General features: G+C 47.9%; 1 protein-coding gene across 1 annotated transcript; it reads left to right on the top strand.

Moving 5' to 3' along the window:
- Window positions 1-42,702: 42,702 nt before the first annotated feature.
- LOC139234767 (stanniocalcin-1-like) lies at window positions 42,703-63,015 on the top strand. The gene is made up of 4 exons (XM_070865458.1): window positions 42,703-42,847; window positions 48,827-48,969; window positions 54,907-55,118; window positions 62,742-63,015. The coding sequence occupies exons 1-4, from the start codon at window positions 42,703-42,705 to the stop codon at window positions 63,013-63,015; spliced, it is 774 nt and encodes a 257-aa protein (XP_070721559.1).
- The last annotated feature ends 9,074 nt before the right edge of the window (window positions 63,016-72,089 follow it).

Raw genomic sequence — 72,089 nt, 5'->3', positions numbered from 1 at the left:
GCAGCAGCCAGTTTGCGCACAGCAAGCTCCCACAAACAGCAATGTGATAATGACCAGATAATCTGTTTTTTTTTGTTATGTTGATTGAGGTATAAATATTGGCCCCAGGACACCGGGGATAACTTACCTGCATTTCTTCTTTGAAATAGCGCCATAGGATCTTTTATGTCCACTTGACAGCAGACGGGGCCTCGGTTTAACGTCTCAACTGAAAGACGGCACCTCCGACAGTGAAGCGCTCTTTCAGCACTGCACTGGAGAGTCAGCCTAGAGTTTTTTGTGCTCAAGTCCCTGGAGTCGGACTTGAACCCACAACCTTCTGACTCAGGCGAGAGTGCTGCCCACTGAGCCACGGCTGACACAAAGTCGGATTAGCTGAGGTGCTCTTGCAGAGAGCTGGCACGGGCTCGACGGGCCGAATGGCCTCCTTCTGTGCTCTAACCTTTCTATGATTCTATCAGTGTTTCCATGTGAACGGGATCACTGCTTGCTGCTGAGCCAAGCGTGCAAGGGCCAGTTCTGTGCAACAAGGCGAGATGCCTCTGTGATCTCCGGCACGATTTCTGTCGAGGGCTATCATTTTTTTTTCCCTTTGGTTCCTGGAAGCCGTGTAATTAAAAAGTACGCAGCCACATTGTATAAAACTGATTATTGTCATTAGTCGGCCCAAAAAGCATCAGCCCAGGGAGAGTAAGCATTACAAGAGTTCTTTAATTGGAAGCGCATGTTGGCTGAAATGACCCAGGCTCCTTGCCAACAATTTCTCCAGCATTCCTGAATAATGCTGACTATATAAGGCTGGCATGAGATGGTTTGTGAAGGAACTGGGAAGGAAATGAGATATTTGGAAAACTATTTTTAGTTTGGGTTTGAAAAAAAAATCACGCTTGCTCTTAAACGTTACGTGTTCCCGTGTCAGTGATAATTCGTTCAAGCAAACTGTGCAAAGGGGGACAATACCAATCAACAGAGCTCTCACTCAGCTGTCTTCGTGAGTGTTTGGAGCCTTTGTTTCTTCAATTTGACCCAAGCAATGCTCCATGTCAATGGAAAATTCCACCAACGTTGGGATAGGTCCAGCCTTCCACTACAAATTAAAACAGTGCCCCTGGCCAATCAGACAAAGTTGCACAGGGTGGGTGAGGGGGCTGTTCGAAGACCAGGACCTCAAATTTGGCACAAAACTCATGGTCTACAGGGCTGTAGTGATACCTGCCCTCCTGTATGGCTCAGAGATGTGGACCCATGTACAGCAGACACCTCAAGTCGCTGGAGAAATACCACCAACGATGCTTCTGCAAGATTCTGCAAATCCCCTGGGAGGATAGGCACACCAACGTCAGTGTTCTCTATCGGGCCAACATCCCCAGCATCGAAGCACTGGCTACACTCGACCAGCTCCGCTGGGCGGACCACACTGTCTGCATGCCCGACACGAGACTGCCAAAGCAAGCACTCTACTCAAAGCTTCTACACGGCAAGTGAGCCCCAGGTGGGCAGAGGAAATGTTTCAAGGACACCTTCAATGCCTCCTTGATAAAGTGCAACATCCCCACCGACACCTGGGAGTCCCTGGACAAAGACCGCTCAAAGTGGAGGAATTTCATCCAGGAGGGCACTGAGCACCTCAAGTCTTGTCGCCGAGAGCATGCAGAAATCAAGCGCAGGCAGCGGAAGGAGCGTGCGGCAAACCAGACTCCCCACCCACCCTTTCCTTCAACCACTGTCTGTCCCATCTGTGACAGAGACTGTAATTCCCGTATTGGACTGTACAGTCACCTGAGAACTCACTTTTAGAAAGGAAGCAAGTCTTCCTCGATTTCGAGGGACTGCCTATGATGATGATGACAATCAGTAAGATTTCTGGAGCAGATACACTTCACCAGAGAGTCTTGTGTTTCCATGGTAACTCTGGGTTCCCAATGTCCAGCCTTAGACTGCAGAGGAGGCACTAATGTCGCACTGCAGTGTCACAGTTTCTAAACTATCACATTACGTCGGGGGCCAATTGCACCATATTTACTCACTACCACCTGTGACTGGCAGAGAATGTTGTCCATAGTACGCAGAGGTCCCTCATGTCTTATTGAAGGTACCATTGCATGATTTCCCCTCTGTCTGCTTGGAATGATCAGCTCCTGCCTCGCAGCGATTGGCCGACCGGTTCTCCACTCAACACGGGAGCAGTGCGGAAACGTTGCCTCAGAGTCGTAATTCCGTTACTTCTGCAGAGAAAAGAAAAACAAAAGGACTTGCATTTATATCGCGCTTTTCACGAGCACCGGACATCTCAAAGCGCTTTACAGCCAATGAAGTACTTTTTTTGAAGTGTAGTCATTGAGGGAAACGCCGCAGCCAATTTGCGCACAGCAAGTTCCCGCAAACAACAATGTGATAATGACCAAATAATCTGTTTTAGTGATGTTGCTCGAGGTATAAGAACATGTTTTAGTGATTTTGACTGCAGGATGAATATTGGCCCCAGGACACTGGGGATAACTCCCCTGCTCTTCTTCAAAATAGTGCCATGGGATCTTTTACATCCACCTCGGTTTGACGTCTCGTCCAAAAGACGGATAATCTGAAGGCAGATTATAGTCGGTGTGGTGATGGGAGGAATGATACTAAACGGGCTTGCCTGGCATGGCTTCGGAACAGGAGCAGCAGTGCCAACACATACCCATTGAGAGATGAGCCTCTTGCTCTTGGAGAAACTATCCTTCCAAACGCAGGAAACGTATAAGATTTTGAGGGGCCGCGACAGGGTAGATGCAGAGAGAATGTTTCCCCTGGTTGGGGAATGTAGAACTAGGGGTCATCATTTCAGAATAAGGGAGTCGCCCATTTAAGACAGAACTGAGAAGAAATGTCTTCTCTCAGAAGGTGATGAATCTTTGGAATTCTCTGACCCAGAGAGCTGTGGAGGCTGGGTCATTGAATATATTTAAAGTGGAGCTGGACAGATTTTTGAACCATAAGGGAGTCAATTGTTATGGGGAGCAGGCAGGGAAGTGGAGTTCAGGCCAAGATCAGATCAGCCACGATCTTATTGAAAGGCGGAGCAGGCTCGAGGGGCCGAATGGCTGGCTCCAGCTCCTATTTCTTATGTTCTTGTATTCTTATGATATTCCACCATTTTGATGCCCTCTATATAAAATATGCTAACCAAATTATTCCCTGGTGCCCAAGTGTCAATAGACAGGCACAACATGATCGGCCTTCGTTGCACATCAACATAACTGGAAAAAAACCCAAAGACTTGCATTTATATAGTGCCTTTCACGACCACCGGACATCCGAACAGCCAATGAAGTACTTGTTTTGAAGAGTACTCACTGTTGTAATGTCGGAAATGCACCAGCCAGTTTGCGCACAGCAAGCTCCCACAAACAGCAAAGTGATAATGACCCAGATCATCTGTTTTTAGTGATGTTAGTTCAGGAGTAAATATTGCCCCAGGACACCCGGGATAAACTCCCCCTGCTCTTCTTCGATGCGGAAGGCTTTTTCTGTAATTTCCTGTGTTTCCCAAAAAGATATAATCAGAGGGAAAAGAATGCTCAGTCAGAGAACTAGAGGCTTTAATTAGGATTGACAAGAAATTGGCTTCAGCCAGGGTGGGATTGGGAACTAAATACTAAAAGGTTCAGGTGAGATAGCGAAGGAAAAAAAGGCAAGTGGGTTGCATAGTTAGCTCAGGGCATGGTTATAGCCCACAGGAAGGCAGGTTATGTTGCTGGCATTCTGACAGAGCTTATCTAAGTTGAGTTACGAACAAGAAAGGACCTGTTATGCATTGCAAATACATTTTAAATCGCCGAATAGTGGAAAAGAAATCGAGAATGAGATCTGCAGATAAGTCAGGGAAATTGGAAGTAGCAACAGAGTTAGAAAAAGGTCGGCCACAAACTACCTACAGTGGCTCCCGGTTGAGCAATGCCTCGATTTTAAAATTCTCACCCTTGTTTTCAAATCCCTCCATGACCCTCACCCCCTCCCTATCTCTGTAATCTCCTCCAGCCCTACGACCTTCCGAGATCTCTGCGCTCCTCCAATTCTGGCCTTTTAATTTTAATCGCTCCACCATCAGTGGCCGTGCCTTCAATTGCCAAGGCCCCAAGCTCTGGAGTTCCCTCCCTAAACCTCTCTGCCTCTCTCTCTCTCCTTCTTTAAGATGCTCATTAAAACCGACCTCTTTGAACAAGCTTTTGGGTATCTGCCTAAGATCTCCTTATGTGGCTTGGTGTCAAAGTTTATTCGATAATCACTATTATGAAGCACCTTGAAACGTTTTACTACATTAAAAGTGTGATAGAAATACAAGTTGTTGTTGTTGTTGGCCTAAGATCGACTGAGCTAAGGCAAACGTTTGTGGTCCTAGCGGGAAGTGATTCTTAGAATTCTTCCCGGGGCATTTCCTCAATCACAGCATGCAGCAGTAAAGGATATAACAAGTGTTGGGTCTGAATGTGTGCAACAAAGCAAAATCAGTAAAAATTAGGTGAGAAATTGGGAAGATTGTGATCATAACTTAAATTGATTCATACTGAAACTAGACAAAGTTAAAGAGGATTTGCAGATAACGGTGTTGGATTAGAAATTAGATCGGATCAATTGGATTATAGGAGACTGAGCCCAAATTAATTGACTGGAAAATGGCAGATGAAGCGACCTGGGAGCTTTTTCAATGTAAGATGGTTAATGTACAAGTTAAGGGGTACGGTAGTGTAGTGGTTATATGACTAACCCAATTATCCGTAGAAAGACAGTTTGAGAATTTGAATTCAGTTTAAAATTCTGGAAATAAAAAGCTGGAGTCAGTAAAAGTGAAAGGAAGAAGGGAGAACTTGCATTTATATAGCGCCTTTCATGACCACCGGACGTCTCAAAGTGCTTTACAGCCACTGAAGTACTTTTGGAGTGTAGTCACTGTTGTAATGTGGGAAACGCAGCAGCCAATTTGCACACAGCAAGCTCCCACAAACAGCAATGTGATAATGACCAGATAATGTGTTTTTGTAATGTTGGTTGAGGGATAAATATTGTCCAGAACCAAAAAAGTGACCATGAAGCTGTCGGATTGTCATAAAAACCCATCTGCTTCAATATCCTTTAGGGAGGGAAATCTGCCGCCCTTACCCGGTCTGGGCTTCACGTGACTCCAGTCCCAAGACAACATGGTTGACTTTTAACTGCCCTCAGAAGTGGCCCAACAAGCCATTCAGTTGTAGCAAAGATTGGGAGACTGGGACAGTCAATAAATGCCGGCCTTGCCAGCGACGCCCATATCCCGAGAATGGATTTCAAAAAGGCTAAATACCTTCCGACTAGAAATAATGAGGTGGGGGGGCTGGATAAAGAGAGAGGTTAGAGCAAGCCTCAGGCTTAATACACAAGTGTACGATACATTTATGGAGGACATTACAGGAGAAAGCCGTGAGAAATGTAAAAAGCGTAAAGGGGAACAAATAGGGAAATTAGCAAGGGCAACAGACAGTTTGCAAAAAGACTGGGGCCCAAAATTCAGGGTCTTGGAAAGACCCGTTACCGCCCACTTGCGGCGGCCATGCCGGAATCCTGTGGCCGCCGCTTTGGGATCAACTGGCCGCCCCGACCCCAATTCAGGTCGGGGAGTTTTCGGCCTCTATCTAAATCCGCCCCGATTCTGGTGATCGCCGCAAGCGCGTCATCAAAACACGCAACCACGCTTTCCCTCTGTTAAGTCCTGACTCTAATGTACTGACTTACACGAGGCACATGCTGAAGTCAAGGTCACTCAGGACCTGCACCTTTAATTCCAGCTCTCCACACTTGCCTGAGACCTCCCTTTATATATCTCAGTGGGACAGGTATGGAGTGTCTCCTGCAAGTGCACCCCTGGTGGTAAGGTATGCTTATTGCTACAGGTCATATCCAGTTACAGTTATGTATAGCATGGTAAGATACAGTTATATACAGTAATGTGACACCCTCACTGCCGCTCTCCCTCACTTGAGAAATACATCGACCGAAGTTCAGGTAAAAAAGTTCTTGCCCTGCCGCGCGGTGCCCCCAACAGCTTTCTCTGTCAGTGCACTTTCTCCGGCGTGCGTGCGGCCTGGCAGCGCAGCGGCCCTTCAAGGGGAGGGCCCACTGCCGTGGCCGCCATGTCTTTATTTTTGCCGGCCGACTTCCCGATCGGCCGGCAAGACAGTGGTACGGCCGGGCCGCCAATGGGCGCCCGCTCTTGGGTGCCAGGCCGCTGGCCCGGCCGAAACCCTCCCTGGTGGCCCAGTGGCCGAAGATATAAAATGATGGATTCCCTCCCCTTTAACGGAAGGGAGGGAGCGCGGTGACACACACGCGCTGTGATCTCACCACCGCTGAGTGACAGCGGCGGAGTCCCGGTCCCGGAACAACTTCCGCCCCTCACCGCCGCACTCCTGCCCACAACACTATGACCAACTTCCGGTCCAACGTCAAAAATAAAAAGCGGCAAAAATCAACGGCCGCCTCAACGATCCTGGCGGAAATGTGTTTTTTTTTAAAGAAAGGTCGGTGTGCCGGCTTTGTGGCAGCCTTGAATTTCGGCCCCTGGGGCTCAACATAAATCTAAAAAGCAGGCCTCGAGAGCAGGCATCCCAGAATATTAAGGGAGGTTGGAGGAGATGAATGAGGTATATAAACCTTTTCCAGATAAACATTTTCCAACGCCTGCAACTCACTCCTGGGTATCCATTATTCTATATATAAACCCTCTGAACCCCTCGATTAGAATCCAGCCTGTAACTCACTCCCGGGTATCCATTATTCTATATATAAACCCTCTGAACCCCTCGATTAGATTCCAGCCTGTAACTCACTCCCGGGTATCCATTATTCTATTTTAAAACTCTCTGAACCCCTCGATTAGATTCCAGTCTGTAACTCACTCCCGGGTATCCATTATTCTATATATAAACCCTCTGAACCCCTCGATTAGATTCCAGCCTGTAACTCACTCCCAGGTATCCATTATTTTATATATAAACTCCCCGAAGCCATTGTTTGAAACAGTGCTTTATAGTCGCTCACAGGCATCTTACACTGGGTACATAATTTGCCTGGAATGTCTCGAGCTGAATTACAGATTGGCTTGTCGCTGTGATTAACTGAGCAGGATGCTCATAAAACTGTCAGTTTTCAACCAAGTGCAGCATGAGGCTATGGACGCTGTGGGCTGCACAGGGAAATAACCCAGACTGAGCAGCCTGGTTCCAGAAACGAGTGTCTGTGACCTCCTGCAAAAGGCATGACCTCACACCCCGACTCTGTGCTCGCTTCAGTTAGTGTTCGTTTGTAAAACTAATTTCATTCGCACAGTTGCCCTTGCCGGCTGGCGAGACACAAGTCCCAACTTGTACCGATCAGGCATGTCGGTGCGCTGTGCGAGCAGATGACATCCAGCCAGCTGGCTGGTGAATTCACAGATAGCCAGGTCCCGGAGACCGACCAGTTAGCTCCTTCCAGGTGCAACAGTGACTTACCTGTCCTCCTCGCAAGTTAGCACATTGTATTCGCTGCTCACTTGAGAACCGACATCTCGGCTGCCGCTCCAGTGCAGTGCTGAGGGGGCGCCGCACTGTCGGAGGGGCAGTACTGATCGAGAGCTGCACTGTCAGAGGGGCAGTACTGAGGGAGAGCTACACTGTCAGAAGGGCAGTCTGAGGGAGTGCCGCACTGTCGGAGGGGCAGTACTGAGGCAGCGCCGCACTGTCGGAGGGGCCGTCTTTCGGATGAGACGTTAAACGGAGGCCCTGTCTGCTCTCTCAGGTGGACGTAAAAGGTCCCATGGCTCTATTTTGAAAGAAGAGCAGGGGCGTGCTCCCTGGTGTCCTGGGCCAATATTTATCCCTCAATCAACATAACAAAAAACAGATTATCTGGTCATTACCACATTGCTGTTTGTGGGAGCTTGCTGTGCGCAATTTGGCTGCCGCGTTTCCTACATTACAACAGTGACTACACTTCAAAAGTACTTAATTGGCTGCAAAGCACTTTGAGAAATCCAGTGATCGTGAAAGGCACTATATAAATGCAAGTCTTTTCTTTTCTCACGATGCAATCTCTCTACAGACGGGAGAAGGGAATAGAAGGATATGTTGATGGGGTGAGATGAGGAAGGATGGGAGGTGCCTCGAGTGGAGCATAAACACCGGCATGGACTGTTTGGGTCGAATGGCCTGTTTCTGTGCCATATATCCAATGTGATTCTATGTAAAGCCCTGGAACTGGGTTCACTCATCGAGGAGGGATTACACAAACTTGGGTTGTACTCCCTAGAATTTAGAAAGTTAAAGGGTGATTTAGTTGAAGTTTTCTGGATATAAACGGGAACGGACAGGGTGGATAGAGAGACACTATTTCTGCTGGTTGGGGAGTCTAGGACTAGGGGCATCGTCAAAAAATTAGAGCCAGACCTTTCAGGAGTGAAACTAGGAAAAACTTCTACACAAAAAGGGTGGTTGAAGTTTGGAACTCTCTTCCGCAAATGGCAATTGATGCTAGGGGTCAATTGTAAATTTTAAATCTGAGATTGACAGCTCATTGTTAACCAAAGGTATTAAGGGATATGGGCCAAAAGCCGGGTATATGGAGTTAGGTCGCAGATCAACCATGATCTCATTGAATGTTGGAACAGGCTCGAGAGGCTAAATGTCCTACTCATGTTCCTACATCTAACTTAATAAGCTTGTGCCTGTATCCGCACAAAAATACACATCCATGTCATCCTCTCTTACTGCCCCCTGCAGCTTTCTGTAAAGGAAGCCTTTTGTAAAGTTTCTTAACTGCCTGCTGTACCTTCTGTACTATGTCTTGGTCAGACTTTAATAAACAGGAAGGCAGATTCATATCTGAATGGTGACAGATTAGTAAAAGGGGAGGTGCAACGAGACATGGGTGTCATGGTACATCAGTCATTAAAAGTAGGCATGCAGGTACAGCAGGCAGTCAAGAAAGCAAATGGCATGTTGGCCTTCATAGCGAGAGGATTTGAGTATAGGAGCAGGGAGGTCTTACTGCAGTTGTACTGGGCCTTGGTGAGACCACACCTTGAGTATTGTGTGCAGTTTTGGTCTCCTAATCTGAGGAAGGACATTCTTGCTATTGAGGGAGTGCAGCGAAGGTTCACCAGACTGATTCCCAGGATGGCAGGACTGACATATGAAGAAAGACTGGATCGGCTAGGCTTATATTCACTGGAATTTAGAAGAATGAGAGGTGATCTCATAGAAGCATATAAAATTCTGACGGGACTGGACAGGTTAGATGCAGGAAGAATGTTCCCGATGTTGGGGAAGTCCAGAACCAGGGGTCACAGTCAAGAATAAAAGGTAAGCCATTTAGGACCGAGATGAGGAGAAACTTTTTCACCCAGAGAATTGTGAACCTACCACAGAAAGTTGTTGAGTCCAGTTCATTGGATATATTCAAAAGAAAGTTAGATGTGCCCTTATGGCTAAAGGGATCAGGGGATATGGAGGGAAGGCAGGAATGGGGTACTGAAGTTGCATGATCAGCCATGATCATATTGAATGGTGGTGCAGGCTCGAAGGGCCGAATGGCCTACTCCTGCACCTATTTTCTATGTTTCTATGTTTCTAAACTGCACAGAGCTCCTTCACTCCATTTTTCTGCAACTCATGCAACTGTTTTCCTTTTATTCATTCACGGGATGTGGGCATCGCTGGCTAGGCCGGCATTTATTGCCCATCCCGAATTTCCCCTTGAGAAGGTGGTGGTGAGCCACCTTCTTGAACCGCTGCAGTCCATGTGGTGAAGGTGCTCCCACAGTGTTGTTAGGGAGGGAGTTTCAGTATTTTGACCCAGCGACTATGAAGGAACGACCGATATATTTCCAAGTCAGGATGGTATATGACTTGGAGGGAACGCTGGAGGTGATGGTGTTCCCATAAACCTGCTGCCCTTGTCCTTCTAGGTGGTGGAGGACACGAGTTTGGGAGGTGCTGCCGAAGAAGCCTTGGCGAGTTGCTGCAGTGCATCTTGTAGATGGTACACACTGCAGCCACGGTGCGCCGGTGGTGGAGGGAGTGAATGTTGAAGGTGGTGGATGGGGTGAATGAGTGAATGTTTAAGCTAAAGCCTGAAAAGTTGGATATGCACATGTACCAATGCTATTTACGCGATGAAGGGAGTGCTTAATTCTATTGCTAGATCAATTGACTGATGTCCATTACATGCCATACTGAAACTGTACAGTGCCCTGGACAGACAACACTTATGTTCAGTGCATTTTTAATGCAGCGAAGTGTGAAGTGATATAATTTTGGTTGGAAGAATGAGGAGAAGCAGTATAAACTAGATGATACAATTTTAGAGGGCGTACAGGAACAGAGAGACAGGGAGAGAGTTCCAGGATTTTGACCCAGCGACGATGAACATAAGAACATAAGAAATAGGAGCAGGAGTAGGCGATACGCCCCTCGAGCCTGCTCCACCATTTAATATGATCATGGCTGATCCGATTATGGACTCGGGTCCACTTCCCCGCCTGCTCCCCATAATTCCTTCTTCCCTTATCGTTTAAGAAACTGTCTATTTCTGTCTTAAATGTATTCAATGTCCCAGCTTCCACAGCTCTCTGACACAGCGAATTCCACAGATTTACAACCCTCAGAGAATAAATTTCTCCTCATCTCAGTTTTAAATGAGCAGCTCTTTATTCTAAAATTATGCCCCCTAGATCTAGTCTCCCCTATCAGGTCTGCATCCACCTTGTCAAGCCCCCTCATAATCTTATATGTTTCGATAAGATCACCTCTCATTCTTCTGAATTCCAATGAGTAGAAGCCCAACCTCTTCAACCTATAAGTCAACCCCCTCATCTCCAGAATCAACCTAGTGAACCTTCTCTGAACTGCCTCCAAAGCAAATATATCCTTTCGTAAATATGGAAACCTGTCATGTATCCTACTTGTCTACTGTTGGTACAATTACAAGGTGTGCCACCTGAGGGCACTGCAGTGGGAGACTTGTAGGTTACCTGTACAGATGTGCCAGTCCTCATATAAAAGGTAGGCCACCATATGTGATCCTCACTCTGGAGTTACATTAAATGGACTAAGGTCACTACAGTTCAAGCACAACACATTTTCTCGTGGAGTATGGAGAGAAAGCAGGAAAGGGGTATTGAGGTGAATGATCACCCATGATCTTATTGAATGCTGGTGCAGGTTCGAAGAGCCGAATGGTCTACTCCTGCACCTATTTTCTATGTCATTATTAGAAAATCTGTAGCCATAACAATTTGGCGACGAGATTACGGACCTTCACGTGAAAATGGCTAACCTTGATACGTTGCAGCAGTTCGCCGATGGTGATGATTGGGACACCTTTGTGGAGAGGCCCGACCATTTTTCACAGCAAACGACCTGGCAGGTGACAATCCGGCCACACTGGCTGATAAGCGCAGAGCTATCCTGCTAACCAGTTGTGGGCCCACCGTCTTTGGCCTCGTCAGGGACTTGCTGGCACCTGCGAAAACAACGACCAAGACGTACGAGGAGCTCGTAACACTGATCCAAGAACAACTCAAGCCCAAAGAGAACATCTTCACAGCCAGACACCGGTTTTATACACATCAACGGCCCGAAGGCCAGGAGATCGCGAAATATGCTGCAGACCTCAGGAGGCTGGCGGCACCATGTGATTTCGGCGATCACCTCACCGAAGCGCTGCAGGATATCTTTGTCATCGGAAGTCATGGGGGTCTTTTTCATAAGTTACTATCTGCGGATACCACAGTCACACTGCAGAAGGCCACCTCCGTGAGCCAAGCATTCATGACCTCGACCTGCGGCACTAGGCGGATGACTCACCCTCAGGACTCAAACCCGGCAGGTACTGTGCACAGAATGGTGCCTTTTAGAGGCTGGACTGTAGAACGTGAATCCTCTCAGGGGAGAGAGAACAGGTCCCGGAGTCCCTTAACTCAGAGTCCACCAAGGGGGGCTAATCGAGTAGCTCCATGCTGGTGTTGCGGAGGGAATCACAGGGCTCACCAGTGCCGTTTTGAAGACTGTGTGTGTAAAGGCTGCAGCACAAAGGGCCACCTCCAGCGAATGTGTAAAAGAAATATGACTCACTGCGTTGATGAAGAGTCTGCAGATGGCCATGAATCCAGTGCGAATTATGAAGCGATAATCAGAGAGGCAACTCAGCCCCATGATGAGGTATATAGAAACATAGAAACATAGAAAATAGGTGCAGGAGTAGGCCATTCGGCCCTTCGAGCCTGCACCACCATTCAATAAGATCATGGCTGATCATTCACCTCAGTACCCCTTTCCTGCTTTCTCTCCATACCCCTTGATCCCTTTAGCTGTAAGGGTCATATCTAACTCCCTCTTGAATATATCCAATGAACTGGCATCAACAACTCTCTGCGGTAGGGATTTCCACAGGTTAACAACTCTGAGTGAAGAAGTTTCTCCTCATCTCAGTCCTAAATGGCTTACCCCTTATCCTTAGATTGTGTCCCCCTGGTTTGGACTTTCCCAACATCGGGAACATTCTTCCAGCATCTAACCTGTCCAGTCCCATCAGAATTTTGTTTGTTTCTTTGAGATCCCCTCTCATCTTTCTAAACTCCAGTGAATACAGGCCCAGTCGATCCAGTCTCTCCTCATATGTCAGTCCTGCCATCCCGGGAATGAGTCTGGTGAACCTTCACTGCACTCCCTCAATAGCAAGAACGTCCTTACTCAGGTTAGGAGACCAAAACTGAACACAATATTCCAGGTGAGGCCTCACCAAGGCCCTGTACAACTGCAGTAAGACCTCCCTGCTCCTATACTCAAATCCCCTAGCTATGAAGGCCAACATACCATTTGCCTTCTTCGCCGCCTGCTGTACCTGCATGCCAACTTTCAATGACTGATGTACCATGACACCCAGGTCTCGCTGCACCTCCCCCTTTTCCTAATCTGCCGCCATTCAGATAATATTCTGCCTTCGTGTTTTTGCCACCAAAGTGGATAACCTCACATTTATCCACATTATACTGCATCTGCCATGCATTTGCCCACTTATCTAACCTGTCCAAGTCACCCTGCACCCATCATATAGCACGCTTACCTGCACCACCGAATGTTCTCCGTTGAGGATGGAAATTGAGATAAATGGCATTCCAGTCTTCATGGAAGTGGACACGGGTGCGAGCCAGTCAGTAATAAATCAAGAAGCCTTTGAGAGGCTTTGGGACAATCAGGCTGAACGACCCAAGTTGGTCCCGGTTCTGGCAAAGCTGCGCACTTACACCAATGAACTTATCCCAGTTGTTGGTAGTGCGGATGTAAAGGTACTCCATGACGGCACGGTGCACAAGTTACCCCTGTGGATTGTTGCAGGCAATGGACCAACGCTACTCGGAAGAAGGTGGATGGAGAGGATCCATTGGAGCTGGGAAGATTTCATTCCTCCAGCAATCGATGTCCCCCGCGCTCAGAGGCAAAGCAAACCCCCACCTGAGGTTGGATCCGGCACCAGAGAGCTGGCCAGCAAAGCACCTGAGGCACAGACTGCTCAGCACGACTGCATGGAGATGATCCAGCTAAGACGACCTGAACCTTCCAGGCTCCAGTGGCAGGACTTCGGAGGAAGAAAATCGGACCCAGAGGAGACTTCCCAGCTTCGGTGGCAGAACCCGGGGAGAAGAGGATCACAGCAGTCGACATCGTGGATGGAAGAAAGATGGCGCCCAAACCACGAGGTGAGGCGCTGAAGAAAAAGATGGCGGCAGACAGACCACGAGGTGCAGCGCTGATGGAGCAACACGTGGCACCAAGCGAAGAGGAGGATTGGGGTAAAGATAGCAAGGCTCTCTTAAAGGAGGCCTGCAACCCAACACACTTAAAGGGACAGTTCCACACTCTCAATCAATAAAATAGCAACTGTGAGTTGGATGTAAAATGTGTAATTGATGATCAGAGTTGTGTACATACAATAAGCAAGGAAAAGTCAGGTGATTGGAGTGACAGTAATGAAACGTTGTGCGATGTCGGATTTCAACTGCATACAGCCAATGCAGCGGGCAAACGGCGATCAGGAGCACACAGGTCCAGCGAGCTACCCAACGCTATAGCCTGTGCCCCTGGGACCAGAGTGATGCACCACGGAGTGTGGCCACAAGCAGCTAATATAGACAAGCTGCAGAGCAAGCGATCTAGGAGGCCAACGACAATGGTATCGATACCCTGCCCCCGATCGGCTCCACCTCCCAGGCACCCGATGGCACCAACTGCCACGAGCCCGAAAGAGCAAACTGCGCTAAGGCGCAGCCCCCAGACCCTATCGCCACCAAGGCTACACCCGGGAACGAAGGGTCACCCACAACGGTTCTCCCAAATGGGACTGGGACCAGCCAGGATCCCAAACCAAATAACGCCCAGGCAAGTGAGTCAGCAGTTCCCTGCGCACTGCTAGACGACTGCTCCTCAGGGAGTAGCAGCGACCTGGGGCACAAGGAGAGGACAGGGAGGTCACAGGCATCAGTGAACCTGCCCGACGCTAGGAGCAACGGCAAAGGCCCCGAGAGCAGGCAACTTGAGCCAACCGGGTTCCCACTGCCAGCACAGGGCACTGCGCCACCAGACTACCTGGGCACCATCCAGCAGTTCTGGCACTAGTTTGTCCTCACACACCGGTGCTGACCCCAGCACTGACTCCAAGTATATTCCAAGTATGGACCTCATCATTCAAATGTACTTACTTCACCTTGGTACCATGAATGCACAAATTTCTTTTTGGACTTGAATGTATATGAATGTAATGAGCCACTGGCATAATCTATATGTGGTGGGGGGAGAGAATGGAGTGGTCATGGACGCACAAACAGAAACCACCAGCAACTCTATTGCCAACGAAACACCACCTACTCACCCAAGATGGAAACGACCCTCCTAGGGTCAACCAGATAGAGCTAAGCCCAGAACACAGTCAATGCAAAGGCAATTTGCACTAAAGACTTGGGGGAGAGTGATGTTATGTATCCTACATGGTTACTGCTTGTACTATTACCTGAGGGCACTGCAGTGGGAGATTTGTGGGTTACCTGTACAGGTGCGCCAGGCCTAGTATAAAAGGCAGGCCGCCAAGTGTGATCCTCACTCTGGAGTTACATTAAATGGACTAAGGTCACCACAGTTCAAGCACAACACATTGTCTCGTGGAGTCATTATTAGAACATCTGAAGACATAACAAAACCAAAACTGCACGCAGTTCCAGGAAGGAACAGCCGATATATTTCAATGCCGGGCTAGTGTGCGAGGGGAACTCGCAGGCGGTGTTGCTACCATGGCCCCTGCTGGCTTAACTGGTGAGGTCAGGTTGCACGCACAAGTAACACCATGTAGGTCACCAACTCGATAGCTCGCCATAGCGCAATGGTTCCAGGACTTTCTTAAAGCAACATTACCGACACGGTGACTATCAGTTATATCAGTGGCAGTGACTCAGCCCAGTTGATGACAATGAAAAGCACTTCTCCTTTAAAAAAATACAACTTACATCAACAGCCAGTGCTGAGTATGATTCGTAGGAGTGTTGCTGTCATCTCATCTTTGCCCTTCAGCTCTGTTTGCCCTTGTGGGCTGGTGCTTTTCACTGCTGATAAATGAAACAAAAAAAAAACCCCACAAAGGCTGCCATAAGGGAGGAACGAACGAATCAGGTGGGATCTATACTTTTTTTTGCATCAGACACACGCTTATTAAGTTTGACATAGCTCTTAATACTCTGGTGCTTAAGGGTATGAGAGGATCTTCAGTCTGTGCGTGGGTGTTTAGAGGAACACAAAGGCAGTCACAGAGGGAGAATTGAATGTGCGTGGGCTCTGCAGCAATAACTAAACTTACAAAGATTGGAGAACAAGACCTGATGGGAGCTGGCAAACACATGGCTGCAATTTTAATCGGCAATGCGTCTCAAAGCACGCATCTATCTTGGTATAAAACTTTTGCGAGGGTCTGTTAATCCTTGTATGACACACCGATAGGGCGGGTGTGCAGGGCCGATCATCTTTTTTGGTCCATGGTACATCAATTAAAATCAATCGCAATTAAAATAATCTTTTAAAAACAGTGACTGAAATAAAAGACTTGCAATTATACAGCAACATTCACCACCTCAAGGATGTCCCAAAGCCCTTTCCCAAAACTTTCCAGCCAATGAAGTATTTTTTGGAGTGTAGTCACTATTGTAATGTGGGAAGCGCAGCAGCCAATTTGTGCACAGCAAGCTCCCACTCAGAGCAATATGATAATGACCAGATAATCTGTTTTAGTGATGTTGGTTGAGGGATAAATATTGGCCCAGGACACCGGGGATAACTCCCCCACTCCTCTTTCAAATATTGTCGTGGGATTTTTATGTCCACCTGAGAGAGCAGATGGGGCTTGGTTGAACGTCTCATTTGGAGATGGCACCTCCGACAGTGCAGCACTTCCTCAGTACTGCCCCTCCGACAGTGCAGCGCTCCCTCAGTACTGCTCCTCCGACAGTGCAGCGCTCCCCCCAGTACTGCCCCTCCGACAGTGCAGAGCTCCCTCAGCGCAGAGCTCCCTCAGCAGTGCCCTGATGCAAGGCCTAGATTTTTGTGCTCAAGTCCCTGGAGTGAGGCTTGAACCCACGAAGTTCTGAGTCAGAGGTGAGGGAGCGACCCACTGAGCCATGGATGACACCTATTGTTCAAAAAAAAGAAAGAAAATAATTTTTTTCCCCAATGTAAAGGAACCACCACCAACAGTTGGCTTCTAATTAACCTCGGGTTCGATTCAGACCGCTCCCCCACGAGAAATACCTGAGCAGTGGTCTTAAGTGAATGGGCCAGGTTAACAGCTAAACGCCTTACAACACTCCTGTGAAGCACCTTGAGATGTTATACTACGTTAAAGGCGCTATATAAATACAAGTTGTTGTTGTTAGATGGGTCAGGTGACAGGCCGCGAGCTCCGACCGCCGCAGCTCCTCCAGCTGCTTTCGCCTCCGCACATTGGGATGCCAGAACTCCGGAGTCGCTGCCGAGGCCGGGGCCGGCTTAGAATTGGCCAAAGGGACTCCGTGGCCGGCGTTTAACCGACCGAAGGGATTCTGTGGCCAGCATTTAACCGGCCGAAGGGACTCCGGGGCCGGCATTTAACCGGCCGAAGGGACTCTGTGGCCAGCATTTAACCGGCCGAAGGGACTCCGGGGCCGGCATTTGACCGGCCGAAGGGACTCTGTGGCCAGCATTTAACCGGCCGAAGGGACTCCGGGGCTGGCATTTGACCGGCCGAAGGGATTCTGTGGCCAGCATTTAACCGGCCGAAGGGACTCCGGGGCCGGCATTTAACCGGCCGAAGGGACTCTGTGGCCAGCATTTAACCGGCCGAAGGGACTCCGGGGCCGGCATTTGACCGGCCGAAGGGACTCTGTGGCCAGCATTTAACCGGCCGAAGGGACTCCGGGGCTGGCATTTAACCGGCCGAAGGGACTCTGTGGCCAGTATTTAACCGGCCGAAGGGACTCCGGGGCTGGAACTACCTGAAACTACTGCTCAACACACCCAGCTTGCTCTTGGGCCCCTGGCGGCGTCTGGGCGTTCGGGTCCCCTTCGAGGGCGACTGGGCCTCTACTTCCCCGCGGTGCTCCGGGTGTGATCTGACCAGGGCTTTGTGCAGCTGCAGAGGGCAGGCAGTGTCAAGGGAGTAACCTACTACTGACTTACATTTTAAACTTTTAATCAACTTGAGAAACTTTTTAAACAATTTAGGAAAACTTTTAAACAATTTGGAGACATTTTTTTTTAAACCTCTGGAAAAACTTTTAAATCATTTTAGAAAAACTTTTTTTTATTAAAACTTTGGAAGAAACTTTTAAAACATCCCCAGGAACTCCAGCAGACAATTGACCTTCCTAATGCCTGCCCCCAACCAAGCCTTGGGCCACCTCGCATCAAGGGCGCTACTCGGTGCTGAGTTTGCACCCAACATCTCGCCATAGGCAATTAGGCTCATACAGCAGTGCCTGATCTCCAGTCATCTTGAACCCCCTTGCCACTGGACCAAGACCTTGCTCAGCTAAGCCAAAGGCTGCACTGGCGAACTGGAGGCGGTGTTGAATCTCCGCATCAATGTCTGCTTTTGTTGATTAGAGGCTCCCGAGATATGGGAAATGGTCCACATTGTCTGTTATGTATTTAACCCCTTGTAACCTGTATTACACTACCACCAGAGGGCCTATCTGTTGGGAGTCCCAAGGGATCCCAGCATCCCTTGGGAGCACGGTATATATGCAGGCCACCCACGAGGTACCTGCACTCTGGAGTCTTATTAAAGGAGCTAAGGTCATTAAAGGATCATCGGCCCCATCAGTGCCGCTTCAAGCACTATCCGTGCAACGGTTGCAGAACAATGGGACACCTCCAGCAAATGTGCAGGCGAGTTGCAAACCCTGCAAACCACCATGTTGTAGAGGAAGATCGATCCACTGTGGATCAGGCTGAATTGGAGACTCGTACTGAGGAGGCAGAAGTGCACGGGGTACAAACATTCACTACGAAATGTCCACCAATAATGTTGAAAGTTAAACTGAACGGTATTCCAGTATCTGTGGAACTCGACACGGGTGCAAGTCAGTCCATAATGAGTAAAAAGGTCTTCGACAGGCTGTGGGGCAAAAAGGCACACAGGCCCAAGCTCAGCCCCATTCACACCAAACTAAGGACTTGCACCAAGGAACTAATCCCTGTAATTGGCAGTGCAGAAGTCAAAGTTTCCTATGACGGATCAGTACACGAACTCCCGCTGTGGATTGTGCCGGGGATAGCCCCACGTTGTTTGGCAGAAGCTGGCTGGGAAAGATCCGCTGGAACTGGGACGACATCTGAGCGCTTTCGTCCGTCGACGACGCCTCACGTGCCCAGGTTCTGAGCAAATTCCCATCGTTGTTCGAGCCAGGCATTGGCAGCCTCTCGGAGGCGAAAGTGCAGATCCATTTGGTTCCCAGTACGCGACCCATCCACCACAAGGCACGGGCGGTACTGTACATGATGCGTGAGAAAGTGGAAATCGAGCTGGACAGGCTGCAGCGAGGAGGCATCATTGCACCGGTGGAATTCAACAAGTGGGCTAGTCCGATTCTCCCAGTACTTAGAGGATGGCACGGTTAGAATTTGTGGGGACTATAAAGAAATGATTAACCGTTTTTCGCTACAGGACCAGTACCCGCTACCCAAGGCAGACGACCTATTTGCGGCCCTGGCTGGAGGGAAGACATTCACCAAGCTGGACCTGACCTTGGCCTACATGATGCAGGAGGTGGAGGAGTCTTTGAAAGGCTTCACCTGTATCAACACACACAAAGGTCTGTTCATCTATAACCGGTGCCCATTCGGGATTCGGTCGGCCGTGATAATCTTCCAACGGAACATGGAGAGCCTGCTAAAATCGGTTCCTCGCACTATGGTTACAGGTCGGGACACCATTGAGCACTTGAATAATCTGGAAGAGGTTCTTAGTCAGTTGGATCGCATGGGGCTCAGGTTGAAACACTCGAAGTGTGTTTTCCTGGCGCAGGTCGTCGAGTTCTTGGGAAGAAGAATCATGGCAGACGGAATCAGACCCACCGACGCCAAGGCGGAGGCCACCAAGAACGCGCCGAGACCACAGAACATGATGGAGCTTCGATCGTTCCTGGGACTCCTTAACTATTTTGGTAATTTCCTACCTGGGTTAAGCACCCTGCTAGAACCCCTACATGCGCTACTGCACATGGGAGATGACTGGGTATGGGGGACTTCACATGAGGCTGCCTTTAAGAAAGCCAGAAATCTGTTGTGTTCAAACAAACTACTTGTCCTGTATAACCCTTGTAAAAGATTCATGCTAGCTTGCGATGTGTTGTCATACAGGGTCGGGTGTGTGTTACAACAGGCTAATGAATCGGGGATCTTGCAACAGGTCGCTTATGCGTCCAGGAGTTTGTCCAAGGCCGAAAGGGCCTACAGCAATATTGAAAAAGAGGCTCTAGCATGCGTTTACAGGGTAAAAAAAATCTACCAGTAGTTATTTGGCCTCAAGTTTGAGCTTGAAACTGACCACAAGCCGCTCATATCGCTGTTCTCTGAGAGCAAAGGGATTAACACCAATGCCTCTGCTCACATCCAAAGATGGGCGCTCACGCTGTCGGCATACAACTATGTAATCCGCCACAGACCTGGCACAGAGAACTGCGCAGATGTTCTCAGTCAGCTGCCATTGACCACCACTGGGGTGGAAATGGTACAGCCAGCGGACTTGCTCATGGTCATGGAGGCATTCAAGAACGAAAAGTCCCCCATTACGGCCCGCCAGATCAGGACCTGGACCAGCCAGGATCCTTTACTGTCCTTGGTAAAAAAAACTGTGAACTCCATGGGAGCTGGTCCAGTGTCCCAGTGGAGGTGCAGGAGGCGATTAAAAGGCGCAAAGACGAAATGTCCCTGCAGGCAGACTGTCTGTTGTGGGCAATCGCGTGGTCTTGCCCAAGAAAGGCAGAGATATGTTCATATGTGAACTGCACAGCACTCACCCAGGCATTGTAATGATAAAAGCCATAGCTAGATCCCATGTGTGGTGGCCTGGCATCGACTCAGATTTGGAGTCATGCGTGCGCCAGTGCAACACTTGCTCTCAGTTGATCAATGCACTCAGAGAGGCACCGCTAAGTTTGTGGTCGTGGCCCTCCAAACCGTGGTCGAGGATCCACGTGGACTATGCAGGCCCATTTCTAGGCAAAATGTTTTTGGTTGTCGTGGATGCTTACTCAAAATGGATTGAATGTGCGATAATGTCTGTAAGCACGTCCACGGCCACTATTGAAAGCCTACGAGCCATGTTTGCCACGCACGGCTTGCCTGATGTCTTAGTCAGCGACAATGGGCCGTACTTCACCAGTGCTGAATTCATGACCTGCAATGAGATCAAACACGTCACATCTGCCCCGTTCAAGCCCGCATCCAACGGCCAGGCAGAACGGGCAGTTCAGACCATCAAGCAAAGCTTGAAACGTGTGTCAGAAGGCTCCCTTCAGACCCAGCTGTCCCGAGTGCTGCTCAGCTACCGCACCAGACCCCACTCACTCACCAGAGATCCCCCAGCCGAACTGCTCATGAAAAGGACGCTAAAAACAAGGCTCTCTCTTGTCCACCCTAATCTCCATGATCACGTGGAGGGCAAGCAGCATCAAAGAAGTGTATACCATGACTGCGCAAATTTGTCACGCGATATTGAGATCAATGATCCTGTGTTTGTGCTCAATTATGCACATGGTCCCAAATGGCTCGCTGGCACGGTCACAGCCAAAGAGTGGAGTAGGGTGTTTCAGGTCAAATTGGCCAATGGACAAATGCAAAAAATACATTTGGAACAAATAAAATTGCGGTTCACCAACAGCTACGAACAACCCGAAGAAGACACCACCAACTTTGACCCTCCAACACACACACAAGTGGCAACTGACATCTTGGTTGACCACGAAGCCAAACTCACCATCCTCAGCAGCCCGGCAAGGTTGGCTGCCCAACAGCCCAGTGAAGAACTGACCAACCCACTCACACCAGCATTTGTACCGAGACAATCGACAAGGGAGCGAAAAGCCCCAGATCATTTCACCTTGTAAATAAGTGTACTGTTGAATTCACGGGGGAGTGATGTTATATATTTAACCCCTTGTAACCTGTATTACACTACCACCAGAGGGCCTACCTGTTGGAGTCCCAAGGGATCCCAGCATCCCTTGGGAGCACGGTATATAAGCAGGTCATCCACGAGGTACCTGCACTCTGGAGTCTTATTAAAGGAGGTAAGGTCACACTTGCTCATGGTACACAATACTCAGTTTCATCCTTTATTATGAGCATAGCATTGTCGAGGGCCGTGACGTGGATCTTTATGACTGGGGCAGTGCTGTGCGGCGAGGACAGGCTGGTGGAGGACCTTTGTCTTACGGATGTTAAGCGTAAGGCCCATGCTTTCGCATGCCTCAGTAAATACGTCGTCTATATCCTGGAGTTCAGCCTCAGAATGTGCGCAGACGCAGGTGTCGTCTGCATATTGTAGCTCAACGACAGAGGTTGGGGTGATCTTGGACCTAGCCTGGAGGCGGCGTAGGTTAAACAGGTTCCCACTGGTTCTGTAGTTTAGTTCTACTCCAGCGGGGAGCTTGTTGACTGTGAGGTGGAGCATGGCAGTGAGGAAGATTGAGAAGAGGGTTGGAGCGATGACGCAGCCCTGTTTAAACCCGTTCTGGACATGGATTGGGTCTGCAATAGATCCATTGGTAAGGATCACGGTCGGCATGTCATCATGGAGCAGGCGAAGGATGTTGACAAATGTTTGGGGGCTCCGAAACGGAGGAGGACGCTCCATAGACCCTCGTGGTTGACAGTGTCAAAGGCCTTTGTAAGGTCAAAAAAGGTCATGTATAAGGGCTGGCGCTGCTCCCTGCATTTTTCCTGCAGCTGTCGTACTGCAAAGATCATGTCCGTTGTGCTCTGTAGGGAACGAAATCTGCACTGTGACTCCGGGAGGAGCTCCTCGGCCACAGGGGGAAGACGGTTGAGGAGAACCCTAGCGACAACTTTCTCAGTGGCTGATGGGTAGATTCCCCTGTAATTGCCGCAGTTGGACCTGTCCCCGTTTTTAAAGATGGTCACGATCACTGCATCTCTGAGATCTCCAGGCATGCGCTCTTCCCTCCAGATGAAATCATGTATTCGCGCCAACAGCGCCTCTCCGCCATACTTCAGCGTCTCAGCAGGGATTCCATCCGCTCCCGTAGCCTTGTTGTTCTTGAGCTGTCTTATGGCTTTCCTACCTCATGCAAAGTTGGGGTCATGAACATGCCCTCAACCATGCTCCACCGCAAGCCATTGGACCACTTCCCATACATCGGAAGCCGTTTATCAACAAAGGCAGACATTGATGCGGAGATTCAACACCGCCTCCAGTGCGTCAATGCAGCCTTTGGCCGCCTGAGGAAAAGAGTGTTTGAAGACCAGGCCCTCAAATCTACCACCAAGCTCATGGTCTACAGGGCTGTAGTGATACCCGCCCTCCTGTATGGCTCAGAGGCATGGACGATGAACAGAAGACACCTCAAGTCGCTGGAGATATATCACCAACAATGTCTCACCTACAAATCCCCTGGGAGGACAGGCACACCAACATCAGTGTCCTCGACCAGGCTAACATCCCCAGCATTGAAGCACTGACCACACTCGATCAACTTCGCTGGACAGGCCACATAGTTCGCAAGCCAGACACGAGATTTCCAAAGCAAGTGCCCTATGCAGAGCTCCTTCATGGCAAATGAGTCAAAGGTGGGCAGCAGAAACGTTACAAGGACACCCTCAAAGCCTCCCTGATAAAGTGTGACATCACCACTGACACCTGGGAGTCCCTGGCCAAAGACCGCCCGAAGTGGAGAAAATGCATCTGGGAGGGCGTTGAGCACTTTGAGTCTCAACGCCGAGAGCGTGCAGAAATCAAGCGCAGGCAGCGGAAAGAGCGTGCAGCAAACCAGTCCTACCCACCCCTTTCCCTCAATGACTATCTGTCCCACCTGTGACAAGGTCTGTGGCTCTCGTATTGGATGGTTCAGCTACCTAAGGACTCACTTCAGGAGTGGAAGCAAGTCTTCCTCGATTCCGAGGGACTGCCTATGATGATGATGTTGTTGTTATTGTCACAAATGTGTTGCGGACCACAGTTGAGCCGTGAACAGATCCAATATTCCAAGTCAAATAGTCGGCTTCATTCTGCAAGCGGATTTCAATTTCCCTTCACAGCCCTGACTCTTCCGAAGCCAAGAGGGAAGGTGATGAAGACTCACTGGATCACAGAGTCCTGGAAGATTGATAACAGATAAAATCTAGGCTGACAGTCCCTCATCTCATCGGCGGTCCCTCGAATGAGGATGCCTTGCTTCCACAAGAGTTCACATATGTTTCAATGAAGGACCCGATATTCCAGTCCTGAACTCCAACTGAGGGGGTGGAAGGTGCCTGTGCGTGGATTTTTTTAACGTGTGGTGACCGTTGCACATCAGCCACCACACGGACTTGACAGAGCTCGGACTTTATCCAGGGGAAAGGGTTAACCAGGACGACTGGAGACCTGCCGTGCTGCACGGACCTAGTGCGCACACACATCGCAGTGTGGGCTGGGCTGTGCTGCCCCTGGGCCCTCGGCTCTTCTGGGCCCCGTACCCTCATTCGCTGCACCTTCGCCCACGATGTTCCAGGGCCCGGCGCTCCAGCTCTATTTATAGCCCCAACCTGCGGTGATGTTCTCACACAGTTCTCACACTCCCAGTCTTTCAGACGAGACGTTAAACCGAGGCCCCGTCTGCCCTCTCGGGTGGATGTAAAAGATCCCATGGCACTATTTTGAAGACGAGCAGGGGAGTTCTCCCTGCTGTCCTGGGGCCAATATTTATCCCGCAATCAACATAACAAAAACAGTTTATCTGGTCATTGTCACATTGCTGTTTGTGGGAGCTTGCTGTGCGCAAATTGACTGCTGCATTTCCTACATTACAACAGTGACTACACTCCAAAAGTACTTCATTGGCTGGAAAGCGCTACGTTTTACACGGTATAAATGCAGGCCTTTCCTTTTTTCACGAGCAATACACCGACCTTGCTGATACTATTCTCTGACTATCATTTCATCAGCTGCATACCACAGCCCCATCACAGCTTCCTCACTTCAATAGATTGTAATGTATCCTGGCCTTTACAGATACATCCCTGTCGTATTATTTCCTTCAAATTAATTTGCTGAAAATATATTTTTCTAACTGAAAGTCTGTGAATGGGAAGCGGTGTGCAAACTATGTATGGGGGAGGTGGGGAGGAAATGGCCATCGGGGTTTTCGGAACATTCGCCGGCAATGTTCCCTTTAAGCTGTGCGACTATCCAGCCTGGACGCCCCGCGCAGGCTGCTTGCCAGCCTCATTATGGGAAAAATCACACATGCAACTTGACTGGGCGCAGCAGCCCGTTAAAGGGGCAGCATATCCAAAAGATTATTGAAGGGAACATTGCTGGCCAGTCTCATCATCATAGGCAGTCCCTCGAAATCGAGGAAGACTTGCTTCTACTCTAAAAAGTGAGTTCTCAGGCGACTGTACAGTCCAATATGGGAATGACAGTCTCTGTCACAGGTGGGACAGACAGTGGTTGAGGGAAAGGGTGGGTGGGGAGTCTGTCCTCCCAGGGGATTTGCAGGATCTTACGGAGACATCGTTGGTGGTATTTCTCCAGCAATTTGAGGTGTTTACTGTATATGGTCTACATCTCCGAGCCATACAGGAGGCCAGCTCCCTCCGGTGCCTGCGCTTGTTTTCTGCATGCTCTCGGCGACGAGACTTGAGGTGCTCAGCGCCCGCCCAGATGCACTTCCTCCACTTAAGGCAGTCTTTGGCCACGGACTCCCAGGTATCGATGGGGATGTTGCATTTTATCAAGGAGGCTTTGAGGGTGTCTTTGAAATGTTTCCTCTGCCCACCTTGGGCTCGCTTGCTGTGTAGGAGTTCCGAGTAGAGCGCTTGCTTTGAAAGTCTTGTGTCAGGCATGCGAGCAACATGGCACCCAGCAGAGCTGGTTGAGTGTGGTCAGTGCTTCGATGCTGGGGATGTTGGCCTTCGGCCGCCTGAGGAAGAGAGTATTCGAAGATCAGGCCCTCAAATCTGCTACCAAGCTCATAGTCTACAGGGCTGTAGTGATATCCGCCCTCCTGTATAGCTCAGAGACGTGGACCATTTACAGTAGACACCTCAAATCGCTGGAGAAATACCAGCAACGATATCACCACAAGATCCTGCAAATCCCCTGGGAGGACAGACGCACTGACGTTAGCGTCCTCGATCAGGCCAACATCCCCAGCATCGAAGCACTGACCACTGGCCAGTATGGTGTGTGGAAGATCCAACGTGGACCTTTCTCCCTGTAGGAGCCCACACAGTGCTGCTGTGACTTTGGACTCACTTGTCCCCACATCCAGAGGGGGCAGCAACAAGCTTTATTTGACCTAATTTTATTTGATGACCTTTTAAGATGTACATGTGTGTGCGTTGTGATGCACACACCTGTGAATATGCTCACAGGTTTGTGGAGCTGTTGCATTGTGAGTGGCTTAGCCAGTCACGTGATGTTCACAAGACTCAATAAAACCACAGCCAGTTGGGTTCGGGGAATCCACGATGAGGCAGGTGGTTGTGAGCCTGGTGGATGAACTGGTAATGTGTAGTGTGATTGTTAAACCTTTTGCTAATAAACCAACTAGTTCTCAATAGCAATGTGTTGCTATGTATTCTTAAGCAAAGAACCCATGAAGCAAATACATTACATGCATAACTATACAAAGCACAATCTTCAAAAAGAGCAAAGCTCATGATTGGTTCAGAGCTTGCAATTTACAAGTCTCTGATTGGTGAGCAGTTGCAGTTACCTCGGTGCCCACAGTGAGTGGCTTAAAGGGATAGGCCAGGCTTCTAGCTGAACATTGCTGTTATATTCCAGGCCCGAGACCACCAAGGAGCACCACAGGTGATTGGTTAGTGTAATTGTTACTTCTAGACTTGACCACTCCAACGCACTCCTGGCTGGCCTCCCGCATTCTACCCTACGCAAACTTGACGTCATCCAAAACTCGGCTGCCCGTGTCCTAACTTGCACCAAGTCCCACTCACCCATCACCCCTTGTGCTTGTTGACCTACCTTGGCTCCCGGTGATGTAACACCTTGATTCTAAAATTCTCATCCTTCTTTTCAAATCCATCCATGGCCTCGCCCTTCCCTATCTCTGTAATCTCTCCCCGCGCCCCCAAGATATCTGCATTTCTCAAATTCTGCCCTCCTGATTATAACTGCCCAACCATTGGTGGCCGTGCCTTTAGCTGGCTGGGCCCCAAGCTCTGGAACTCCTTCCCTAAACCTCTCCGCCTTTCTTTCCTCCTTCAAAGATGTTTCTTGAAACTTACTTCATCGACCAAGCTTTTGGTCACCTGCCCTAATTTCTCCTTATGTGGCTCGGTGTTCAATTTTATTTGATAATCGCTCCTGTGAAACGCCTTTTACAATGTTAAAGGCACTATATTAATGCAAGTTATTGTTGTATGCCATTTTAGCTGATCACACACACTGCCTGGTGGATAGTTTCCAAAGAGTTAAATAATCAAGAGTTGGATGAAGTTAAGATGCAGGCAACTGTCTGTCGGAGATTTATCAGTTTTACCTTTCAAGGCAGAAGGAAGGCATTACGCGGAGTGACGCAGGTTTGCTTCAGTCTTAATTTTCTGCTCGTTGTGACATGCTAAGAATAGAAGGTGAAAGGGAATTGACTGTTGCGATGGCTCACATGGCCTGCATCAGGCTCCCGGAGGCAACACACATACGTCAAGGCTCTGCACAGAAAGTGATTCATAAGAGGTGCATCCAGCTTGGCTGCAAGTGTCTCTCCCCCACCAGCTATTAAGTCAAACCAAGAATAATGGACAGCGCCAACATTCATAAGAACATAAGAAACAGGAGTAGGAGTCGGCCATTTGGTCCCTCGAGCCTGCTCCGCCATTCAATAAGATCATGGCTGATCCGATCCTGGCCTCAACTCCACTTCCCCGCCCGCCCCATAACTCTGGACTCCCCGATAGTTCTGAAATCTGTCTATCTCCACCTTAAATATTTTTCTCGGCAGGCAAGCCCAAGTTAGACAGAGGAAACATTTCAAGGACACCCTCAAAGCCTCCCTGATAAAGTGCAACATCCCCATCGACACCTAGGAGTCCCTGGACAAAGACTGCCTTAGGTGGAGAAAGTGCATCCGGGAGGGCGCTGAGCACCTCAAGTCTCATCGCCGCGAGCATGCAGAAAGCAAGCGCAGGCAGCGGAAGGAGCGTGCGGCAAATCTGTCCCAACCACCCTTTCCTTCAACCACTGTCTGTCCCACCTGTGACAGAGACTGTAATTCCCGTATTAGACTGTTCAGCACCTGAGAACTCATTTTTAGAGAGGAAGCAAGTCTTCCTCAATTTCGAGGGACTGCCTATGATGATGATGATGAAATATATTCAATGACCCAGCCTCCACAGCTCTCTGGGGTAGAGAATTCCACAGATTCACAACACTCAGAGAAGAAATTCCTCCTCAACTCCGCTTTAAATGGGCGACCCCTTATTCAGAAACTATGTCCCCTAGTTCTAGATTTCCCCCCCCATGAGGGGAAACATCCTCCCTGCATCTACCCTGTCCAGTCCCCTCAGAACCTTCACAGTGTAACGAGACAGAACAATGCACCCACAGGACTCTCCGGTCCAGGGCTCCTCCGTGGGAGAGAGCTGTTCTTGAATTGCAACAATGCTTGCAATTCTCAAATCACTCAACAAGGCTGCCACTTATTGAACCCAACCGTTTGCAGTAAAGATTTGTGACGCACGAGAGATGTTTAATGGGAGAGCTTTTCCTCTTTGCTACCAATGGCTTTTATGTTCCACCTACGAGCTGGTGTGGGCTGAACATAATGCATCCTGCACTGTACTGATCTTGTCTCAACCACTGAACCACAGCTGTACAGAATGAAGCTCAGTCCTCAGGCATAGATCATGAAGCACGCCTAGCCCATGAAATCGGAATGTCAGGCTGGAAGTATTGTTGGCAATATTAGTAAAGAAAGAAAGACTTGCATTTATATAGCGCCGTTCACGACCACCGGATGTCTCAAAGCACTTTACAGCCAATGAAGTACTTTTTGAAGTGTAGTCACTGTTGTAATTATAGGAAACGCGGCAGCCAATTTGTGCACAGCAAGCTCCCACAAACAGCAATGTGATAATGACCAGATAATCTGTTTTTGTTATGTTGGTTGAGGGATAAATATTGGCCAGGACACCAGGGAGAATCCCCCTGCTCTTCTTCGAAATTGTGCCGTGGGATCTTTTACATCACTCAGAGAATTATGAACCTGTGGAATTCTCTATCACAGAACGTTGTGAAAGCCAGTTCGTCAGATATAGTCAAAAGGGAGTTCGATGTGGCCCTTACTGCTAAAGGGATCAGGGGGTATGGAGAGAAAGCAGGAATGGGGTACTGAAGTTGCATGATCAGCCATGATCATATTGAATGGTGGTGCAGGCTCGAAGGGCCGAATGGCCTACTCCTGCACCTATTTTCTATGTCTAAGTTTCTATCCACCATGAGAGAGCAGACGGGGCCTTGGTTTAATGTCTCATCTGAAAGACGGATGTAGTTGCTGTTGAAATGTAGGAAACTCAGACGACAATTTGCGCACAGCAAGCTCTCACAAATACCAAATGAATGACGACCAGATAATCTGTTTTTAGCGGTATTGATCGAGGGGAAAAATGGCTGGCAAAGATCCCAGGAGAACACCCCTGCTCTTCTTTAAATGGTGCCATGGCATCTTTTGCATCCAGTTGAGTTGGTAGTTTAAGGCCCATTGTAAAGACAGCACCTCCGACAAGGCAGCACTCTCTCAACGCTGCACAATTATGTGCTGAGGTCTGTCAAGGGGATTGTGGCATTCTTCCATCTACTGAGTTAAGCTGTGGCCCAGTGGGTAGCAGTCTCGAGTCGGAGACAAGGGATTGTGGGTTCAAGCCCCACTCCAGAGACTTGAGCTCAAAATCCAGGCCAACACTTATGCAACTTATAGCAACTGTAGATTCTGATGGATAATACCCAGCGGTGGAAATTCGGTATAACCCAGTTTGAGGCGGTGATACCGCCTGGTTGTTAACTTTATGTGACATTATCCACTTTGGTAGGAAAAACAAAGACAAAGTATTATTTAAATGGTGACAGCTTGGGAAATGTCAATGTACAAAGGGACCTAGGTGTCCTTGTAAATCAGTCATTGAAACAAATATGCGGGTGCAGCAAGCAGTTAGGAAGGCAAATGGTATGTTGGCCTTCATTGCAAGAGGATTTGAGTACAGGAGCAAGGATGCCAGAGTACAGGGGTAAGGATGTATTACTACAGTTATACAGGGCCTTGGTGAGACCACACCTGGAGTATTGTGTGCAGTTTTGGTCTCCTTACCTAAGAAAGGATATACTTGCCATAGAGGGAGTGCAGCGAAGGTCCACCAGACTGATTCCTGGGATGGCAGGACTGTCGTATGAGAAGAGATTGGGTCGACTCGACGTGTATTCACTAGAGTTTAGAAGAATGAGAGGGGATCTCATTAAAAGGTATAAAATTCTGACGGGGTTGGACAGACTGGATGTGGGGAGGATGTCTTCCCCTCGCTGGGAAGTCGAGAACAAGGGGTCACAATCTCAGGATACGGGGTAGGAAATTTAGGACCAAGATGAAGAGACATTTTTTCACTCAGAGGGTGGTGAACCTGTGGAATTCTCTACTCCCAGAACGCTGTGGAGGACTAGTCACTGAATATATTTAAGAAGGAGATAGATAGATTTCTAGACACAAAAGGCATCAAGGGGTATGGGGAAAAAGCGGGAAAAAGGTGTTGAGAAAGAGGATCAGCCATGATCATATTGAATGGCGGTGCAGGCTCGAAGGGACGAATGGCCTACCACTGCTCCTATTTTCTATGTTTAACGCTGGGCAATGTTTACCGCCTCCAACCAGGACATTCAGTTTTAGCACCCCAAGAGGGGAGTGGAGCAGTGAGGGAAGCCACACCCCTCTTAGGGTGCTATCCTTGATTCCTGAGGCAGTCGCGCAGCATCTCAACTGAAGTTTTGGCGCTAGGAAATCAGCATCCTAGCGCCTCAAGGAGAGGTCCAATGGACTAACTGAAGACTTGGAAAAAATTGACCGCAGCTCCTTTGCAGACTGTTGCCCACCAATCAAGGCGAAATAAGTGCACAATAACAAAATGGAAATTCAAAAATTGCAACTTATGGACACCCACCTGCTCACCTGTCTCCTTATCGCCTTGCGAGGTTGGGGAACGCCGAGTTTGCCTGTCACGATTAACGAAGTTTGCAACCACGACTTTGAACGCCCATCTACGTCAACCAGTGGGTGGCGCTGGAGTGCGCAGCGCTAACTGTTAGTGCCGCCGGTGAACCGCTACGAACGTTCCCGGGAGGTGCTGCCAGCGTGGCACTCACTCGGTAGCAGCTTAGTGGCCCGTTAGCGTCCCTCTCGGGCGCTAACCAGTGGTGCTAAGCAGACGAATTTCAGCCACTTAGACTTCCAAATCAGGATTCCCCCAACCGACCTGGGTCTCTCAGTATTGTTCTGTATTTGTTGAATTACTTTCAAGTTTTTTGGGTTATTCTATTTTTCCTTGGGATATGGGTGGCGTTGCCAAGGCAATATTCATTGTGCATCCCACCTTGCTCAGAGGGCATGAAGAGACAGACGTGTAGTGAGGGACTGGAGTCGTGTGTGGGACAGACCAGGTAGGGATGGTATTTTCCCTTTCCCGAAGGACAATCTCAGCAGCTTTCTGGATAATTTTTTATCCTGAGACGGTCCCTCAAATTACCGACTTCAATTTCTCAACTTGCCACGCAAGTATTTGAACTTGTGACTTTGGTTGCTGGTCCAAAGACACTACACGACCACGTTGCAAAGGGGAGAGAGAAGCTGGGGAGGCGGGAGGGTGCAGGGTCCTTGGGACTGTGTCAGTGGGATCCCCAAGAGAACTTGTCGCTATTTACAGGTGGTCCCTAGGATCTAGTCAGTATCTCACATGTAATTATGTAGAAATTACCACAAGGTTTGTCCCAACCAGTCTGTGTTGGTGTTTATCATGCCTTTGTTACCTCTAGACTTGACCACTCCAACATGCTCCTGGCTGGCCTCCCATGTTCTAACCTACGTAATCTTGAAGTCAGCCAAAACGCGACAGCCCGTGTCCTAACTCGCACCGAGTCCCGCTCACCCATCACCCCCTGTGCTCGCTCCCAGTTAAGCAACGCCTCGATTTTAAAATTCTCATCCTTGTTTTTAAATCCCTCCATGGCCTAGCCCCTCCCTATCTCTGTAATCTCCTCCAGCCCCACAACTGCCCCCCCACCATCACCCCCACCCTCCCCCCCACCCGCCCGAGATGTCGGCGCTCCTCTAATTCTGCCCTCTTGAGCATCCCAGATTATAATCACTCAACCTTTGGCGGCTGTGCCTTCTTTGCCTGGGCCCCAAGTTCTGGAACTCCCTTGCCTAAACCTCTCCACCTCTCTACATAACATAAGAACATAAGAACATAAGAATTAGGAACAGGAGTAGGCCATCTAGCCCCTCGAGCCTGCTCCGCCATTTAACAAGATCATGGCTGATCTGGCCGTGGACTCAGCTCCACTTACCCGCCCGCTCCCCGTAACCCTTAATTCCCTTATTGGTTAAAAATCTAGCTATCTGTGACTTGAATACATTCAATGAGCTTGCCTCTCTTTCCTTCTTCAAGACGCTTCTTAAAACATACATCTTTGACCAAGCTTTTGGTCACCTGCCCTAATTTCTCCTTATGTGGCTCGGTGTCAATTTTTTTTACTCATAATACTCCTGTGAAGTGGCTTGGAATGTTTCACTACATTAAAGACGCTATACAAATACAAGTTGTTGTTGTTATGCAAACAGACAAGAATGTCGGGCTGGAAAAGACCAAATGGTCCATTGTGAACAACCGCCCAACATCTAGCCAATTCCAACTTTTGCGTTGTTTAAATGCATGTCCTGGTCCATTTATATAGCGCCTTTAACGTATTAAAACGTCCCAAGCCACTTCACAGGAGCGCTATAAAAGAGGTAGGTTTTAAGGCGCATCTTAAAGAAGGAAAGAGAGGAAAAGATGCGGAGAGGTTTAGGGAGGGAGTTCCAGAGCTTAGGGCCTCGTCAGCTGATATTTATATTAACGATTTAGACTTTCGAATCAAAAGGACAATTCCTAAATTTGTGGCTGACACCAAATTTTTTTGAGGGGGGGAGGCGGGAGATAGTCAATACTGAGGAGGACTGCAACAAGAATCAAAATGGGGTGGAGGAGCACAGGGTAAATGAGAGTACAAAACACAAATCACCAAAAGTAACAACACAGCTTAATAAGGCCAAAAAAATACAAACCAAGCATTAGGGTTTATTTTTAGAAGGACAGAATTGAAAAGTGGAGAAGTTATGCTAAACTTGTATGGAACCTTGGTTAGACCACACTTGGAATACTGCATACAGTTCTGGCTGCCATATTATAAAAAGGATATAGAGGCACTGGAAAGGGCGCAAAAAAGATTTACAAGGATGATATCAGAAATGCAAGGTTATACATATTAGGAATAGATGACCATGTACAGTAGACACCTGAAGTTGCTGGAGAAATACCACCAACGATGTCTCCGCAAGATCCCACAAATCCCCTGGGAGGACAGCCGCACCAACATTCACGACCTCGACCAGGCTAACATCCCCAGCATTGAAGCACTGACCACAATTGATCAGCTCTGCTGGGCAGGCCACAGTGTCCGCGTGCCAGACACAATACTCCCAAAGCAAGCGCTCTACTCGGAACTCCTTCATGGCGAACGAGCCAAAGGTGAGCAGAGGAATCGTTTCAAGGACACCCTCAAAGCCTCCCTGATAAAGTGCAACATCCCCACTGACACCTGGGAAGTCCCTGGCCAAAGATCGCCCTAAGTGGAGGAAGTGCATCCGGGAGGGTGCTGAGCACCTCGAGTCTCATCGCCGAGAGCATGCAGAAGTCAAGCGCAAGCAGCGGAAGGAGCGTGCGGCAAATCTGTCTCACCCTCCCTTACCCTCAACGACTATCTGTCCCACCTGTGACAGGGACTGTGGCTCTCGTATTCGACTGTTCAGCCACCTGAGGACTAATTTTAAGAGTGGAAGCAAGTCTTCCTCGATTCCGAGGGACTGCCTATGATGATGAGGGATGAACAACAACAACTTATATTTACACAGCGCCTTTAATGTAGAGAAACATCCCAAGGCGCTTCACAGGAGTATTATGCAATAAGCATGTAAATCCAACCCTCTCATATATCCTCTGCACAAGCAGTAATCTTATTCCCTCGTGCTTTAATCCGCTGCTTACTGGAGGGGCCCCAAGCCCATTACAGCTTGAATGCACTGTTAGAAAGTTAATTGTTGAATATCATGTCAGAACTGTGAGCGTACAATACCACCCTGTGGCCTTTGAGAATTAGAGTGGATTTGTCAAGCATGAAACCCTGCAGCCAACATCGGCAGTCGGTACGAAGGACAGACACAGCCCGAGAAAAGAGAGAGGCAGACTGTGGGAGGAAAAACAGCAGACTGCAAGAAACAGAAGAGAGAGAGACAGACAGGAAAAAGGATGTAGGAGAGAGGCAGGGAAAGGAGTCAGCAAACAGTTCGAGGTGGGGGAAAGAGAGCCACACAGGAAAAAGACAGAAAGAGGGGGATAAAAAAAAGATACAAAAGCAGAATCGCACTCTGACCTCTCCGTCTTCGGCCTCCGACACTGTTCCAATGAAGTTCCCTCAATCTCGAGGGACAGCACCTCATCTTTCGTTTGGGCACTTCTGGACTCAACATCGAGTTCAACAATTTCAGAACATAACCTCCGCCCATATTTTTTACCCTTTTTTTTCTCTTTCCCACGGCAGCTGGTGATGATTCTGCCATTCACGCCCCGTCTAGACTCATCTTTTGTTTCTTAACTTGTCCCATTGCCATCTCATTTTAGCCCCTCATCCCTTTTGTCTCTTAATCTCTCCTGCCCTCCACCCGATCACAGACCTTTTCCCTTTTGTTCTTTCCTCCCCTCCTCTTCCCTTTCCCTTCCTGAAGAACCTGTCCCGGTCACACCTCCAGCTTTTCCAGGTCTGACGAAGGGTCACCGACCCGAAACGTTAACTCTGTTTCTCTCTCCACAGATGCTGCCCGACCCGCTGAGTATTTCCAGCATTTTCTGTTTTTATTATTAAAAAGGAGATAGTGCGAAACAAAAAACGCATGGGATTTCTTCATCGTCCTGTGTTGACGGGATATAGTGACACTGTCCACAGCCTCTTTTCTGCGCCATTCAAATGTATCTTTATGATTAAGGTATCTGATAAGATAGATGGAGAGAAACTAGTTCTAGTTCCTCTGTGTGGGATTCCAAAACATGGGGTGACAACTTCAAAATTAGCACTGAGCCATTCAGGGGTGATGTCAGGAAGCATTTTTTCACACAAAGGGTCATGGAACTCTGGAACTCACTTGCTCTCAATGGAAGTGTTGAGCCTGGGGTCAATTGAAAATTTCAAAACTGAGATTTTTGTTAGATAAGGGCTACGGAACCAAGATGGGCAGTTGGAGTTAAGACACAGATCAGCCATGATCTAATTGAATGGCAGAACAGGCTCGAGGGGCTGAATGGCCTGCTCCTGTTCCTAGGCCTCTGGCTTAAAGAAATTTCATACACAGGATTACATCGGATATACAGCAAAGAAACAGGCCATTCGGCCCAACCAGTCCATGCCGGCGTTTATGCTCCACTCGAGCCTCCTCCTGTCTTTCCTCATCTAAATCTATCAGCATAACCCTCTCTTCCCTTCTCATATGCTTGTCCAGCCTTCCCTTAAATGCATCGATACTATTCACTTCAACCACTCCCTGTGGTCGTGAGTTCCACATTCTCACCACTCTTTGGGTACGGAAGTTTCTTCTGAATTTCCTGTTGGATACTCAAGCACAATTCAAAGGCACTCAAGGCAAAGATTAGGAATGTAAGCAATGAAACCCTCGATGAGGTGGGAGGACTGTGCCCAGTGAAGCAGTACAGGATCTTCGTAGCAGGAGGATTCCTCACCTTGGCCACTTCTGGTGAATACGTCTGGGAAAGAGTGCGTTTGCAACGCGGCCAGCAACACCAGGTGGAGGGAGACATTCGTTCCACGCTCGTGATGTCACTAGATGTAGCAACCAGGAGAAGTCTTCTTCAACAGTCCCCCATCCTAGAGAAAGCCAAGACTCAGTTGAGCTCAGAGGGCCCACACCTAACGGGCCGGAGCAGCATTCCATAGAGATCCTGGAAAAAGATACATCTCCTACTCCCGGGATCAGCAAAAAATAAAACAATGTAGATTTACCATCATCATCTTAGGCAGTCCCTCGAAATTGAGAAAGAGTTCTCAGGTGTGAATACGGGAATTACAGTCTCTATCACAGGTCGGACAATCGTTGAGGGAAAGGATGGGTGGGGAGCCTGGTTTGCCGCACGCTCCTTCCGCTGCCTGCGCTTGTTTACTGCATGCTCTTGGCGACGAGATTCGAGGTGCTCAGCGCCCTCCCTGATGCTCTTCCCCCACTTTGAGCAGTCTTTGGCCTCCCAGGGACTCCCAGGTGTCGGTGGGGATGTTGCACTTTATCAAGGAGGCTTTCAGGGTGACCTTGAAACATTTCCTCTGCCCACCTGGGGCTCGCTTGCTGTGTAGGAGTTCCGAGTAGAGCGCTTGCTTTGGGAGTCTTGTGTCAGGCATGTGAATAATGTGGCCCGCCCAATGGAGCTGGTCAGTGCTTCTTTGGTGCTGATGTAATAGGGAGGGCAATGGGGAGCCAAACCTCGGTGGCTCTATTATCATTCAACACGGGCCTGGCCGCTCCGTGTGTAAGTCACAATGGTCTGAAGGAATCTCCACATGACACAGACCAGAGGAAGCGCAGCGCATCCCAAGGGGCCGACATTCCTGACATGGCTCGTTTCCACGGAAGAACGCATGTGGATAAGAAGTGTTGGAGCTTGGGCTCAAAGCATTAACCAAAGATGACTGCGTGCTCAGCATGGCTCCAGGGAATCGGAACGCTCCAAAGAAAGAAAAACAAAGGGGGAAAATGTCTTGGCCACCCTCCCTCTCTCTGTAACCTCACCCAGTCCCGAGGTCTTTGCGCTCCTCCAATTCTGGCCTCTTGAGCATCCCCAATTTTCATCGCTCCATCATTGGCGGCCATGCTGTCAGCTGCCTGGGCCGTAAGCTCTGAAATTATCTCCCGAAACCCCTCCGCCTCTTTACCTCTCTCTCCTTTAAAGACGCTCCTTAAAACCCACCTCGTTGACCAAGCTCCCTGTCCTAATATCTCATGTGGCTCAGTGTCAAATTTTGTTTGATAATCGCTCCTCTGAAGAGCTTTGGGATATTTTACGAAGTTAAAGATGCTATATAAATGCAAGTTTTTAAAGGTATGAATGGATTTAAAATTATCAATTGAGCTAGTATCTATTGCTTTTTGTGGGAGAGAGTTCCATACTTCGATCACCCTTTGCATGAAGATGTATTTCCTAACTTCTCTCCTGAATGGCCTGATAAAACCGCCTACTTCCACCTCCGTAACATCGCCCGTTCTCCACCCCTGCCTCAGCTCATCCACTGCTGAAACCCTCATCCATGCCTTTGTTACCTCTAGACTTGACTACTCCAACGCACTCCTGGCTGGCCTCCCACATTCCACCCTATGTAAACTAGAGCTGATCCAAAACTCGGCTTCCCCATGTCCTAACTCGCACCAAGTCTCGTTCAACCATCACTCCCTGTGCTCACTGATCTACATTGGCTCCCAGTTAAGCAACGCCTCGATTTCAAAATTCTCTTCCTTGTTTACAAATCCCTCCATGGCCTCGCCCCTCCCTATCTCTGTAATCTCCTTCAGCCCCACAACTTTGAGATATCTGCGCTCCTACAGTTCTGCCCTCCTGAGCATCCCTATTTATAACTGCTCAACCATTGGTGGCCGTGCCTTCAACTGTTTGGGTCCCAAGCTCTGACCTCCCTCCCGAAACCTCTCCACCTCTCTTTCCCCCTTTAAGACACTCCTTAAAACCTACCTCTTTCCTGCCCTAAACTCTCCTTCTGTGACTCGGTGTCAAATGTATTTGTTTTCATCTTGAGCACTCCTGTGAAGCGCCTCGGGACATTTTATTATGTTAAAGGCGCTATATAAATGCAAGTTGTTGTTGTTGATTGGAGTGCTGCCCTAAGTGGAGGATGTGCATCCGGGATGGTGCTGAGCTCCTCGAGTCTCATCGCCGAGAGCATGCAGAAATCAAGCACAGGCAGCGAAAAGAGCACGCAGCAAACCAGACTCCCCAACCATCCCTTCCCTCAACAACTATCTGTTTCACCTGTGACAGGGACTGTGGTTCTCGTATTGGACTGTTCAGCCACCTAAGGACCCATGTTAAGAGTGGAAGCAAGTCGTCCTCGATTCCGAGGGACTGCCTATCTCTGTGCTTCTCCACTGTCGGAGCGCATGTGTGTGTGCTGCCTCCTGACTTGTCTAACGATACAACGGTGGGAATCTATGGGCTGGGATCCTGCTCGAATTGAGGCGGGCGGCGACAGTGAATGAGGTCTGTGGGATCTTGCTGTGCGCAACTTGGTTGCTGTGTTTCCTACATTACAACAGTGACTATCCTTCTAAATACTTCATCGTCTGCGCTATGGGGCGTCCTAAAGGTACAGCAAGCAATTAGGAAAGCAAATAGTATGTTAGCCTTTATTAAAAAGGAATTGGTGTATAAAAGTAAGAAAGTCTTACTACAATTGTACAGGTTCTTGGTGAGACCACACCTGGAGTGCTGCGTACAGTTTTTTGGTCTCCTTACCTAAGGAAGGATATACTTGCCTTAGAGGAGGATGCAACGAAGGTTCACCAGACTGATTCCTGGGATGGGGGGATTGTCCTATGAGGAGAGATCGAGTAGACTAGGCTTATACTCCCTCGAGTTTAGAAGAATGATCGCTTTGAAACTTATAAGATTCTAAGGGGGGTTGACAGGGTAGATGCAGGGAGGATGTTTCCCCTGGCTGGAGAGTCTAGAACCAGGGGTCACAGTCTCAGAATAAGGGGTCAGCCACATAGGACTGAGATAAGGAGAATTGTTGGAATTCTCTACCCCAGAGAGGTGTGGAGGCTCAGTCGTTGAATATATTCAAGACAGAGATCGATAGATTTTTGGACACGAAGGGAATCGAGGGATATGGGGATAGGGCGGGCAAGTGGAGTTGAGGTCGAAGATCAGCCATGGTCTTATTGAATGGTGGAACAGGCTCGAGGGGCCGAATGGCCGACTCCTGCTCCTATTTCTTAAATTTTTTATGCTCTTATGATAGACACTATATAAATGCAAGTCTTTCTTTGCAGCTGGGTGAAGTGACTCTCCGATGTACACACCAGTTGGGAGCAGCTTATTTGCTATGCGAGAAGTATTCCAGGATCATTTTTGCAGGTGCCTCATGGGTGGCTGCTATTTGTTGTTCTCGCACGACTGCTAATTAAGTCACATCCTCAGGAATTGCACGTTCCCGCGAAGTGTCAGCGGCTTTGACTAAAAAAAAATGTAATGTCGCACTTTTCGAAAAATAAACAGGTAGGAGTGTTGGCCCCAATGTGCGTTCAGCTCACTGCACAAACACACCAACATTTATCAGCCCATTATCGGGAGCGAATGCCGACATTGCATTGAAGCACGAACTGCGGTGAGAAGTCACCTTGTGAATGGTGTGCTCCATTTCAACAAATAGTGCGTCTCCGGCTTGGAGACGCAACCTGGCACCATGTCACACCTGTTGCTGTCTACCTTCAGCCAGCGTGAAATGAAATTTAACAGCTCGGTTTTTTAAACTGGGGTTCCTGGATCCTCGAGGTGGTCTACGAAAGGTCCACGACATCAACAGATTTCGGAATCGCCTGACTTACTGACACATTATTTCTGCTGCTGTTGCACCAAACCAAAATCGAGTTGGTTTGTTTCCTTTGAGTACCTGACATTGGGAGTGTGTGTGTGTGTGAACTCCAATGTAGGGGTTCCCCAGGAGTGTGTCAATGTTTCCAGGGTGTCCCCAGGAGCATGTGAATGTTTGGGGTGGGGTTCCTGGATCCTGCCCTCACCCTCCCTCCCCTCCCTCTCTCCTCACCCTTCCTCCTCTCACTCCCTCCTCATCCTCCCTCCCTCCTCTCACTCCCTCTCACTCCCTCCTCTCCTCACCCACCCTCCCTCCTCAACCTCCCTCCCCTCCTTCCTCCCTCCTCTCCCTCCCTCCCTACTCACCCTTCCTCCCTCCCTTCTCACCCTTCCTCTCTCCTCTCCTCTCCTCACCCTCCCTCCTCACCTTCCTCACCCTCCCTGACTGCTGGGGCTGCAATCTGCCCCATGCCTGGGACTCGGGGGTAAGAGACTGTCACTGCACCCGGGGGCATTGGTCTGACCCACTGGGAATCTGCTGGCGACCATGGGAGGGGGAAAGAGGAAGTGAGAGAGATAGAGGGAGTGCGCCATTATTTACAGAGGGGAGACAGAGATTCTTAGTGGCCGCGGTTCCTGCATTACAACAGTGGTAACACTTCGAGGATACTTCACTGGCTGTAACAGCACCTTGAGACGTCCTGAGGTTGTGAAAGGAGCTGGAGAAATACACATTCTTTATTCAGTCTGGGGATGTGGGCATCGCTGGCAAGGTTGAAATTTATTGCCCATCCCGAGTTGCCCCGAGACCAGCCTTCGTCTATTTAATGCAACTGAGTGGCTAGCCAGGCCATATCCGAGTGCAGTTAGCGTGAGAGTGGAGTCACATGTATGCCAGACCAAGTAAAGAAATACTTGCATTTCTATAGTGCCTTTCACAACCCCAGGACGTCCAAAGAGCTTTACAGCCAATGAAGTACTTTTGAAGTGTAGTCAGTGTTGTAATGTAGGAAACGCAGCAGCCCATTTGCGCACAGCAAGCTGCCACAGACAGCAATGTGATAATGACCAGATAATGTGTTTTGGTGATGTTGATTGAGGGATAAATATTGGCCCCAGGACAGGATAAATATTGGACAGGGTAAGGACCGCAGCTTTCCTTCCCTAAGGGATATTAATGAACGAGTTGAGTTTTTTCAGTAGCTTGATGGTCACTATGAACTGTCAACCAGCTTTTGTAAACTGAACTCATTCTCAAAACTGCCGTGGTGGGATTTGAACCTGCAATCTCTGGACGATTTGCACAATAACATACCCAGTAAACTGCCGAACCTCCAATGCTGCCAATAATATTCACAGGGCAAGGGGGGGTGGGGGGGTGTCAATGTGATATATGAATACTTGCAGGAGGTCCCCAGGAGTGCATCCTGATTTGCAGAGAATTATTGAGATTGTAATCATACTAATAATCTCTGCAAGTATTAATATTTGTGGTGGGGCATGGTTCAATGGGAGATATGAATATTTGCACTTGAGCCCTAGAATTGCGCTCCCCGAATATGACAGCACTGAAATATACTTGCACATCTAGAAACACAATGCAGGCGATCAGAAACAAATAAGGCACTTCAACACAATGATTCTTGAGCTTTCACACGAGGGGGCATTCCATGGGGATCACAAGATTTTTTTGATGACTGTGCAGCAAAGGAATTTGTGGTGGAATGAAGATACTGAAATCAACAGGACCTCTGGGACCCCCACCCGCCTAGATTAAAATCTTAAGCTTAGCAACACTTCACCCAAAGCAGAATCACAGAATGATACAGTAACAGGCCACTCGGCCCATCATGCCTGTGCTAGCCCAATACATAGCAACAGGCAAAGTGTCAGCTGTGGCTCAGTGGGCAGCACACTCACCTCCGAGTCAGAAGGTTGTGGGTTCAAGTCCCAATCCAGGGACTAGAGCACATAAATCTAGGCTGACGTTCCAGTGCAGCGCTAAGGGAGCGCCGCACTGTCCCGGATGAGATGTCAAACCGAGGTCCCGCATGCTCAGGTGGATGTTAAAGGTCTCAGGGCCACGATTTCGAAGAAGAGCAGGGGAGTTCTCCCCGGTGTCCTGGAGCCAATATTTATTCCTCAATCAACATAACAAAAAAAACTGATTATCTGGGTCATTATCACATTGCTGTTTGTGGGAGCTTGCTGTGCGCAAATTGGCTGCCGCATTTTCCACAGTAGAGCAGTGACTACACTGAAATAGTACTTCATTGGCTGTAAAGCGCTTGGAGACGTCCGGTGGTCGTGAAAGGCGCTATATAAATGCAAGTCTTTAAAATAAAAAGTGCATCCATTTCTCTGCTGCTACAAAAAAAAACCTATAGAATCCGACTGGGAGAACAGACATGATGATGATTTGAGTCATTTGCAAGCAGCAAAGTCGAACTGTCACGCCAACAGCAGGAAAGGTATTGCACAGTGCCAAAATGTTATATATATATTTTTTAATTCACGTCAATTAAAATGTAATAGGATGCCTTGGGTTTGCGCGGAGATTTGCAGCTGATTTGTGAACACCTCGAAGTCTGATTTTTTTCCCCCCTGGGCTGATCTGCACCTGCATTGCAAAAAAAAATTGAAATGCAAAACGCCTGTAAAAGTTGCAAGCTGGCTGTGCGCAGGCGCCTGGAACTTTGGAAGAATTATTCAGTGTGCTGAGCAGCGAGATCGGATTGTGAATGGACAGTTTCCAGCGAGCTGGCTTTCATTGGTAGGCATGTTTTTGGTTACGATTTGACTAAGATCTTCCCCCCCCGAGGTAAGACTTGTATAAATGTGACCGTTGCAGCCAGGAAAGTGGCACACACATACACATACATGCACACACACATCTCTGCCAATGCACACTTAGGCTGGTGCGAGAGAGAGAGAGAGAGAAGCGCTGCACATCAAGCAACAAAACGCCTGATCAACCGAGACCGCCGCAGCGATGTTGCACAAGCCAGCCCTTTTCGCCATCCTGGTGTCGCTGAAGCTGGGCGGCTGGTCGACTGCAGATGAACTAGCCCTACCTGTTGAGGAGCAGAACGAGTCACTGGCGTCCAGAAGAACCAGGCTGTCAGCGCAGAATTCAGGTAAATGCAAACTGTCTCTGCTTGGTGTGTGCTGCCCCAGGGCTTAAGATCAAAGCTCCCACTTTTCTACTTGGTGTTTGCTGCCCCAGGGCTTAAGATCAAAGCTCCCACTTTTCTGCTGCCCCAAGGCTCAAGATCAAAGCTCCCACATTTACCCACCCCAGGGGCAAACAAAGCTTGCAGTGCCCCTTGCACTCAGCCTCAGACCCCACTCACTTGACCCCCACCCTCTGCCTGCAGGCAATCAAGTGCAGGTATTTAAATGCATGCTCTTTTTAAACCTACCTATTTCTCATTTTCCTTTGGGATTTTTTTTAAAGGAGAGGAATACTTGGTTGGTAGAAATGGGCAGAGAATTCACCGTCCAGGCTCAACTGGGCAATGATTTCCTAGTGTGAGATGTGTGTTCGCAGTTTATGTTTAAAACAAAAACTGGTCATTTTGCTTTCAAAATGAAACTGGTATCCTTTCAGTGTAAATCTGCTTTTGCACTGTCATTAAATATGGTGGAAGCATAGAATAAGGTTCTTTTTTATTTCAGACTTTTGCACTGGAGTGTGGTGGGGTGGGTAGGGGGTTGTTAAAGGTGACTGCTAAATAACTTACTGGAGACAGCTTTGCTTGTGGAGTGTGTGTGTGTGGGGGGGTGGGGGCGGGGATCTGCACTAATTGCAAAAGGCAAGGGGTAAGCTTGCACAGACTAGACTGCAGCAATGCCTCGTGCCCTGCAGTGCCCAGGCTGTGCGTGCGTGCGTGGTAACTCCTCAAAGTACTTCATTGCCAAGGAAAGCCAGGGCAAATCACCAGAGTGGCACAAGACAAAGGAATTGCTAAGTTTTTTTTTAATACATTTGTGATAGAATGGAAAGTGAACTTTGAGGCAGTGACTTATGAGCCTTTGTATGGATATGGCACAGTGGACAATACTATTTGATCTTGCTTTTTTTTGACTGCATTTGTGCATGTACTACGACCCTGGGGATGAAGGTTGCTTTGTATTAAGTTGGGGTTTTTTTTTGTAACACTCAATCACGGATTGAGTCTCGCTCGACCGTCCCAAAAACCAAAAAACCAACCCCAAAAATGTGAAAAGTAGTTTCTGTGATTTCGGTTCTGCCAACGCAGCATTTTCTATTTTCCTTCCTGTGGCACTGCATGGCTGCTTCCAATACCACTCTCGCTGAGGAGACATGCGTCGGTTATAGGAATGCCACAGAAATCACGTCAAACACCCTTTCAATGCACTGCCCCAGATTTGTAGCAGTGAACATGAACATGGCTGAATGTCGTCTCGAGTATCAAAAGTGTATTTCACTGTTGTATCTTTTTGTTACAGTAATAATCCATTTCGGAATACTGATTTAAGATTCTTCTTGATAAGATCCTTAACACAAAGTGTGCCTTCCTTAGTGTCCCATAGCTTCATGTCAAACGGAGGGATTGTTTTTAAGTGAGGACATTGAGTTTTCAGTAAATCGTACTGCTGGTGCTGAGAAAGAAAGAATCTCAATTTCTTAAGCACTCCGATCGTCTCCTCAGGGAGATCCCCACGAGCTTCACATCCGCCGAGTTATTTTTGATGTGCAGTCACCATTATTGTGCCTGCGGCAACCTTGGCTCAGGAGTAGCAATCTCCAAAGGCTTCCGCACGCAGTCTCGACTGAAACTCGAGTCTCTGCTGAGGGAGCCTCCGCTGCTCTATAAGCTGTCAGGTTTTCGGATGAGACGTTAAACCGAGGTCTCTCCTGCCTTCTCATGAAAGATCTCATGGCACTATCTCCCCGATGACCTGGCCACTATTTATCCCAACTGATCTGGTCATTTGTCTCAAATCGCTGTTTGTGGGAGCTTGCTGAGTGTAAATTGGCTGCCACATTTCCCTACATTACAACAGCGCTTACATTTTAAACGTACTGAATTGCCTGTAAAGCACTTTGGGATCTCATGAGCATGTGACAGACGCTATATAAATGCAAGTTCTTTCTTAAACTGTGCCGGCTTGAGCTAATTTGCTTTCTGTGGCTCATTGACGATAGTGATTTAAATACGGAGTGGTGAGAGAAATGTCAGGACCAAGTAACGGAAGCCTGAATTATATTCCACATCCCATCGAGCCCAGTTTGCTACATATTATAGACACCAGTCACCTCCCATAGGGAGTTAAGACCAAGTGTAATCTTCAGGTGGTGGATTAAAGGCGGGGTGATTTTCAGACCAGGGCATGCAGACATAATTTACTCCCCATTTTAAAGTCATATATCATGTTTTTATTCCAATATAAATCGCTCTGCGCACATTTCTAATGGTGACTGCCTCTTGTCATGCTGTGATTACACGCTGGTGGTCTAAGTGATGCTGCAGTGCCTCCACTGACAGGAGGGTTTAATTACAGCCCCGCAAGCTTCCATCGACCATTTGCATCGAACGTGGATATAGTGAACTTAAAAGCTGACAGGAGCGGCATGAAGATGTCAGCTTATCAATATATTAATAAATAAAAATGCTAAGCGGTGTGTCCCATGTGCGATTCCTGTCGCACCTTAACCGTCACACTTCAAATTATAAAGAAACAACAGTACTTTTTATTAACCCAAAATCTGTTGTTTCTGGACTAAGATCTGCATGAATTCGCCCGCTGCTTATTTGACATTGTAGTTTGACTTTGCATCCTTAAATGGGACACACAGTTACACTGTTCATTCGACTTTGCGAAAGGGGGTTAAATGGTCCATTCCAGTTCCTATGTTCATGGTTGAATATTCCTGGTCTTACTAAACAGTGTGCATCCTCTGGCTTACTGCGAGCACTGCCCTGGAAGATTTTCTCATATTATAACAAAAATGATACATGTCATGCTCACCAGTGTGTGTCACATTGCAGGTGTGACATTGTCACACACATGCAAATGTGTGAATGATGGGGAGAAGAAAATAAAAGTATAGCGAAAGTCGTGGCCTGTACCAGGAAGGGCCAATGGCAACTGAAGCTACCGTATTAACACAAGAATCAGAATCACTGTAACATCTGACTGACCTCAGCAATCACAGTTTGAAAAAAGTAAGAAGGCCAGGCATTTTGTCCCGGGTTCTGACAATTGAACTCTGACTGACCTCACCTAACGTTATGGCCATTTACTTGAACAGCAGAATAATACCTTATGCATTACATGCTATAACATGTCTCTCCTTACAACATCCGATCACCCATCTTATGAGCAATGCCACCCGCGTTTTCACAAATGAAACATCTCGTGTTCATCGTACTCCAGATGTCACGTGGGTCCAAAACCATCTTTAAAATAAAAAAGGAATGACGCCATTGGCCCACAACCTAAAATTAACAATTACAACTGTTCTCAGATTGATTTCAGCATCGTAATGAGCGACAGTTATCTGGATTTGCCTGTTTGGAGCAAGTGGCCTTAAAGGGACAGGCCAGGCTGGCACATCTTAACCATGGTGTAGCCCCGACATTACCACGATCAATGCCACAGGAGCTTAAAATAAGCTAATGCACACACATATTTGTTTCTCTATCCCATGTCTTTGGCTTTCCCCAAGTAGCGGGAGAAGACTTGAAACAGCCCTGCTCCGAGACTTCCCTCCACAACTGCTGCCACCGGCTCCCCTCCCTGCTTGGCATGGCCCAAAGATACGGCCCATGTGACTCAGTGCGAGTTAGGATACGGGCGGCAGCGATTTGGTTGCCGCGATATTATTAAATCTTCATTGTGGGTAAAGGGGCAGTAGACGGTCAAGAAATCTAATCCATCAGCGCACGTCCCTGTGAGCTCGTAGCACCTTAACTCCCAATGGGACGTCAAGTCCATCACTGGTGACTGGGGTGGCCAATCTCCCAGACCTGGGGGCTCTAGGAATCGAAGATGAATATCTCCTGGACCCTGCTGTAAGCAACCCAGGGAGAAAAAAAATCATCGGGGAATTTGAAAAAGTTGTGTTTTTATTTCATATTGTTTTTGCATATTAGCGCTAAAAAATATCGAGAATCATCCAATCAATAACAACTTACATTTACATAGCGCCTATACATTAGTGAAACGTCCCAAGGCGCTTCACAGGAGATAAAAATTTGACACCGAGTCGCATAAGTAGAAATTAGCGCAGGTGTCCAGAATGCTTGGTCAAAGAGGTAGGTTTTAAGGAGCGCCTTGAAGGAGGAAAGCGAGGTAGAGAGGTGGAGCGGTTTAGGGAGGGAGTTCCAGAGCCTGGGGCCCAGGGCAACAGAAGGCACAGCCACCAATGGTTGAGCGATTATAATCAGGGGTGCTCAAGAGGGCAGAATTAGAGGAGCGCAGACATCTCGGGGGGGTGGGGGGGGGGCGGGGGCGGTGTAGCAAGAGGAATTTTCAGAGATAGGGAGGGGCGAGGCTATGGACGGATATGAAAATAAGGATGAGAATTTTGAAATTGAGGCGTAGTTGAACCGGGAGCCAATGCAGGTCAGCAGGTCAGATGATGATGATGAGATTAATGGGTGAGCGGGATTTGATGCGAGTTAGGACATGGGCAGCCGAGTTTTGGATCACCTCTAGTTTATGTAGGGTAGAATGTGGGAGGCCAGCCAGGAGTGCATTGGAATAGTCAAGTCCAGAGGTAACAAAGGCATGGATGAGGGTTTCAGCAGCAGATGAGCTGAGGCAAGGGCGGAGACAGGCGATGTTAAGGAGCTGGAAGTAGACGGTCTTAGATATGCTGCGGATATGTGGTTGGAAGCTCATTTCATTGTCAAATATGACACCAAGGTTGCGAACAGTCTGGTTCAGCCTCAGACAGAATTTGGGGAGAGGGATGGAGTCAGTGGCTCGGGTAAAGAGTCAATCAGGCAACAAAAGAGTCTGTTCACTTCCAAATTGGCTGTGAGCAGGAGGTGCGCTGTGCCAATGGCGGGATCTTGAGGGGTGGGGCTGTTGGAGGCAGAAGGTCATGTGATGAAAGCTCTAGAAATGCGTCAAGCTAGAGTTGGCAACTGTACCGGTAAACCCGCATGGACACAACCCTTACCTTGCCTTACCTTACCGTGAGCGTCTGAAGTCTGGGGTTGCCAACTTTGGTTGAATGTAGTCCTGGAGGTTTCATGATGTGGCCGCCAGCATCCAACTGTCCCACCCCCACGCTCCCATTGGTTACCCAACACGTCCATCACCGCAGCACACCACCTTCCCATGCTAATCTGAAAGCCGATTGGATGAGTCTCGATCGGCAGTCAAAACAAATTCTCCAAGATTTTTGGAACCAATGAACAAAAGTATTCAAAAGAATTGAATAAAAGACACCTTCTTTAAAAATAACCCTATGATTTTTCTCCCTACTAGCTCACAGCAGTATCCTGGAGCCTAATTTTCAATTCCTACAGACTTCTGGACATCCTTGCAACTTGGCCAAGGTCTGTGGCACTCTTCCCAAGTTTACTTTATACACCACATTACAGGAAAAATGTGATTGCTTCAGAGAGGGTGCAGAGGAGATTTACGAGGATGTTGCCTGGACTGGAGAATTTTAGCTATGAGGAAAGATTGGATAGGCTGGATTTGTTTTCTTTGGAACAGAAGAGGCTGAGGACAGACCTTATTGACATTTAAAAGTTATGAGACACCTGGATAGAGTTGTTAGGAAGGACCTATTTTCCTGAGCAAAGGGGTCAACAACCAGGGGGCATAGATTTAAAGTAATTGCTAGGAGGTTTAGAGGGAATCTGAGGTGAAGTTTTTTCTACCCAGAGGGTGGTGGGGGTCTGGAACTCACTGCCTGAAAGGGTGGCAGAGGCAGAAACCCTCACCACATTTAAAAAGTACTTGAAGTACTGCAGGGCTGCGGACCCAGAGCTGGAAAATGGGATTAGGCCGGATAGCTCTTTGTCGGCCGTCGCGGACACGATGGGCCGAAATGGCCTCCTTCCATGCTGCAAATTTCTGTGATTCCATGAACTTTCACAGTTTGTTCTTTTTCCCCCCTCCTGCAGCCGAAATCATCCGATGCCTGAATAACGCCCTCCACGTGGGCTGCGGGGCCTTTGCCTGCCTGGAGAATTCGACCTGCGACACAGACGGCATGTACGATATCTGCAGGTCCTTCCTGCATAGCGCTGCTAAATTTGACACTCAGGTACGGAGTTTGCAGACGAGGCTCTATAGCGGTACGATGGGGTAGATAAGTCAGCCGTGGCTCAGTAGGCCGCGCTCTCTCTCGCCCCCGAGTCAAAGGGTTGTGGCTTCAAGTCCCACTCCAGGAGACTGGAGCATAAAAATCTAGGTTGACACTCCAAATGCGGTGCTGAGGGAGCGCTGCACTGTCGGAGATGCCGTCTTTTGGGTGAGACGTTAAACCGAGGCCTCGTCTGCTCTCTCAGGTAGACGTAAAAGATCCCATGGCATTATTTTGAAGAAGAGCAGGGGAGTTCTCCCCAGTGTCCTGGGCCAATATTAATCACTCACGGGCTTGATTCCTATTCCTGCTCCTATTTCTTATGTTCTCAATCAACATCACTAAATAAATGATTATCTCATCATTATCACGTTGCTGAGTGTGGGAGCTTGCTGTGCGCAATTGGCTGCCGTGTTTCCTACATTGCAACAGTGACTACACTCAAAGTACTTCATTGGCTGTAAAGCGCTTTGGGAAGTCCTGAGTTTGTGAAAGGCGCTATAGAAATGCAAGTCTTTTTTCTTTTATTTATGCCTTCACCATCCCTGCGTTGACCATTATCTGGGCACAACAGAGAATCTGGGGGATGGAATTTGCACGTCCCACGCAGCCAGTCAATAGAACGAACATCTAGCGGGTTCCACTGCTAGGTCTGCAATCCTCCCTGCAGATATTTCCTTCTGCCCTCCGCTCAGGTGATAACTGAACAAGAGCAGTGTTAAATGGACCAAGATTCTGAATGACAATTAAAGGTCAGTTGGACGAATGCTATTAACCTGCAACCGATTCCTGTTCCATGAATGAAACTGAAAACCACGGTTGAAGAGGGAGTTGCAGGATGGTGCCCGAGATTCCCTGCACCGTGAACTCCCAGCATAAGCCATGTCTAAAGGGAAGGAGATGTAGATGGTAATTGGGTGGCGGAAGGGGAGTCATCAGAGAAACGGTGACCCTTGATTGTTCTCATCTAGCCTGACCCAAGCGGGGAGTTACAGATGACACTGGTGAAGGGCTGGGAACAGGTTGTCCTCCTGGTTCAATAAGGACTGATGGATTGGGAGAAGGAAAATTATTAAAAGGGTGTCGGAAGACGACAAATATTGCCCTTGTAAACCCTTGCTGCAATGGCAATCCTTTGAACTATTGCTGACTTTAGGAAGGTTGTCCCAAACCAGTTTGCCTTTCGATTAGCTGCTGAGGACTTCAGCTAAGATAATCAGTAATCTCTCCATGCTTGATTTCATGGTGGTCATCTCTTGATAAGTAAATGTACAATTTTCTGAAGTATCATTGCGTCATCAGTGAATCAAGATGAGCCGATACTCTCTGGAGTTTAGAAGAATGAGAGGTGATCGCATTGAAACATACAAGATTTTAAGCGGCTTGACAGGGTAGATGCAGAGAGGTTGTTTCCCGGGCTGGAGAGTCTAGAACTAGGGGGCATAGTCTCAGGATAAGGGGTCGGCCATTTAAGACAGAGATGAGGATGAATTTCTTCACTCAGAGGGTGGTGAATCTTTGGAATTCTCTGCCCCAGAGGGCTGTGGATGTTGAGTCTCTGAATATATTCAAGACTGAGATAGACAAATTTTTGGAGTCTAAGGGAATCCAGGGATATGGAGATCAGGCGGGAAAGTCGATGATCAGCTGTGATCTTATTGAATGGCGGAACAGGCTCTAGGGGCCGAATGGCCAACTCCTGCTCCTATTTCTAATGTTATGTTCAGATGTGTGCAGTGGACAATGGCTACTGCTGCATTTGTTGAAGATTGCATGCACAGACACGCAAATGCTTCGGCGTTTAGTTACGCCTCCAACTGCAGCAGGTAGTCAAGGTACAGACGCACCAGAAACGCTGAAGACAAGAGTTGCCGCTTGCCTGTGTGGCTTCCAAGTATAGAATAAGATTGTTGTCTGAACCAGTGAAGCGGGTTGGCTGCAAGCCAACTACAACATGGGCTTGCGAAGAATTCTTTGGTCTGTCATTATTCATTTTCATGTTAGCGTTTGTCCTTTGTTGAAGAAAGGGAAAGAAGACCCATCATCCCATTGGTTGCGATGAGTGACCGATCCGGTACAACTTCTTTTGGACACTGGTGCAGTTTCAACTGCGTCTTACGTAGTATCAAACCGAACTACATCATAATTACAGCACAGAAACAGGCCATTCGGCCCAACTGGTCTGTGATCTACACGAGCCTCCTACCTCCTTACTTCAGCTCACCCAATCATCATGTCCTTCCATTCCTTTCTCCCTCATGTGTTTATCCAGCTTCCCCTTAAATCTATCCATACTATGCGCCTCAACCGTTCCCTGTGATAGCGAGCTCCACATTCTCACCACTCTGGGTAAAGAAATTTCTCCTTGTAATGTATTTGCTTCATGGGTTCTTTGCTTAAGAATTCATAGCAACACATTGCTATTAAGAACTAGTTGGTTTATTAGCAAAGGTTTAACAATCACACTACACACTAGTTCATTCACCAGGCTCACAACCACCTGCCTCATCGTGGATCCCCCGAATCCAACTGGCTGGGTTTTATTGAGTCTTGTGAACATCACGTGACTGGCTAAGCCACTCCCAGCTCAACAGCTCCACAAACCTGTGAGCATACTCACAGGGGCATACATTATACTCCTGAATTCCCTATTCAATTTATTCGTGACTGTCTTATATTTATGGCCCCTGGTTTTGGACCCTCCACAACTGGAAACCTTTTCTCTACGTCGACCCCTATCAAACCCCTTCACAATTTCAAATTCCATCAGGTCATCCCTTAGCTTTTTCTTTTCTGGAGAAAAGAGACCCAGCCTGTTCAGTTTTTTCTGATGGTTATACCTTCTCGTTACTTTGACCGTTTGTAAAAGTAGACTCTGCAGTTCGTGACCACCACGGCAGGATGAACTAGTTCAGGAACTGTGTCATGATGATTTGGGTCATGGAGACGCAAGACTTTTAGGCGTTGGAAGTGAAGTAGACTGGTACAGAATGACAAGCTAACCCCAAAGAATTGAGTTGGGAGGGAAGGTCGGAGGAACCTGGACTCTGCAGCAAGAAGAGGAAACTGAAAGCGAATCTCACCATGTTACACAAGGTCGTAAACGGCTGAGGAAAGGCAAATCCAGAGCACCATTTCAAGACACGAGAACATAAGAAATAGGAGCAGGAGTAGGACATTCAGCCCCTCCGCCATTCAATAAGATCATGGCCGATCTGATCCTGGCCTCAACTCCACTTCTCTGCACGCTCCCCATAACCCTTGACTCCCTTATCTGTCTATCTCCACCTTAAATATATTCACTGACCCAGCCTCCACAGCTCTCTAGGGTAGAGAATTCCAAAGATTCACAACTCTCAGAGAGAAGAAATTCCTCCTCATTTCCGTTTTAAATGAGCGACCCCTTATTCTGAAACTATGTCCCCTAGTTCTAGATTCCCCTATGAGGGGAAACATCCTCTCAGCATCCTGTCGAGCCCCCTCATAATCTTAAACGTTTCAATACGATCCCCTCTCATTCTTATAAATTCCAATGAGTACAGGCTCGACCTGCTATACTCCAAGGATTATAGGACAAACCATGAGCAGAGGAAAATAGGGCACAGGTTCAAACTAGCAGTAGATAAATTTCAAACCTAATTAAGCAGGTTGTTCTTTATGTATTGATTGATGATTGAATGCTATGATGGTTTTTATTGATGGGTGGAATATACAGAGCTCCTCGTTTTTATCGTACCTTGGTAAATCTTGCCGGACAAAGTCACTCATGTAACCCATTCAAACCTCAACTCTAACCCCCAAATTAAATAGAATAGAAACACGCAGTATAAAAGCAGACCATTCGGCCCATCGTGCCTTTGCTGGCTGTTTGAAAGAGCGATCTAATTAGTCCCAAGCCCCGCTGCTGTTCCCCATAGCCCTGCAAAGGTTTCCCCCTTCAAGTATATATCCTTTTGAAAGTTATTCCACCATCCTTTCAGGCAGTGCATTCCAGATCATAACAACAACAACAACAACTTGTATTTATATAGCGCCTTTAACACAGTGAAACGTCCCAAGGCGCATCACAGGAATATTGTCAGATAAGTAGAAATTAGCGCAGGTGCCCAAAAGCTTAGTCAAAGAGATAGATTTTAAGGAGCGTCTTGAAGGAGGATAGAGAGGCGGAGAGGTTTAGGCAGGGAGTTCCAGAGCTTGGGGCCGAGGCAACAGAAGGCACGGCCACCAAAGGTTGAGCGATTTTAATCAGGGATGCTCAAGAGGGCAGAGTTGGAGGAGCGCAGATATCTCGGGGGTTGTGGGGCTGGAGGAGATTACAGAGATAGGGAGGGCAAGGCCATGGAGGGATTTGTAAACAAGGATGAGAATTTTGAAATCGAGGCGTTGCTTAACCAGGGGCCAATGTAGGTCAGCGAGCACAGGGGTGAGTGGGACTTGGTGCGAGTTAGGACATGGGCAGCCGAGTTTTGGATCACGTCAATTTATGTAGGATGGCCCCGCAACACTTCTTACCGTTGCAAAGTCTCACGCACTCTTAAGTCGCCTTGCGAGAACACGGGGGCACCATGGTGACACTGCTCGGGTAAATCAGTTACATCAGAGCGACATCGAGAGAGCTGGTGAACCACAGACCTGAAGCTAAATTAGGGTGGAAGTTAGTTAGCTCAGAATGGTAGCAATTGTAGAGGGAAGCATCCAGTTTTTTGTCTTTCAAGACAAGGCATTATTGCAGAAGTTCTGAAGTTGTCGCCAAGAGCGATAGTCAGTGTAATCCAGGAGCCCTATGTACCCACTCGTAAGAATGAGCCAGAAAGATTTTAAGTGTCTGGAGGCTATTGGGGTAAGGCATCTCATGCAGTCTTGGATCTTGGGAATATGTTTTGCAGAAACCCATTTAACGACGAGAGAATTCCTCTGATGAAGCCTTTGCGATTCAACGAATCTTGTCCCATGAAGCTTGTAATGTCCATGAGCTTCAACCATTGGTGAAGTGTGGACAAGCAGCATGTAAGGAAACCATCTCTGGGCAAGACTGAACATGGGAAACTCGAGGTAAAGGTGGGATCTATCGGGAGGGACCACATGATGTTGGAGAAAAAGAGGCTTCTTTTTGCCTTTTTCTACAGTTAGGTATCTCATCGTACTTCGGTAGGGTTAGCAATAATTATTGGTAGGACAAGGAAGGGAGAGGAAGTTGAAAATGTAGAGAAAGATTTTATTGTGGACCAAACTTCAGTCACGTGGATAGACTGGAGAAGCTGGGGTTGTTCTCCTTAGAGCAGAGAAGGTTGAGAGGAGATTTGATCGAGGTGTTCAAAATCATGAGGGGTCTGGACAGAGTAGATAGAGAGAAACTGTTCCCATTGGTAGAAGGGTCGAGAACCAGAGGACACAGATTTAAAGCAATTGGCAGAAGAACCAAAGGCAACATGAGGAAAAGCTTTTTTTTTAAGCAGCAAGTGGTTAGGATCTGGAATGCGCTGCCTGAGAGGGTATTGGAGGCAGATTCAATTGTGGCTTTCAAATGGGAATTAGATAAGTACCTGAAGAGAAGAAAAGAAAATTTCAGGGCTACGGGGAAAGGGCGGGGGAGTGGGACTAGCTGAAGTGCTCTTGCAGAGAGCCGGCACCGGCTTGATGGGCTGAATGGCCTTATTTCATGCTGTAACTATTCTATGTTTCTAAACTGATTGAACCAAAGCTTCAGATCCAAACCATTTGTCCTCCATATCTCCAACAACAAACATGGATGCTGACATTTGAATAGAGTGCTGTTGTTAGTTAAGAGCTTGGACCATTGTGTCAGGGGCTTCCAGTTGAGTCCTTTTGTAGCTACTTCCAGTGCGCACGTTGGCTGCTGTGCAGTGTTCCATGACTGACCAGTGTTTTATACCGCAGGGAAAAGCTTTCGTCAAGGACAGCTTAAAGTGCATCGTTAACGGGATCACATCCAAAGCCTTCTTCACCATCCGCAGATGTTCCGCTTTTCAAAAAATGATAGCCGACATCCAGGAGGAATGTTACAGGAAACTGGACATCTGTTCCATGGCAAAACGCAACACCGTGGCGATAACAGAGGTCATCCAGCTCCCCGAACGTTTAAAAAACAGGTACGGCGGTGTGTCCTGGAAGTGATTGGGCATCAGAACTCAGACTACCCTCGGGAGACCTGAAAATATTCAGCTCGCTATCTGGTCAATTAAATGAGTACAACCATATTTTGTTTTGTCATATTAAGGGAATCAAGGGATACGGGGATCGGGCAGGAAAGTGGTGTTGAGGTCGAAGATCAGCCATGACCTCACTGAATGGCGGAGCAGGCTCTAGGGGCAGAATGGCCTACTCCTGCTCCTAATTCTCTACTCCAGAGGGCTGTGGAGGCTCAGTCTTTGAGTAGATCCAAGACAGAGATCATTAGATTTTTGAATATTAAGGGAATCGAGGGATATGGGGATCGGGCAGGAAAATGGAGTTGAGGTCGAAGATCAGCCATGATCTTATTGAATGGCGGAGCAGGCTCTAGGGGCAGAATGGCCGACTAATGCTCCTAATTCTTATGCCACAGTCAGTTAGTATTGGTTCTATCCAATGAAAATTTAAAAAAATAATTTCTCTTCATTATGAGTGACTTGACGTGTGGGAAGTGTAGCGAGCTCGGAAGGAACAGGTGAACTGGACCTCTGCTTCCCAAAGTTCTCCAGCACGGGGGTTTCTCTGCATCTTGTCCGAGTCAGTTGTAAACTAATTGATAGAGATTGCTTGCTATTAAAAATTAACAACTCCATTATCGTTGTATAATGAGACGGCCAGGATGATGGAAGGTGAACTAGATGGACCTTGGCCTTTTTTCATCCAACGCTTCTTATGACTGACAGAAAAATGTAGTTTTGACTCATTTAATTCATCAGATAGCAACCTGAATATTTTCTGTGTCAGGTTTAGCTGTGGGGCATCGGAACTCTAAATATCCGTCCCACTTTTCTTCAAAGAGCCTTGTAAGTCATCACTGTGTTATAAAACCAAACAAAGCGCCTGTTCTTTGAACTCTTCTCATTTGTATTTAAATAATCAGCATCATCATTAGTCAACTAGTGTCACAGGTCCAGTGATTGACTTCCAGACCTCTTTAATAAGGCTGGAGCTAAATCCCTGTGTTTCGCACAGTCCATGGTCACACCTTCATTGACAGTACAAAATCTAGGCTGACACTCCCAGTGCAGTGCTGAGGGAGCGTTGCACTGTCGGAGGAGCCGTCTTTCAGATGAGTTGTTAAACCGAGGCCCTGTCTGCTCTCTCAGGTGGATGTAAAAGATCCCATGGCACTATTTCGAAGAAGAGCAGGAGAGTTCTCCCCGGTGCTCTGGCCAATATTTATCCCTCAACCAACATCACTAAAAACAAACAGATTAACATTGCTGATTGTGGGAGCTTGCTGTGCGCAAATTGTCTGCCGCGTTTCCGACGTTACAACAGTAACTACACTCCAAAAGTACTTCATTGGTTGTAAAGCGCTTTGGGGCGTCCCGCGGTCACGAAAGGCGCTATATAAATGCATGGCTTTCAGGTTGTGAGTGCTTTTGGCTAATCCCAGATTAGCTCATCCGACCCTCGATGGTGTATTCCTCCCCATCGGGGGTCCCCGCTCCCCTTCTGCCCCCTCAAAGCCATTGGCAATTTGTGGAGGAGATCTGGTTACTTGACCGGCACTTGGGGTTTGACCAATCTCGGGGACACCTCTATGGTCATCACACTTATCAGGTTAGGTCCCACATCTTGCCCAACTGAAGTGAGAGATACATGATCTCATTCCGGTAAGAATAGGCTGTTTGCAGCGGTACTCAAATCATAGAAATTTACAGCACAGAGGAGGCCATTCGGCCCATCGTGTGACTGCATGTCGCCATAGACTTTTGGCTGATGAAAGCTGTAGGACTGCTTTCTTGCTCTTTTTCATTTTGTTGCTTCAGTCGTCATTACGCACACACACACTCAGTTGTAGTAATGGCAGGATCAGGTCTTCATTTAACCTTCATACTTCACAAAAACCAGTATGAAAGTTGCTGAGACGCTCACTTCACAAAACCAGTGTATGCTCCCTGCTTTTGAGACACACACGTTCTGTTTCTAGTGTCTCCTCCTGAGACACACACTCCAAATCCAGGTTCTGCTCAAACAGTGTTCACTCACGCCTCTCATACAAAATCAGGTCTTTGAACTCTATATTCCATACATATGTCCATACATACCATCAATAAATCATGGTACATCGAAAGTATATACAAATACTGACAGACTGACAATAAAAACTTAACAACCACTCAACATCCCGAAATTGATTTATTGCCGCAATCAACTCTTGCCATGAATTTTATTACTATGACACACAGGTGACCAAATTGACACATTCGAATATGGCCGAATGACTCTCGCATCTTCTACACCTCCTTTTCTGTGGAGACACTCTCTGCTTTGATCTAAACTTCAATTTACAATTCGTGCTGATCAGGAAAACTGCTTGAACTTTTAACCCAGCACACGTCATCTCAGACTGCGGCGAAAGCGAGATATTCGGGGTTTTTGGTCCCACAAAAGCCATTTCCAAATGTAGTTTGGCTCAGTGGCCAGCACTCTCTTGCCTCTACAGTCAGAAGGTCGTGGGTTCAAGTCCCACTCCAGGACTTGAGCACTTCATCTAGGTGACACTTCACTGCAGTCCTGACAAGTTGTTGTTGTCGTTGTTAACATGCTCACAGGCTTGTGGTACTCTTGCAGTGTGAGTGGCTGAGCCAGTCACATGATGTGCACAAGACTCAGTAAAACCCCAACCAGTTAATGGAGTCCAGGTTCTCCACGATGAGGCATGCAGTTGTGAGCCTGGTGTATGAACTGGTCAGGTTCAGTTTGATTGTTACACCTTTGCTAATAAACCAGCTCATTCTTAACAGCAAATGTGTAGCCGTGAATTCTTAGCAAAGAACCCACGAAGCAAATACATTATACATATAGAGCCCTGCCTGTCCCATAGCACTGCACAACCAATGAATTACTTTATGAAGTACTGTCACTAAGAAACATGAGAGCCAATTTGTGCACAGCAAGGTCCCACAAACAGCCGTGAGATAAATGACCAGTTAAATCGATTTTGTTGATATTGGTTGAGGGACAAATGTTGGCCAGGATACCGGGGAGAACTTCCTGATCTTGTGCAAATAATGCTTTACGTCCACCTGAACTGGTAGACAGTTTAACCCAAAAGATAGACCCGCTAATGGTGAGATTAGAGAGATAGGGAGGGGCGAAGCCGTGGAGGGATTTGAAAATAAGGATGAGAATTTTGAAATGTAAGTCAGCGAGCACAGGGGTGATGGGTGAGCGGGACTTGGTGCGAGTTAGGATGCGAGCAGCCGAGTTTTGGATGACCTCTAGTTTACGTGGGGTAGAATGTGGGAGAGGAGTGCGTTGGAATAGTCAAGTCTAGAGGTAACAAAGGCATAGATGAGGGCTTCAGCAACGGATGAGTTGAGGCAGAGGTGGAGACGGGCGATGTTACGGAGGTGGGAATAGGCGGTCTTTGCTATGCTGCGGATATATGGTCACCGGTGCATACATTACAATATGAATGCGCATTCTTCTAAACATTTAAAGACTTGTAATTGACCTGAACTTCCATTGGAAATTGAGATGCTTGAGTGAACAATCAAGACCTATTATCTAGTCTTGAAGTTGAAAGATGAGCAGAAGCAGCTTCTCTGTGATAATATTCATAGGTTTATATGTAACCTTCAGGGATACTGACCAAGGGCCGTGCGGTTCTTTGTCGGCCGCCATGGACACGCTGGGCCGAAATGGCCTCCATCTGCGCTGTAAATTTCTATCTTTCTATAATCGGCCGTATCCAGTGGGGTTCCGCAGGGCTCAGTGCTTGGGTCCCTTGCTTTTTGTGGTATATATCAATGACTTGGACTTGAATGTTGGGGGTATGATTAAGAAGTTTGCAGACGACACTAAAATAGGTTGTGTGATTGACAATGAAGAAGAAAGTTGCGGATTGCAGGACGATATCAATGTACTAGTCAGGTGGGCGGAACAGTGGTAAATGGAATTTAATCTGGATAATGCATTTGGGGAGGTCTAACAAGGCAAGGGGATACACATTAAATGATATGACACTGAAATGTTTAGAGGAACAAGGAGTGCAGGTCCACAGATTCCTGAAGGTAGCAGGCCAGGTAGATAAGGTGGTTAAGAAGGCATATGGAATACATGCCTTTATTAGTCGAGGCATAGAATACAAGAGCAAGGAGGTTATGCTTGAACTGTATAAAACACTGGTTAGGCCGCAGCTGGAGTACTGTGTGCAGTTCTGGTCACCACATTACAGGAAAGATGTAATTGCACTGGAGAGGGTGCAGAGGAGATTTACAAGAATGTTGCCTGGACTGGAGAATTTTGGCTATGAGGAAAGATTGGAGATGCTGGGTCTGTTTTCTTTGGAACAGAGGAGGCGGAGGGGAGACCTGATTGAGGTGTATAAAATTATGAGGGACCTGGATAGAGTGGATAGGAAGAAACATAGAAAATAGGTGCAGGAGTAGGCCATTCGGCCCTTCGAACCCGTACCACCATTCAATAAGATCATGGCTGATCATTCACTTCAGTACCCCTTTCCTGCTTTCTCTCCATACCTCTTGATCCCTTTAGCCATAAGGGCCATATCCAACTCCCTCTTGAATATATCTAATGAACTGGCATCAACAACTCTCTGCAGCAGAGAATTCCACAGGTTAACAACTCTGAGTGAAGAAGTTTCTCCTCATCTCAGTCCTAAATGGCTTACCCCTTATCCTAAGACTGTGACCCCTGGTTCTGGACTCCAACATCGGGAACATTCTTCCTGCATCTAACCTGTCCAGTCCCGTCAGAATTTTATATGTTTCTATGAGATCCCCTCTCATTCTTCTAAACTCCAGTGAATACAGGCCCAGTCGATCCAGTCTCTCCTCATATGTCAGTCCTGCCATCCCAGGAATCAGTCTGGTGAACCTTCGCTGCACTCCCTCAATAGCAAGAATGTCCTTCCTTGGATTAGGAGACCAAAACTGAACACGATATTCCAGGAACTATTTCTTTATTAAGATGGAGAGTGACACAGTTAATTCAGAGACAAGGGTCCTGAACTTAAGGAAAGGTAACTTCGATGGTATGAGACATGAATTGGCTAGAATAGACTGGCGAATGATACTTAAAGGGTTGACGGCGGATAGGCAATGGCAAACACTTAAAGATCACATGGATGAACTTCAACAATTGTACATCCCTGTCTGGAGTAAAAATAAAACTGGGAAGGTGGCTCAACCATGGCTAACAAGGGAAATTAAGGATAGTGTTCGATCCAAGGAAGAGGCATATAAATTGGTCAGAAAAAGCAGCAAACCTGAGGACTGGGAGAAATTTAGAATTCAGCAGAGGAGGACAAAGGGTTTAATTAGGAGGGGGAAAGTAGAGTATGAGAGGAAGCTTGCTGGGAACATAAAAACTGACTGCTAAAGTTATGTGAAGAGAAAAAGATTAGTGAAGACAAACGTAGGTCCCTTGCAGTCAGATTCAGGTGAATCTATAATGGGGAACAAAGAAATGGCAGACCAGTTGAACAAATACTTTGGTTCTGTCTTCATGAAGGAAGACACAAATAACCTTCCGGAAATACTAGGGGACCTACGGTGTAGTGCGAAGGAGGAACTGAAGGAAATCCTTATTAGGCGTGAAATTGTGTTAGGGAAATTGATGGGATTGAAGGCCAATAAATCCCTGGGGCCTGATAGTCTGCATTCCAGAGTACTTAAGGAAGTGTCCCTAGAAATAGTGGATGCATTGGTGATCATTTTCCAATAGTCTATCGACTCTGGATCAGTTCCTATGGACTGGAGGGTAGCTAAAGTAACCCCACTTTTTAAAAAAGGAGAGAGAAAACGGGTAATTATAGACTGATTAGCTTGACATCAATAGTGGGGAAAATGTTGGAATCAGTTATTAAAGATGAAATAGCAGCGCATTTGGAAAGCAGTGACAGGATCGGTCCAAGTCAGCATGGATTTATGAAAGGGAAATCATGCTTGACAAATCTGGAATTTTTTGAAGATGTAACTAGTAGAATGGACAAGGGAGAACCAGTGGATGTGATGTATTTGTAAAAGGCTTTTGACAAGGTCCCAAACAAGAGATTGTTGTGCAAAATTAAAGCACATGGTATTGGGGGTAAAGTACTGACGTGGATAGAGAACTGGTTGGCAGTCAGGAAGCAGAGAGTCGGGATAAATGGGTCCTTTTCAGAATGGCAGGCAGTGACTAGTGGAGTGCCGCAGGGCTCAGTGTTGGGACCCCAGCTATTTACAATATACATCAATGATTTAGATGAAGGAATTGAGTGTAATATCTCCAAGTTTGCAGATGATACTAAGCTGGGTGGCTGTGTGAGCTGTGAGGAGGATGCTAAGAAGTTGCAGGGTGACTTGGACAGGTTAGGTGAGTGGGCAAATGCATGGCAGATGCAGTATAATGTGGATAAATGTGAGGTTATCCACTTTGGTGGCAAAAACACAAAGGCAGTATATTATCTGAATGGCAGCAGATTAGGAAAAGGGGAGTTGCAACGAGACCTGGGTATCATGGTACATCAGTCATTGAAAGTTGGCATGCAGGTACAGCAGACGGTGAAGAAAGCAAATGGTATGTCGGCCTTCATAGCTCGGGGATTTGAATATAGGAGCAGGGAGGCCTGACTGCAGTTGTACAGGGCCTTCGTGAGGCCTCACCTGGAATATTGTGTTCAGTTTTGGTCTCCTGATCTGAGGAAGGACACTCTTGCTATTGAGGGATGGCAGGACTGACATGAGGAGAGACTGGATCGACTGGGCCTGTATTCACTGGAGTTTAGAAGAATGAGAGGGGATCTCAGAAACATATAAAATTTGAACAGGACTGGACAGGTGAGATGCTGGAAGAATGTTCCCGATGTTGGAGTCCAGAACCAGGGGTCACAGTCTTAGGATAAGGGGTAAGCCATTTAGGACTGAGATGAGGAGAAACTTCTTCACTCAGAGTTGTTAACCTGTGGAATTCTCTGCTGCAGAGAGTTGTTGATGCCAGTTCATTGGATATATTCAAGAGGGAGTTAGATATGGCCCTTACGGCTAAAGGGATCAAGGGGTATGGAGAGAAAGCAGGAAAGGGGTACTGAGGTGAATGATCAGCCATGATCTTATTGAATGGTGGTGCAGGCTCGAAGGGCCGAATGGCCTACTCCTGCACTTATTTTCTATGTTTCTCGGTTTCCCTTAGCAGAGAGGTCAACAACAAGGGGGCATAGATTTAAAGTAATTGGGGGGAGGTTTAGAAGAGATACGAGGGGAAATTTCTTCACTCAGAGGGTGGTGGGAGTCTGGAACTCACTGCCTGAAAGGGTGGCAGAGGCAGAAACCCTCACCACATTTGAAAAGTACCTGGATATGCATTTCAAGTGCTGTAACCTACAGGGTTATGGACCCAGAGCTGGAAAGTAGGATTAGGCTGGATGGCTCTTAGTCGGCTGGAGCGGACACGATGGGCCAAAATGGCCTCCTTCCATGCTGTAATATTTCCTTGATTCTATGAATTATTGGTTTTGAATTTCCCTTTTAAATGCCAAGCTGAGCTCTCACTTAATTTCTTTACTTCATTGGTGTCACCGCCTCCAGGTATTACAACAAGCTACTGAGGAGCCTTCTTGAATGTGACGAGGAGACAGTGAACAGCATCAGGGAGAATATGATGGCGGGTCTGGGATCGCACTTCTCCGGTTTTGTTCACCTGCTGCAGAGTGACCGCTGCTTGCCCTCACCGCCGAGGGCCCGCTTCAACAGTCGCTCGTCCGGCGAGCACCAAAAACTCCGCGTTTTCCTCCGAAACCTCAACGGCAACGAGGCGCCCTCCCGCCCGGCCCCAAAGCTGACCTCGGGTGAGAATGAGTGATGCTGGCGGGGGTGGGCGTGAGGATGGGAAAAGGAGGCCCGTACCTGTCGGCAGAACCGAGGTGTTCCCAGTGTAGCCCTTGAAACTGGTAGTGTTCATATCATGGCAGCTAACAGGGAACAAGCGCCCAGTCCAATTTCAGCATGCATGGTGAGCATTGAGGCCACAAGAACACAAGAAATGGGAGCAGGAGTCATCCATTCGGCCCCTCGAGCCTGCTCCGCCATTCAATATTGAAGATCATGGCTGATCTGATCCTGGCCTCAACTCCACTTCCCCGCCCGCTCCCCATAACCCTTGACTCCCCTCTCGAGCAAAAATCTGTCTATCTCCACCTTAAATATATTCCATGACCCAGCCTCCACAGCTCTCTGGGGCAGAGAAGATTCACAACCCTCAGAAGAAATTCCTCCTCATCTCCGTCTTAAATGGGCGACCCCTTATTCTGAAGCTCGTTAAACTAGCAAAGAGTACCCAAACTTCCGAGCATCTTCCTTTTAGAGAACGCAATCCAAATAATCAGACTTGGTTTGGGTCTAGTCCAGGTCAAGTACCATCGTTACCATCTCAAAACGCCACACATTCCCCTGGAATTATTAAGCCTTCTGTCTGGAGCAGAAGGTGTGAGGCTTTGCACAAATCCAATGCCAATGGAGCCAAGAATAGAGGTTCACTTTAGTTTTATGAATGGACAAGCATTCTTGACGAGGAAATCACTTTGACCGAGCTATTTGTTGACAGTATCAGTGAATGAAGACTTACTTTGACCATATGGTATTCCTCAGTCTGTTTCCTTAACATGGATGATGGCAGGTTTATTCTGAATAGGTTAATATCTCTGCTTGAAGAGCAGAAGGAGGAATGTCATATGGAGTAGATTAAGCGCTCAAGTCATCAACAGTACCAGCAGTCTGTTCCGGGCTCAAATATCGCCTGCTCATAGGCTTCTGCTGGGGGTGGCAGATCAACATATTAGGACATTTAGGTTCAGGGTCTGATCGGTTGGGAAAAGCTCTTTGGGGGGCTGATCTCACCAGTTGGACAGGTGAGCTAACTCTTAATCCTTGCCACTGGACCAAAACCTAGCTCTGTCAAGCCCGTGTGGTGGCTGATGTGCAATGGCCACCACATGTTAAAAAAATCCACGACAGGCAACTTCCACCCTTCAACGTGTAGTTCGGGACCTGGAATATCAGGTCCTTCATTGAAACATCTGTGAACTCATCCATTTTTGATGTGTTGGCAAGTCATCCTCGATACGAGGGACCGCCTATGATGATGGCAGGTGGAGGCAGTGATGTACATTAGCATTCACTCTTTGATATCTCCAAGAGAAATCAAATCCAAATCAAGTTTTTAAATCAGAGATTGTGTGGCACAATGTAGTAGACTGTTGGCCTTTCCTCTTTGGGCGTTTCGGTTCAGGCTAACAGATTTTTTTAAATTCCCCTCTCTGAAGGCAGCAAAGGTCTGGTCTTAATCCAGCTCTCGCTGAGCGTAAATTCAGACTTCTAAATATCCCCTAACCAGCTAGAAGGCTGGTGTGCAAAGTCAATTACACTGGGGGCTGTCTTCTTAGTCATGGTTAAGGCACATGGCAATCCAAGGGGAATAGGAGATTTAATTAGCATTTAATATAATATCCTGCAACAAATGCAATGACATCTCCACCAATCGACTGGGCCTGTATTCACTGGAGTTTAGAACGATGAGAGGGCATCTCATAGAAACATATAAAATTCTGATGGGACTGGACAGGTTAGATGCAAGAAGAACGTTCCCGATGTTGGGGAAGTCCAGAACCAGGGGACATAGTCTAAGGATAAGGGGTAAGCCATTTAGGACTGAGATGAGGAGAAACTTCTTCACTCAGAGTTGTTAACCTGTGGAATTCCCTACTGCAGAGAGTTGTTGATGCCAGTTCATTGGATATATTCAAGAGGGAGTTAGATATGGCCCTTACGGCTAAAGGGATCAAGGGGTATGGAGAGAAAGCAGGAAAGCAGGCTGTCTTCTGAGGTGAATGATCAGCCATGATCTTATTGAATGGTGTTGTAGGCTCAAAGGGCCGAATGGCCTACACCTGCACCTATTTTCTATGTTTCTATGTTTCCACCTCAGCCTGGAGCATTGTTGACCAACCAAATACTGCAACTTGGCAAAGAGGATCCAGCACCATAACTAGAGGCCACCAATAGAAGATAATCACCAATAAATCCAATCTGGAATTCAGAAGAAACTTCTTTACCCAGAGAGTGGTGAGAATGTGGAACTCGCTGCCACAGGGAGTGGTTGAAGTGAATAGTATCGATGCATTTAAGGGGAGGCTGGACAAGCATATGAGGGAGAAGGGAATAGAGGGTTATACTGATAGATTTAGATGAGGAAAGACAGGAGGAGGCTCGAGTGGAGCATAAATGCCGGCATTGACTGGTTGGGCCGAATGGTCTGTTTCTGTGCCGTATATCCGATGTAACCCTATGTATGTAAGCAGTGAAATACTGGTTTGGGAGTGGATTTGAATGCTAATGAATCACTTGCCCCAATTCTACCTCACTGGTTGCAGGGTCTGGATAACGTTCCGTCCCATCACCACCTCGACGTTAAGAAGCAACAAAGATCACCCTTCTAAATAAAACAATTTAAAAAAATGACATACCAAACATTTTAAATGCATTATCTTTCCACTAGAGTCTTTTAAAACTAGAAAGCACTTGGAGGTGGAGGGGTAATCTGATCGAGTTGTTTCAGATGATAACGAGATTCAATGAGGTAGATAAAGATATGCTGGGCAGAATCTAGAACAAGGGGGCATAATCTTAATATCGATCGGCCCAACTGATTCCACGGAGGTAGTCACTGAAGCACCGAAATACGTCAATAGGAAATGTATCACACCAACTTCAAACACACAGGATCACAGTGGTGCTTGCAACCATCTCACTCACCAGCCAAGACCTCACAGACCAGTGAATAAAAGGATGAAAAACAGGTTGATTACAGGCAAGCACTTATGTGCAGTGAACTCATTTTTGCCCGAACAAAAATAAAAACATTTTTTCACTCCACGACACCTTAGTTGTATTGATATTTTGCACCCACCCTCGCTCAGCTCTGCCTGATCCATCCATTATCTCCCAGCCCAGGAGATGGGTAATTCAGCTGCTGCCAAGGCTCTACTATTGCTGCTCATTAACCGGCTCTTTGGAAGATGTCTAAGAGGGGCAGTGTGGGACTTTCCTGCAACTCCTTGGCAGAGCTTGGGAATTCACGAAGTGTTGGGACATCTGGGAGCATGAATGCTTGTTCCTACTAGAACAGACTCAGAGAATGGTTACAGCACGGAAGAAGGCCATGCCAGTTCTCTGCAAGAGCACTTCAGCTAGTCCCACTCCCCCGGCCTTTCCCCATAGCCTTGCAATTTTTTTTCCTTCAGGTATTTATCCAACTCCTTTTTTAAAGCCGCGATTAAGTCTGCCTCCACCACCCTCTCAGGCAGCGCATTCCAGATCCTAACCACTCGCTGCGTGAAAAAGTTTTTCCTCATGTCGCCTTTGGTTCTTTTGCCAATCACCTTAAAGCTGTGTGCTCTGGTTGTCGACCCTTCCACCAATGGGAACAGCTTCTCTCTACTCTGTCCTCTCATGATTTTGAACATCTCTATCAAATCTCCTCTCGACCTTCTCTGCTCCAAGGAGAACAATCCCGCTTCTCCACATAACTGAAGGCCCTCATCCCTGGGAGCATTGTGGTAAATCTTTTCTGTACCCTCTCTAAGGCCGTCACATCCTTCCTAAAGTGCGGTGCCCAGAATTGGACACAATGCTCCAGTTGAGGCTGAACCAGTGTTTCACCCAGGTTCATCATAATTTCCAGATTTTTGTACTCTTATGCCTTTATTCATGAAGCCCAGGATCCTGTAAGCTTTGTCAACCTGCCCTGCCACCTTCAACGATTGAAATTCCAACGCCCTCTATCTGCCCGGCCACCAGGGGGCGCCGTTGCTCCCGTCACATTGCCGCTGGCCACAAAGGGATTGGATGGGGCAGGAAAATAGTGAGAGAAACAATCGTGAATTGGAGAATAAAAATGCTGGGAAGTTTCATCAGAGTTCAATTGTCCAAAAATAACCCATTGTAGAACGAACCATTTAAACAATTCTTTTACGTCAAGCTGAAGCAAGCTAATGAACAGTTATACGAGAGACCTGTGGCAATGAGGAGGTCACCGTCACTTTGATAAAAGTTGTATTTTCCCAAAGAAAATATTCAAGGAAAATAATCGCTAAAGGTAATCTTGAGTCGGGGAGGGCAGTGGGTGGGCTCCTTCTCGGTTCGCAGTCCAGACTGGGGTAAATCCTTTTTAAAAAAAAAAGCAGACATTGTTTTAAAGTTTGTCGTGGTGTTCCTGTCAGCTGGCCAATAATATGATAAATGCCTGGGAGTGGCCATCCAGAATTGTCTTGTTGTTTCGTCGGGGGGGTATGAAATACTCTGATTTTACCCCTCTCCCCTCTCCCCTCCCCCCCCCCCACACTCGCCAACAAAAACTGGGTGCGATGGTGGAGGAGGATGTTAGCCACCTCCAAAAACCGCACCCACCGCCTCACGCAGCTCGTCGCTGTTTGTGGGATCTTGCTGTGTGGAAACAGCAGCCACTTGTGCTTCAAAGCGACTGACTATGAGCGAAGCCCCTTGGGTTTCTTGAAGTGACAGAACAAAGTGCTTGATAAATGCAAGGTTTTTTTTTTAAATTATCATTTATGCAAATTGTAAGCGAAAAATCATTCCGCCTTCCCCGCCCCCCCCCCCCCACCCCCGACTCCCCTCCCCCAAGCACCTCCCAAGTACCAACGTGAGAATTATGGATGGCCCCGAAACTCACTGAGACACCAACTTGTCAGGTGGAGTCCAAACCCATTTCTATAATTATATGTTATTTATTTTTTAATTCCAAACATTGTATTGAGTGGTCTGTGCCTTGAATCCCGATGCATCAGCTGCATGATTTCTTACTGTAGGTCAGTGTTTTGCACTCAAGGCTTCCTGAATGTTGTTCTGGTTTGTAACTATATGTTTATAACTTAAGCATTAAAGTTATAATTACACTCATTAATATGGTAAATAAATGTTTGCTGCTTATCGTGTCCTTTCCTGTCCGGCTCTGGTTCAATGACTTTCTCACATCAGATTCTCGGAATTCCTAGAGTCAGGAGATCGTGGGTTCGAGGCCCACTCCAAGGACTTGAGCACATAAATCTAGGTTGACACTCCCAGCGCAGTGCTGAGGGAGCACCGCACTGTCGGAGGTGCCGTCTTTCGAATGAGACATTAAACCGAGGCCCCACCTGCTCCCTCAGATGTAAAAGATCCCATAGTACTATTTCGAAGAAGAGCAGGGCAGTTATTCCCGGTGTCCTGGCCTATATTTATCCCTCAATCAACATAACAAAAAAAAACAGATTATCTGGGTCATTATCACATTCCTGTTTGTGGCAGCTTGCTGTGCGCAAATTGGCTGCCGCGTTTCCCACAGTGACTACACTCCAAAAGTACTTCAGTGGCGGTAAAGCGCTTTGAGACGTCCGGTGGTCGTGAAAGGTGCTATGCAAATGCAAGTCTTTAGTTCTTTTAGATTGAAACAGCCATCCAGCCAGATGATAGCCTCCTCAGCTCCTCTCTCCCCCTCCTCCAAGTCACACCATCCTAGGAACATAGAAAACGTTGGTGTTCGTCTTCTACCATCCTGGTAGTCGCAAGGTACAACGATAATGTAATCACAATCTCAGTGAGTCTAGAACAGACCCAGACATGACGTGAGGAAACCCCCAATGGTGGAGCGCTTTGGGCACCAGAGCTCCAAAGTCCCCAGTTCCTCCTGTAATGTATTTGCTTCATGGGTTCTTTGCTTAAGAATTCATAGCAACACATTGCTATTGGAAACTAGTTGGCTTATTAGCAAAAGGTTTAACAATCACACTACACATTACAGTTCATCCACAAGGCTCAGAACTGCATACCTCATCGTGGATTCCCCGAACCCAACTGGCTGGGGTTTTATTGAGTCGTGTGAGCATCACGTGACTGGCTAAGCCACTCCCAGACAGATTCCATGATTTTCACTATCCAATACTCTGCTGGGAAGACTGTTCCACAATCAGTCATATTCGATAACCCAGCCTCCACAGCTCTCTGGGGCAGAGAATTCCACAGATTCATGACCCTCTGAGAGAAGAAATTCCTCTTCATCTCAGTTTTAAATGGGAGATTCCTTATTCTGAGACTATGCCCCCTTGTTCTAGATTCCCCCACGAGAGGAAACATCCTCTCTGCATCTACCCTGTCAAGCCCCTCAGAATCTTACACGTTTCAATAAGATCACCTCTCATTCTTCTAAACTCCAATGTGAATAGGCCCAACCAACGCAACCTTTCCTCCTAAATCAGCCCCTTCATCTCAGGAATCAACCGAGTGAACCTTCTCTGATCTTGGGGGCCTAGACAACAGAAGGCACGGCCTTCGCATAAATCCCTCACGGATTGGCCAATACTCATGTAGCGAGCAGCAGCACACGGTTCGCGAGCTTAGCGTGAAATGACACGGCAGAGGGAGGGCGAGAAAGGAAAACTATTTGCCTGCCAGCTCCCACCCAATGTACCTGACTGAACCTCCCACCCTCCCCTCAAGAACGCTCTCCCACCCTCGCTGTCTGCCTGCCACCCAAGCGTGCTGTAGTTGGCCTGTGTGTGACAGGAGCAGTGATATTCGGTGTAATGGATGTACACAGACAAGCAGTTATACCCAGTCAGTCAGTCGCTGGAGCCTGTCCAGAGCTGGCTGCCGGCCAAGGCAAACGCTGATCTGTTTGGTGGGTTTTCAGCAATGCCAAGCTCGCAGTGTGTTGTGACACTGGAACCCGGGGTCAGCGAGAGAGAGAGACACAAAGAAATAAAAGAGTTGCATTTATACAGCTCCTTTCACGACTATCGGGCGCCACACTGCCAGGGTGCTGTTTGAGACCCGAGCCCCATCCTCTCCTCAACGAACATGTCCACATCCGAGCTGAGGGCGGCAGCTGGGGGGCGGGGGGGGGGTGCCATTGGTTCGGTGAACTCCCTCCCGTCTTGTCAGGGATGGAAAGAAAGATAAAGAAAAGCTTGCATTTATATAGTGCCTTTCACGACCACCGAGCATCTCAAAGCACTTTATAGCCAATGAAGTACTTTTGGAGTACAGTCACAGTTGTAATGTGGGAAACGCGGCAGCCAATTTGCGCACAGCAAGGCTCCCACAAACAGCAATGTGATAAGGACCAGATAATCTGTTTTTGGTGATTGAGGGATAAATATTGACACCGTGGGAGAACTTCCCTGCTCTTCTTTGAAATAGTGCCATAGGATCTTTTCCGCCCACCTGAGAGCGCAGACGGTTTAACGTCTCATCCGAAAGACAGCACCTCCGACAGTGCGGCGCTCCCTCAGCACTGCACTGGGAGTGTCAGCCTAGATTTTTTGTCTCAAAAGCCTGGAGTGGGATCTCTTAATTTGTGAACGGCTTCTGGAGATCACGGGGTTGGTGTCAGTTCGTGTCTCCAGTGCTTGCACGAAGTTCAAGTACAGCTTTCCACACAAGGTGCTGCAGTAATTGTACTCTGGCAAACCTTCAACCCGACTCTTATTTGGTCCCAGGACGCTTCACAGACGAACGTGGAAGGGCATTACCAACTGAGCCACAGAGGACACTTCATCCATCATAGGCAGTCCCTCCGAATCGAGGAAGACTTGCTTCCACTCTTAAAATTAGTCCTTAGGTGGCTGAACAGTCCAATACGAGAACCACAGTCCCTGTCACAGGTGGGACAGATAGTCATTGAGAGAAAGGGTGGGTGGGACTGGTTTACCGCACGCTCTTTCCGCTGCCTGCGCTTGGTTTCTGCATGCTCTCGGCTATGAGACTCGAGGTGCTCAGCGCCCTCCCGGATGCTCTTCCTCCACTTAGGGCGGTCTTTGGCCAGGGACTCCCAGGTGTCAATGGGGATGTTGCACTTTATCAGGGAGGCTTTGAGGGTGTCACTTTGGCACATTAAGGCAACGGTTTCCATAAACCCCCCCACAGCCGCGCCCCCCCCTCCCCCACTTGGATTGCCATCTCGGCAAGAGGTCCAAGTGCCCTTCCCCCCTCGGACACGCTACATGTGAAGCGGGGCGCGTGGCGCAGTGCGGCGCATGGCGAGGCGGCTGACATGGTTGATTCCATTGCCTGCCATGAAGTCCTGGAATTCAGTGCTTGTGAAGCACGGGCCATTGTCGCTGACCAAGACATCCGGTAGACCATAGGCGGCGAACATTGCCCGTGGTAGAAGATGTGCTTGAATTTTAAATGGCACACTCAATCCATTTGGAGTAGGCGTCTACTACAACCAAAAACATTTTTCCCATGAAAGGACCTGGCCACATGGATGCGTGACCATGGCTTGGCGGGCCAGGACCAGGGGCTAAGGGGGGCTTCCCTGGGTGCGTTGCCCAGCTGAGCACACGTGTTGCACCTGCGAACACAAAGTTCCAGGTCTGCAACTATCCCTGGCCACCAAATGTGTGACCAGGCAATTGCCTTCATCATGCCAATGCCCGGGTGCTCATTGTGAAATTCTCTGATAAACATCTCTCTTCCCATCTGGGACATGACTATTCAGTTTCCCCAGAGTAGGCAATCAGCCTGAATCGAGAGTTCATCCTTGCGCCTCTGAAATGGTTTAAATTCCTCAGGGCATGCCCCTACGTGGCTGCCCAGTCCCCATTCAAGACACATTTCTTAACTAAAGACAGTAGTGGGTCTTTATTTGTCCAGACTTTAATCTAACAGGCTGTCACAGGTAAGCCTTCGCTTTCGAAAGCTTCAACAGCCATGACCATCTCAGCATCATGCTCAGTTGCCCGCTCAGTGGTAGCTAGTGGGAACCTGCTGAGTGCATCGGCGCAGTTTTCGGTGCCCGATCTGTGCCGAATTGTGTAGTCATAGGCGGCTAACGTAAGTGCCTACCTCTGTATGCGGGCCAATGCATTCGCATTTATGGCC

The sequence above is a fragment of the Pristiophorus japonicus genome, chromosome 22 (assembly GCF_044704955.1).
Source record: "Pristiophorus japonicus isolate sPriJap1 chromosome 22, sPriJap1.hap1, whole genome shotgun sequence".
In the NCBI taxonomy this organism is placed as follows: Eukaryota; Metazoa; Chordata; class Chondrichthyes; family Pristiophoridae; genus Pristiophorus; species Pristiophorus japonicus.
This window is presented reverse-complemented; position numbering and strand designations above follow the sequence as displayed.

Excerpts from the sequence above, each read along its gene's own strand:
- LOC139234767 (XM_070865458.1), top strand. The coding sequence starts at position 42,703 with ATGTTGCACAAGCCAGCCCTTTTCGCCATCCTGGTGTCGCTGAAGCTG. Across the intron at positions 48,970-54,906 it reads CTGCTAAATTTGACACTCAG|GGAAAAGCTTTCGTCAAGGA; the intron begins GTACGGAGTTTG and ends TTTATACCGCAG. Across the intron at positions 55,119-62,741 it reads CCCGAACGTTTAAAAAACAG|GTATTACAACAAGCTACTGA; the intron begins GTACGGCGGTGT and ends CACCGCCTCCAG.